General features: G+C 48.3%; 1 long non-coding RNA gene and 5 other non-coding genes across 6 annotated transcripts; all 6 read right to left on the bottom strand.

The window, feature by feature from the left end:
• Positions 1-13,335: 13,335 nt before the first annotated feature.
• Positions 13,336-25,243, bottom strand: LOC144753338 (uncharacterized). The gene is made up of 8 exons (XR_013594305.1): positions 25,134-25,243; positions 22,588-22,645; positions 21,133-21,170; positions 20,893-20,938; positions 19,583-19,606; positions 19,359-19,419; positions 19,124-19,192; positions 13,336-13,810 (listed from the first exon to the last, which is right to left on the bottom strand). It is a non-coding gene; the product is annotated as an uncharacterized LOC144753338 (long non-coding RNA).
• Positions 18,738-18,812, bottom strand: LOC144756988 (small nucleolar RNA SNORD99). The gene has a single exon (XR_013595457.1). It is a non-coding gene; the product is annotated as a small nucleolar RNA SNORD99 (small nucleolar RNA).
• Positions 19,681-19,752, bottom strand: LOC144756983 (small nucleolar RNA SNORD65). Its single transcript, XR_013595454.1, has one exon. It is a non-coding gene; the product is annotated as a small nucleolar RNA SNORD65 (small nucleolar RNA).
• On the bottom strand, positions 21,013-21,082 carry LOC144756980 (small nucleolar RNA SNORD65). The gene has a single exon (XR_013595451.1). It is a non-coding gene; the product is annotated as a small nucleolar RNA SNORD65 (small nucleolar RNA).
• Positions 22,671-22,786, bottom strand: LOC144756942 (small nucleolar RNA SNORA16B/SNORA16A family). The gene has a single exon (XR_013595419.1). It is a non-coding gene; the product is annotated as a small nucleolar RNA SNORA16B/SNORA16A family (small nucleolar RNA).
• LOC144756939 (small nucleolar RNA SNORA16B/SNORA16A family) lies at positions 23,767-23,909 on the bottom strand. Its single transcript, XR_013595416.1, has one exon. It is a non-coding gene; the product is annotated as a small nucleolar RNA SNORA16B/SNORA16A family (small nucleolar RNA).
• Positions 25,244-72,089: the final 46,846 nt, after the last annotated feature.

A 72,089-nucleotide genomic window follows, 5' to 3' on the forward strand; every position in this document is an offset into this window, starting at 1 on the left:
AATCATGCACTTTCGAATGCGGTGCCAGAGGATTTGTGACAAGTGCAGGGGGGGCTTGTGGTGATGTGGCGATGTGGCTGCAGAGCGTGGGCAGATTGTGGCCTTTTGTTTAAGTATTGCTGTTAATCAGAGCCCCTTCACGGGTTCTGATTAACATCAATACTTAAACAAAAGGCCACAATCTGCCCCGCGCTTTACTAACGAAAGCGTAGAGCCAGTTTCAAAACACAGCATGTGCTAAAGTACAAGCTGTTGCCTTTGTAGGTTGTATAAGTGAGGTAATAAGATGAAACCTCACTTTTATCTTAGTAGTTAGGACTTCAGGTGCCATTTCACCTATGGCTATTTCTGTACATAGGGGTCGATTAGGATGGCGGACGGATTGCCCCTGCCAGGCCGGTGGTAGCCAACGCCGGCCCGGCGGGGCAATCCGTCCGCCATCCTCACAGAAAAGACCCCGCCACATTAGGATGGCTGGGGGGTCCGCGGCAGACGGCAAGAAAAAGTACTTCCAAATGGTGGCGGGGTCTGCGAGACACTGCCAACCAGATTACGATGCCTGCGGTCCTATGCCTTTCACAGGCATACAGTCTTTGCTTTGGGGGCCCGTTGCGGGCCTCCAGGGTGAAGGGGGGGGGTGCACATGGGGGGGTACCTATGGTACCCCCCTGCGTTTCAAAGTACATCATGGCAGGCACCGCGCGGTGCCTGTCATGTTGTGCTTTGAAACGCACAACATGCATTTTTAGCATTGCAGTGGGAATGTTAAAAATGCGGGATGCACCCGCCACTGTGGCGGGCGCATCCTAATTCGACACACGGGACCTCCGCCCCTGTGGTGGATGGTCCATTCCTACAACAGGATGGCTGACGGACTTTGTCCGTCCGCCATCCTAATCGACCCCTAAATTTGGAGAGATATCCAGATCAAAAGTCTTTAGGGGGTTGCTATTTGTGATGTGTTTTACTAGTTGGGATTCTACAACTCTTTCAATTATCTTTCCTTGTAAAAAGTAGTTTAGAGACTTCTCTGAGATTATGAAGGTAGTTTGGGTTGAAGTTCTAATTTTTCTTGAAAGAGAAGAGTGATTTGGACAGGTGTTCGAGCTAAACAGAAAGTACTTTCTTCTAGAAGTGTGGTGAGAATTTTGAACAGAAGATTGAGATATGTTGCTCACATTTCTTTTGCAAGAAAGCAGGCCTTTGGCATAGAAGGAGGGATTTGTGAAAGAAATTATTTCTGACATGGATTGTGTGTTATGTTTCTCAAAAGGGGACCATTTGGGAGTGCATCTTTTTGGAATGTCATAACATAAAGCATTTTACCATTTTTCAGCGAGTGAATTACATGGGTTTTCTCTGCTGTTGTCGTCGGTTTGAGAGCTACAGATTTTTTGAGTTCTAGATAGGATTTTCACAGTGCTAAATGGTTTGAAGGAGAGCTCTAGGTCAGTTTATGGCTTCCATCATTTTATTTTTGAAGATGTCAGACTTAGAGACCACAACAAACGTTTTATTTCAGTCAGTGAGCACTTCCAGCTGCATCAGATTAAGTGCTCCCAGCCCCACGGAGCTCCAGCGCGCTTATCAGAGGGTTATGCTTATTTTTTGTGTATTTTCAAGCAGCTTGTCGTGATTCCTCCCCAGCCCTACAGGCCTGTATGCTGTCCTGGGCCATAATCCTGTGTTCGTGGTTGCAGGCCTGGGGGCATTGCAAGCAGGTAGGGTGGGCAACCAGGCTCTGGCGGTGTTACCTGCTCTTGATGCACATTTGATTTCATATTACTGGAGCTACGTGACCCCAAACTGTATTATCAAACCAAGTCAGATAAAATATTGATGTGGAATTGTTTTGGAGCACCTAAGACTACAATAGCTGCAAGTTGGAAGAAGAAAGAGCCTGCTCTAATGGCACATTTATTTTTGAGACTGTGGGGTATTCTGGCAATAGAGCACATTTCAAATGTGTTCACCAATATACAAAGAGTGTGATTCCATCTGGGGTACCCTTTATTAATATTTGTTACAGAGATTAGCTATGACTGCATGTCCAGCCCAACTCAGTGCTCTGAACTTATTCCACGAGACAATTGAGCCATCACTGTATCCAGAAAAGTGCACAGTTCCCTCCCAGCAGTGTTGGTCTCATTAGTGGGCAAATGTAGCACAAGGTCAATCAAAGAGCTTGCTATAGCATCCCAGCCCTGCCATTCATATGAATTGGTTGTGAGCTCCCGGATGGGATACCAGAACCTAATCATGGTTGTATTTCTTAATGTTCTTCTTTTCTCTTTCCCGTTTTTTTTGTCTCTTTGTTAAAGTTAAGTTACAAGGGAAGGGCAAATATCATTACTTGTTGCTATGATGTAACATTGCTATTGCATAATCTTCAATGTCACCCTAAGTAGTACATTGGTATGTATCAAAGGACATAAGGGGGCAGGGTATGGACACACTGACTTACTAGCCATGTGGAGGAGTCCCAGAGGGACTCCCCTGATCCAAAAATATAGAAATAAATGTGGGGTTGCCCAGGGCTCTCTTCCCGGATGCATCCCAACCCATTGCTGTTTTTCACACCATGCAACCTCTGTTCGGACCCATCCACATGCAAATCATACTTTCTCTTGGCCAGAGAGCTCCTGACTGGGTCCGGTCCCCCCATGACAGGTTCCGGGTCCCCCCACACCACTGGTCCCCATCAGTAACTCTCTGGCCAGGGGCCCAGTAACCATGCACAGCACCGGAGGGCACCCCCTGGACACCACCTACTGTGGAGACTAATTTCACGCCACTGTTGTCACTCGATGATGGCTTCCATTTTCTGAATGGATACTACCCTCATCTGGGTGTCAGTTTCCCATCAATGGCATGGGACAACAGAAACAGTCCTTCTTGTATCTTGTAGGGGGGGCGGGGCTCCTCAAGTTTCATTACAGCGCAGAGTAAACAACTGAGGCTCTGTTCGGTCTCCTCCCAGTGAGAGCCGCTCTTCTTAGAGAAGTCCACCTCCCCATCTTTGCAGCATGGTACTGCAGCTTTGGCACTGCCCTCTTGTTCTAGACTTAGATATAGCATCAACGGATCAGCAAAGGAGTCCTGTCCCTCAAACGTTGCCTTCTCTCAAATGATGCTGAAAAGTTCCTTCTGAAAGTTCAAAATGTTTGGAAATCGAATGCTCCTGATCACCTGTGCTTATCTTAAACACCATGAGTACTGTAGTGATTGTGCAGATTAAGTATGTGCTTTGCGCAACTTTTATTTTACTACATGCATTTTAACACTTACGTTTCAATATATTTGTTTAAAACCGCAGAGGGTTCTAGTTGATGCATATCTTCATCAGTATGTTTCCCATGTTCATTAATGCCTTGTGTGGGTGTGACTATATAATGCAAAAGTGTAACAGTGCAAATACTGACTGAACCACGGAACAGATGCTGTAGAAATGTAGACTCCCCAAACTAACACTTCCAGAGCCTCCTGCTCTGTTCTGCTGCTTCACTATATTAACGTAAAGCTGTGATAAACCAGCATCATGGAATGCTTCTTGAGAAGTAGTTGTGAAAGACTGGCTGCTGAGAAGATCTGTCCAGTTTCCTTCTTGATTGCTCGAGGAAGGGACAGCAACTCCTAAAGCCATGGTGCCCCTTTGCACTTTAATTGTGCATTTTAAATTAAGCAAGGCACCAAACTTTCCCTGAGATCCAGAAAGGAAAAGAGGCATGCAGGGTCTTTCAGAAGAAAATCCAAAGGGAAATCAGACTGTACAGAGCAAAAATCTTTTTTTCTTTCTTTCTCTCTCTGAAAGATTCCAGACAAGCATGAATCCCTGGTTCCCTCAACCATGAGTAGTAATCAGTATCAAACTATTGTGTCAAAGTCCTTTTTCGTAACGTGACTGTAGGCCTCTCACTTTGAGGGTCGGTCTGTTTGTTGTATCGGTTCTAAACCTTTAGAACTACACTATACGTTTTATGGAGGGAGTGCACATAGCAACGTTTTGGAAACATTGGCACATGATGTAGCATCCAGACCCTCAGCTGACTCATTATTCTCCTGACACCCCAGACCATCTATCATTGGTTGTCAACACAAATGTCACAGAACTTCTAATTTCACAAGCATGCGTCTCAGGCTGGACCAAGATTTCAGATTGCTTATGTGACATTTTCATAATTTCAATGTACTTATGATAACTAGCATTCTATGGCTAAGGGTGACATTTTCTTGTGAACAAAATCAAAGCAATAAAGATGTGGGAAATATGTAAAAATCTCTGCAAATAAAACAAGATTGAAGGTTATTCCTCTTGATGCAGATTTTTAAATGTACTGTTCAAAAACACCCTTAAGTTATTACAATCAAAAGCTGTTACTCTTCCGCTCAGTTGTCTGTCGCAGGTTTTCTGCCATTGCAATGAATGGAAATGCAGCTGTTAGGTAGTTATTAGCTCACTGTTCTATATTAGAATTTAAATTTATAAACTGCAAGTAACAAAATGAGCTTTCTGACAGAAGCAGTAATGCACTGACCTATTTACATTGCATGTAATTTGTGATCTGCATGGTTCACCAGCTTTTCATCAGGCATTTTAACCTCCTCAGCTACTTAATGAGGAGCCAACTTCCAGCAGACAAAACTTAGATCTCTCTGCAGCAGGTCCATCATTCTTCAGTTATCTTGACATATTTATGGTTGCCTGAAAATTGCTTGAACGTAGTTATCGTATTGTTTGCACACCACTGCATCATCTTCAGGTGGGATCTTTTGATGGGTTGTTTGCTGCTCAGTCTTCCTGTGGATTACCTTGTTCACCCACCTCAACCATTTGCACAGTTTGTGTTACACCTTCTTTGATGCAGCTTTTCCCTAGGATTCAGATTTATAGACCAGTTTAAGATAATGGATGCTAGTAATGGAACACATGGGCACCCCCCCGTTTGTCCCAGACTGGAATCCAAGGTAATTATTTGATAATTTTTCCTATTGGGGCCTCTAGACCTGTCCCATTCATAGTTTGTAATTCTCCGAGCGTTTGCGGACTAACTGGTCTTCAATTGCAGGTTTCTAGTCTGTAAGGTATTTGGATTTGAGTGGTCAGGTGCGAGTACCCACAAAGACAAGGTAATTCTGTTTACATTCCTCCTTGGGTTGGGGGTTGCTGGGTAAATAGATACACAATCTGCATCCCTTTTCTTTTGCAGGTTCGTGAGACCGTACTACGAATACAATTGCACAGGCAGAACAAACAGGTAATTGTTTGGTAGAGTTAAACTAGTGCATCTTCTGTTGCAGGTTTCACAGACAGTACCCCACACATTTAAGCAGGCCTACGTGAGTACACACAGAAGAGGTAATTGTTTGGTTGAGTTAAACTGTGGTGCATCTTGAATATTGTTGTATAATATACGTAACCATGTTTTCTTCGGTTGTAGGTTTCACACCAAGAACCCCATACATTTCAGCAGGCGTACATGAGTTCAAGCAGAAGACGTAATTGTTTGGTTGAGTTAAACTGTGGTGCATCTGGTACATTGTAGTATAACAGATTGCATTCATGAGCTAGGCGTCAACTTAAGCCATGTTCCTTTATTTTCCAGGTTTTGCAGCACAGCAAGTTCAAACCAGCGGGCACGGAAATGTTCAAGCGCAAAGCTGTAACTTTGGGAGAGTGCAGTGCTTCACCACAAAAGGAAGAAATGTTGCCTAGTATTCAAGGAAGAGTGGATGAAGGAAATTGTGGCGGCTGAGACACAGAAGTCATGAAGCAAGGTTCGCATGCAACTCGGGGTACTATTTCACTACAGTCCAGACATGGGCTTGATTTGCAAAGCATGTGCCAAACCAAGGTTGTTGGGGACTTTTCCACAGGGAAGAAATGGAGTGATGGCTGGAAACTGGACTACATGAAACCATCTACTTAGAAAAGTACACAAGTCTGCCACGGCGATATTGAGAAACGGAAGTGCTGCTGCCAGGTTTGGTTATGGAGTGCAGGCAATGCTGACAAACTGCCACTAACAAAGCAAATGGAAGTAGTTAAACGCCATAGATCTATGCCTGAGGAGATAAAGATTCCCATCAACAACAAGTTGCTGGCAGTCAAGATGAATACTTCAATGTTATATGTACAAGACATCCATGACTACCTAGCTTTGTATGTGAAGATAGACAGCTGGAGGAGCAAGAACTATGCCTTTGAGTTCCTTGAGGCCATCAATAGCGTGATACACTGTGAAGCTATGGCAGAACTTCGGCAAGCTTTGTATCACACCTTAATAATTGACGAGAACAAAGACATTTGTTACAAAAATGCTCATCCTTTACTTCAAATTCCGACCTGTAACATCAACAGAGCATAAAACACAGTTCGGGGCATAGAGAAGCTGACTAGTTGTAATGCTGAGGCTATCACTACTGCCCTGAAAGAATTCTACACTGCCAATGAACTGGACCTCATGAAAACAGTCATGTTCACATCCTATGGTGCATCTGTGATGCTGGGTAAGAATAATGGTCTTGCTACTCGACTTAAACAATCCATTTCTCATCTAGTTGAGCAGCATTGTGTTGCCCATCGAGAAGATTTGGTAGTTGATGATACCTGGAAGACGGTTCAAATGATTAAAGAGATGGAGACAATATTGAGGACTGTCTACACTGTTCTCCAGATCTCCAGCAAGGAAGTCCAAGCTGGATGAAATTGCACCAGTCACTGAATGTGAAGTCCAGTGGCTTTCAGGGCATGTTGCTGTTGGTGCACTAATTCGAAATTACAAGACTGTTCTTAAGTACATAGGGGCAGATTTATGAAGGCCTTGCGCCGCCGGTGCGTCACTTTTTCCCATGTTAAAAATGACGCACTGGCGGCGCAAGGCCTTCATAAATCTGCCCCTTTGAGCATGAGAAAGTTGAGGAGAATGATCCAATTGCTAAATATCATTATAAAAAGCTATCAGACTCCACTACCATATTTCCCTTGCAGTACTTAATGAGATGCTGGGTGAATTTGCATCTTTGTGCAAACAATTCCAAAAATTTTATTGGACTACTGTTGAAGCTGTACAGTATGCAAGAGCAAATATTGGCCAAATTAAGCAACCGTATTTGGGGGGACAATGTCTTTTGGAGCAGCAATGTAAGAGACCTGATGGTGTTGTACAAGGAAAGGCAAGGGTTTGACAGTGGGCCTATTTTGTCTTTTGTTTCCCTTCTTTGTGAGCACATGCAAAAAAGATTCCCTGAAGATGAGCTGAAAGAATGGGCAAGTTTTGAAATCCAGGCAATAGCAACTCAATCACATTTTGATTTTGGGACTGAGAATATACAAAGACTTGTTGAAAAGTATAAAAATGTCTTGGTCCTGGGTGATTGTGAAACACCAGTAGATGTTGTTCAACAATACAGAGACTTTAAATATGTGGTGGCAGAACGTGTAGAGGGTGGATTATTTACCACCTTTCAAGACATGGTGAATTTCACTGCACGCAATGCTGCTCTGTATAGTGTGGTGTCTCAGCTTGTTGATGTCTGCGCAACATTAAGCATCTAGTGCAGATTGTGAACGAGGATTCAGCCTCATGAATACTATCCAGCGTAAATTGAGGAATAGACTAGAGCAGAAGCATTTGGATATGCTGATTAGGACAAAGGCCTACCTCCTGAATGGGAAAGTTGACCTAGACAGAGTTTATCAGCACTGGAAAATGGCAAGGTGAGAAGCAACCCTGTCACCCATCTAGTGATGCCACTTGACGTGTCTGAACAGCCCTCTCCCTTATTGTGTATATGTGTTATTGTATATGCTCTCAACATTTCCCCACCCAATGAACTGTGCTCCAGTTAAGAATATTTATTAAAATCTTATGATGGTACCACCATTGAAGTCTTGTGCTTTTCCAAACTTGAAGTGTACTTGCCAGTGTAAACAATTCATGTCATGGCGTTCTTATCCAATTTGCAAACTGCCCTTAAGACCCTTATTGTGGCGCTGTATGTGTGAAAATGTACCATCTTCTCACTTTTTAAAGTAAACATTTTGAGTGACATTTGGCGTCGCACACACTCGCGGTTTGTTCCTGGCGCACATAGCCATGGTTGCAGCGCACAGAGACCCTCCACTGGCACACAGGAAAAAAATTAGAGGAAACATTGATTCCATGCATCTTGCCTGCCACCCCCACACCGGATAAGCGGTAGGGTGGGAGACGGCATGTCCGGCGCAACAGAGGATGTAAAGATGGCAGGGGAAGACCTTTATACCTTCCCCAATCCTCGGTGCGCCGGAAGTGATGCACCTAGTGCACCACAGGCAAGAAGGAGACTCCTCCCCGAGTCCCCGCATCAGAGAGGGGTTGGGTTGGTGCCCAAATGGCACTAGTTGGGCCACCCATTTGATAAAACCGTTCAGGATTCTGTCCCTGTGACTCATGGAGAAGTTGGAGATGTTTTCTTACAAAAGGAATAAGTTGACCATTACACAATAAAGTGTCCTACATAGCACTCCAAAATTTGCGATGCTGCCTGAGCACAGAGTCTGGCAGGTGCTACTAACGGTGTGTGTTCACCGTCATTACTAAGCAGGGGGATGGTAGCCAATCAAGGGAGCTAGGTGGCGACAATCTCAGGCATTACTGGGAGGTTCATTATACTCTCAGGGCAATACATTAAAAATAGCTAAGGAGGACACATGCCCAGTGCGATCCTAGTCGGACCAGGGAAATACCAAGCAATAACCATAGCAGGTATACTGAGATGGTACCTTCCTAAGTAATCAGACTGGATGTATTTGCATGCTGATGAGGCTCAGGTACACCGTGCCAGGTCTTCGACCGCCCCATGAAAAAATGACCTGCTAACAGAACGAAGAATCTGCTTTATTCGGCGTTCCCACAAGTAAAAAACACACTACAAAGGGTAAACACTAAGGGGGTTTTCCAGGCACGTTATTTCTCCATCACTGAAACTTCCAGTAAACAAAGACCAAAAGACATGTCACTAATGACTAGAATACACCTAAATGCGTACCACGTGCAAATCGGTTGCCAATGTTTTGCTGCATGTACTTCTGCCAAGTTTTACCGGTGACCTTGTTAAATGCAGCGCCACACTGTCCACACTCGCGCTACCTCGCCTTTGCAGCAAACAAGTACCGTGTTTCACCTAACATCGGCACGCGAGAACCCCATCGTCCACTGCAGCCCATAATCTAACTCTGCTTAATTTGCGGTTGGCCAGTGATACAAGCTTAACATGTATTCCGTAACATTGCGCGTACAGCGCTACCCTTACAGCGCTACCCTGTACATGCACAACACAAGTACCCAGTACAAATAATCGACAGGGGGGGAAACACTTATGATCATTTCATACCCAACACACAATAGGACTCCTTTAACCAGCAGCTGGCAAGTGAGCACGCATTCAATCTTTTGAGCTCACGATGCATCCAACTCACCACACAGTACCCAATCGCTGCGGACAACCTTGCGAAACGCTGCCAATGCCGACTGTAGCACAAGAACCGTCATACACATTTATCCAATTGGCAACACAAATAAAATGTGCGAAGGGATGCCGCAGCAGGCCTTCACGCTTTGCAACAGAGTGAAATCGCGACCGTTGCTACTGCCGGCATCAGCATCCTCAGTGGTACCTTTACCCAGACGCTACAGCTAGCCATCGGGACACCACAAGGGTCTGCGGCTCTGTACCAACCAAACACTCGCCGTGCCTCAATTGTGCGGCATGCAACAGAAACTACAATCCATCAACAATAGCCACTGATCACAGCTTGACCCTGAGCAAACCACGTGTTGATTCGCCCGCACTTCAGCCACACGTAAAGGCTAGCCCATAGCTATTTTGTGTTATAATGTTATAAGCTGTTTTGTAACACGCTCAATTACTACCGGAGTATCCTGGCGCGCTATACCGCTGGGGAACCCGTCCTGGCTTTCCCTGTGGGATGGTCCCTACTGGAAGTCCCCAAGGTGAAGCCAGGCATCCCCGGCGTTGATGGGGCCGTTGTGGAGATTAGGCAAGCTAATGCCCAGAGTTGCCGAGTGGGACCCCTGGTTAGTGTAGGCACCGAGGCGAGAATTATCGAGTCCGCTGACCCTGCCGCGTCGGGAATTGAACCCTGGTCCCAGGCCGACTCCTGCTTCCGGGTCTGCCGCCTCTAACCAGTGAGCCACACCACTCCACTTAATGTTGGGACAGGAAGGAAGCCGGGTCCGCTAAGTCCCATTAGCAGTACTGCCACAATCATAGTAATGCAGGGCGCGCAACCTTCGCCCAGCGACCTCCCCATTGACTAATTACAGTCCAGATCCACTGGCCATTAACGTCTGGTACCGCATTGACCCACTTGTAGCTGCTGTTTTTGGTCCCATGTGCGGTTTGAACCAGTTGAGGGGCAGGGGAGGGGTACCGAGATAGGCTCACCGCAAATCCTAAGGATAGACCCTGATGCTTCTCCACTCCCACTGCTGTGATCACATGCTGACACCAGACGTAGAGCAGCGAGTGCACAACACCTCGGGGGATACCAATGCCCCTCGGCTGCTCCAAAAGAATCAAACAAGCCATGACTGCACAGGCTGACACATTCCTCACTGCGCCACCGACGGGACTCTGAACTGGGGCCGCAGCCCTACCACAGTGGCAATCAGAAACAAATTACTGCTCACAAGTGCATGTACCTTACATTATATGTGCAGATAGACAACACCACCTCTGTTGCCAAACCACTGCTACCTTACAATGTATGAAGGCACTGCCAGATTGTCGCTCTTCCACCGGGGAAGCGAAGGAACCCCTAACCCCCAGGCCATAGCGAGAACAAGTGCCCTGAAGCACCGCCCCCCCTCCACCCCCCCAAAAAAACCCACTTGCGGTGTCACGCTGGGACCCAGAAAAACCGCAGCCAGGTGTGCTCACCGACAGAGCAACCACTCAAAAAAACCCTGCACGAGGAGTGACCAAACGACCCAGACAATGGAGGTCAGTAAGGCTTACTTACCCAGACTGCCACAAACGTAGCAACCGTGGGATTCTACCCCTCCCCTTTTGGCAGACCACCCCCTTGGCCCCAGGCCAGCACAGCATCTGCCTAGATAACACCGTCTCCTCATTTCGGCACAGCAGGAAAGCCTGAGCCCCTCCCCCACTGGACAACAAGGGCTGTGCCAAACAGAACAGGTACACAACGCTCGGAAGTCCGCAGTAGGCAACGTGACCAGCCCTTGCATCCCCTGTCCACGACCACAGCTGGTGATCCTTAACCCCTCTCCACCAGTGTATAACCTACAGGGCCATTGCTTTAAAACACCGGGAGCAATCAAGTAACAACTAAGCGGTCGGAACCACCGAACAGGGTGAAAGACTTTGGGTGCGAGGGCGATTAATTCCCATGCACTCGTCCCGAGACACCGTGCAGCCCACTCATGGCCACGTGCTCACATGTAAGCTCCCAATTCTGCCAGCCCCCCGTGCGGTTGTCCCCTATCCCATGCATTACTATTGCCCGCAAACCAAGGAGGTTGGAGACACCGCGTCCCAAAAGGGGAGAATAGGAGGGGGGGGGGGGGGTGCAGTTTAGCACTGGCAATGGCCCTTCCGGGCCCGCACTCACCACAAACCAAAGTGAGTTGAACCTGGTGATGCCGATAATGGCGGGACTGGACAGGGTGTCCAGAGGGGCACATTGACAGCGTGCTCAAAGACGGCGTGACTGGCGCAACAGAGAACACCAAGATGGTGGGGAAGCCCTATATAGCTTCCCCCAATCCACGTGCGCTGGACGTGACGCACCTAGGGCACCACAGGCAAGGAGGTGGGACTCCTCCCAGAGTCCACGTATCAGAGAGGTGGTGGGTTGGTGCCCAAATGCCACTAGAGGGCCTCCCATTTGATCATCCCCCTGAGGGGGCCATGGGCAGCCGCATTTCATTTTGAGTATGAGCAGCTGCTGCCTAAGGTTCAGTTTTAGTGGTTTTGTGTAGATCCGCCTGTTCCATAAACTACAGGTCAATATGACAGCAAAGGAAATCCAAGGGTTGCGAGAAACAGGGGGGCTTGATCGATTGATTCATGTGTAAACATTATCTTTGTTCGTTTTTATTGATGGAAGGAGACAAGAAATCACAGCAAGCCTTTTTTCTTATACTGTGCATCCTTGTGCTACTTGCTATCATGAAGCGCTGATCATTGAATTAAGTTTTTTAAACACAGCATCACTTGCTGTGTTAAATGTATTGCTTTCAGATACGAGGCACTAACTAATCCTGCACGGGAGCATATTAAATAATTTGGCCCTCAGTTTGACCCTATGGGAGTGATTCTCAAGAACGTTCAATAATCATAATCAAATTTTCATATCACCGTCTATCGTGGGAAAATAACTTAATATCGTATTCACAAGACGGCGGTAACATGCGATAGTTCCCCAATAACGTGTCAAAAATCCACGATAAAATCACCGAGACGGCAATAAAAATCTAAACCCGAACGTGAAAAAAGTTACGATGGGCCCCAACTGCAATTAAAAAAAAATCAGCGATAAGCAGCGCCATGCCTGCAAGTCCCACAAGTCAGGCAGGAAAGATCACTATGAAAGCGGCAGCAAAACACACAAACAAAACACATACAACTGCTAAGCCCCACGGAGGTAGCCGGAGCAAGTACAGAAGACTACCAGAACCCCACAAGCCCCACGGAGGACCAGCCTAGGACCATTATTTGTGAGAAGGTGGCAGGAGTTGGGCGACCAGACACTGCACAATAGGACCTGAGCCAACAGCAACAGGTTGAACAGCAACCAGGGGCTGGGGGGACGGGGGGAGATGGGCACAATGGGACACATGCACAATTAAGTATAGCACATCTGCGGACAAACAATGCCCAAGAGTCACAACTCTGATAAATAGCCCAATTTACCCAAGTCCGCAACATCTCAGCACTGTATAAGCACAGAAGTGAAAGGCACACCGCCTGAAAGGGATAAGGGCCCACAAAATCAGAGCTGAAAGGGCAACTCACCCACAATGCAGCACGCACACACACACACAAGAATCCCAGCACCTCAACATTAACAATGACAACAATGTGGTACAAACTGCAACACTTCCACAACAGAACATAGGACACAACTGCTGCCACTTGTGTGCAGAAAAGGACCATTTGCATTTGGCATAGCAGGAAACCATCGCTAAGGAAGAATATCTACCATCTATTTGATTTCAATATGCGCAATGCATCATATGTTCGAAGTGTGACACTGACAGGACCAATAGCAAGAAACAATTAAAATATCACAAAAATTACCAGCATTTTGATTAATTTTATTGTTAGTGTATTCATTTTTTAGACAAACACAAAAAGTTTCTTTAGAAAGTTATGCTACCAGTGTATGAAAAAGCAGTACATTAAAAATGGCAAACATTAGTTACAAAAATAATCTTAATCTACCCAAATCGATCCCATTACATAAACCAACATACTCAGCACTCACTCAGTTACAGACCACATTGCAAACACAAACCATACAGCACCACAAATACGCACGTCACATTTATACCAAACAAGAAGTTGATTATGCATTAGGGCCTCACACTACATCTGATCGCCGTCTAATAGATCAGTATATTCCACAATTAATACACAGTAATGGTATTCATATAATACAGAAAATGTGAGGGGCCTCATTCAGAGCGCCGACACACGTTCGGTGACCATCCCCTCATTGAGGTCCCACCTTCTTCAGGGCGCAAGTAGAGGTTCACAAGAACCAATGGTGTAACGGGACCTGTCAGAAATAAAAACAGGACATGTATTGATAGTTTTTATAGAACTAGCTGTATACATTACATCATAGGCTTTAAGTCTATATTCAAAAATAAATAACAAGGTCAACAGTACAGAGTGTTTCAAGGTTATAAATCAGTGTTTAAATGGCACTAGAAACAAGTTACAGAACAAGCATTGGCATAGCCAATTGGTCTCGCCTTTGGGACCATATAAGTGGTTAGCCATGCAGCACGGTGGAAGGCACGGTGCAAAGGTTGACTGGTCCCATTCTGTGTTAAATACCAATGATATAAACTTTGTCCACAGTTACGGAGTTAAAATGACAAAATGAAGGTGCAACACTTATCACAGGAGGAGTTATTCCTCATAATTTGACTTCTCTCTGCATAATTTAGTCAGCGTTACCACATAATTTGGTACGCCCCTGCCACAATTAAAGTAGCCCTGTCTTTAACTTGCTAGCTAAATAATTGCATGAAGTGCTGCCGCAAAATACACCATTTTATAATCATGTCAATGATCACTTTGTGAGGGGTGAACATCCAAAATCCCTGCTTTAGGCTTTATGTGCGCTGTAGTGTATAAAAGTATTACATCTTTAATGAGTATCCTTCAGAACCCTTGAAAAACAGTGATCTTGCAAAACCTATTTCGATGCAACAAAGTATCCTTGGTTCTATAAAATATACTAAAAGTAATAATTTTACATACCATTGGTTTCAGATTTAGTCACAAAGTGTGTGAAATCATTTTATTGCCTGTGTGTACAACCAACGCGTAACACTGCCCTCTGATAAGCCTAGCTGCTCGGCAACACTACACAAACATTAGTGTGATCTACTTTAGCCTTTGGGGATCCAGTGGACTCCGTATATACCATACAAAAGTATGGTATCTTGTGCACAGAACCAGCTTCCTACAGCTGTGTCCTGTTGTGGGTTATAATAGCTCCCCACCACCCATAAATGCATTTTCAAACTTACCGGATTCATGGCAAGGCCGGCAGTTATTCCAATGTCTTCTACAATTACAGGCACGCTAGGCAAATTCAGGTTCTGGTTTCAAACCTGCTCTATGGCTCCTACAACTACACACCTGCTTTAATTGAACATGGCAATTAAGTTTCCAGGTGACACAACTTGTTACAGCTTCAAGGAAGAGGTTGCTTCAACTTTAAATTCCTCTATTGGATGCTCACTTGAAGTCTAGAAAGTGAGAAAGAATCAAGCCATTCAGACATTAAATGGAACTTTTCTTTGTGCCAACGGACTTTACTGCTTTGCTTTACTTATGGCTAGTTTTGCAGTTGCTTGTCCTTTCATCGTTATAAAAATGCTTATATGCTTCGAGATATCTTGCATTTAATACGGACACTTATTTTGGTAAAATGTATACCTGCATTCCACCTCACGGTTGAAAGAAAACTAGGGTCCCTGCCTTACAAATGTACATTTCCCATACAAATTTTCCATTCAGACCTTGAGAGACTTGCTGAGAAAAAGTAAGCAGATATCATGATATATTTGTAAATATCAGAATTGTAATCCATGTGCCAATGCCCTAATCATTAATACAAGTGTTCACTACTTACCGCCTCCAGTCTAGTTTATAATTTGTATTACACCATTGTGTGACTTGTTGGATCCCACCTCAATAGTTTAGAACTTGGTGGCAGTGGTGGGGGCTTGTGGGAGATTATAAGCAGTATTAAAAATAATTGGTCAGTGGAGTGTATACAGACAGCCAGCTGCCTACCCATTTAGCGAGTGAAAACTCCACACTAAGTATGAAATTAGTATTCTACACTTCAAAATAACTAAGAATCCAATTAAAGCATCTCAAATTAGGATTGTACAATCCAAGAGACCTTGCGCCTTCAGTAGGCTCTTTACAGTTATGATGGAGAAAGGACTGTAACCCACATCATAGATTGGGAACATACTCTGCTTCTGGTCAGCAGGAAACCATGCTTTAAGTTATTTTAAATGCATCATCAAGTGTTGACAAACATGTCTGCACTTGAGCAGGCAGACACCGGATCTTGATCGGCACAGTGCTGATCAGCTACTCGCAAAACTGAGTTAAAGTTCCATAAAGCTGAACTTAGTAGGGGAGTGATCGAGTACAGGCGTAAAGTGGAGGACTACTGTTATCAGAAAGCTATCCTCAGTGGTGGCACATTTGTAAATCACTCGCCTTCCCGCATACCGTGCAACAAGGTATAAATAAGCATGTATGCCCACAGATGCCACTAGAGAAGTTGGTGATTTGTCAATCAGTGCATTTTATTTAGTGTAGACAAGTGTGGTACATAAATGATGAAGTCCAAGTAAAGCGCATATCAATGTACAACACATTTTAAACTTACAAAACGACAAGATGAAGGGCTGACCAATACAAATTAGATCGGCCCCCATTCCTGTGTCATAGCTATAAAAGTCTGCTTTATTCTTTCCCTCCCAGAAAACCAGGCACAGCCGCACAGGACCACACCAGGGAGCGAGATTACAAATTAGCATTCAGCATTAGCAATCCGAAACAAGCTGCAGTATTGCCACGTCCAGTAGACCTGAAAGGGAGGAAAAACACAGTACATCACCTTCAGCCACGCCACCGGACTCCACTGGACCGACCACAGCTGCGTCCACTTCAGCTTCAAAAGATCCACGACCCACCACCACCCGCAACAGGTACCTCACAGGAATTGGAGCAAGACCAGCTCACCACCTCCCTCAGCCAGAGCCCACCCGCCAACACAACGGACCCCAACGAAGCAGCCCGCAACTTCACACAGTGGCTGACCGCCTGCACCGACGACCTCGCGCCACTAAAGAACCCTCCCAGCAGACCCAGAAGCAAGAAGGCCTCCTGGTTCACAGACGACCTCAAGGACTCCAAGAAGACCTGCCGCACCCTCGAGAAAGCCTGGCTCCTCGACCGGACCACCGACAACATGACCGCCCTCAAACACGCTACCCGCAAGCACCACCAGCTCATCCGCACCACCAAGAAGAAATCCCTGAAGGAACGACTGAACAACAACGCCCACGACAGCAAAGAGCTCTTCACTATCGTCAAGGAGTTCTCCAACCCCAGCACCGGCACCAACGACATCACTCCGTCACAAGACCTATGCGACTCCCTCGCCTCGTTCTTCCACCGCAAGATCGCTGACATCCACAACAGCTTCGGCGCCCCACCCACGCACCTAACCGTCGAACCAACGCCCCCCACCGCCACCCTTCGCACCTGGACCACGGTGACCACCGAAGACACGGCCCGCACGATGAACACCATCCACTCCGGATCACCGACCGACCCCTGCCCACACCACGTCTTCAACAAGGCCGACTCCACCATCGCACCCCAACTCCGGAACATCATCAACGCCTCCTTCAACACCGCCACCTTCCCGGAGAGCTGGAAGCACGCCAAGATCAGCGCCCTCCTGAAGAAACCTACAGCGGACCCCACCGATCTCAAAAACTTCTGCCCCATCTCGCTCCTCCCTTTTCCTGCTAAAGTCATCGAGAAGATCGTCAACAGACAGCTGACCGCCTTCCTCGAGACAAACGGATCCCTCGACCCCTCGCAGTCCGGCTTCAGAGCCAACCACAGCACCGAGACCGCCCTCATCGCAGCCACCGACGACATCCGGACCCTGCTCGACAAGGGGGAAACAGTGGCCCTCACCCTCCTGGACCTCTCCGCTGCGTTCGACACGGTCTGCCAACGCACCCTAGTCCAGCGCCTCAGCAACATCAGTATCCAAGAGAAGGCACTGGAGTGGATCATCTCGTTACTCGCCGGAAGAACACAAAGAGTCCGCCTCCCCCCGTTTCGCTCCGAGACCACCGAAGTCATCTGCGGCGTCCCGCAAGGATCTTCACTCAGCCCCACCCTCTTCAACATCTACATGAAACCTCTCGCAGCCATCGCACGCCAGCACAACCTCAACATCATCTCTTACGCCGACGACACCCAGCTGATCCTCTCCCCCACCAGAGACCCCGACACCGCCAGAACCTGCCTACACGAAGGGATGAAAGACGTCGCCGAGTGGATGAAGGACAGCCCCCTGAAACTGAACTCGGACAAGACGAAAGTCCTCATCCTGGGATCTTCGCCCTCCGCCTGGGATGACTCCTGGTGGCCCCCAGCCCTGGGCACCGCACCCAAGCCAACCGACCACGCACGCAACCTGGGCTTCATCCTGGACCCCTCCCTCTCGAGGACCAGACAAGTCAACGCCGTCTCCTCATCGTGCTTCAACACCCTGCATATGCTTCGCAAGATCTTCCGCTGGATCCCGACCGAGACCAGGAAGACTGTCACCCAGGCACTCGTCACCAGCTGACTGGACTACGGAAACGCCCTCTACGCCGGAACCACAGCCAAGCTACAGAAAAGACTCCAGCGCATCCAGAACGCCTCCGCCCGACTCATCCTGGATGTCCCCCGACGCAGCCACATCTCCAGCCACCTGAGGAACCTGCACTGGCTCCCCGTCGACAAGATGATCACGTTCCGGCTCCTCACCCACGCACACAAGTCTCTCCACGACCTGGGCCCCAAGTACCTCAACAACCGCCTGACCTTCTACACGCCCACCCGCCAGCTACGGTCCACCAGCCTCGCCCTCGCAGCCGTACCACGCATCCGAAGAGCCACCGCCGGAAGATCCTTCTCTTACCTGGCTGCCAAGACTTGGAACTCCCTCCCCATCCACCTTCGGCTGACCCAGGACCATCTCGCCTTCAGGAAACAACTCAAGACCTGGCTGTTCGAGCAGTAGCATACCCCTCCCCCCCCCCCCCCCCCCAAGCGCCTTGAGACCCTCCCGGGTGAGTAGTGCGCTATACAAATGGCATGATTGATTGATTGATAGGTGGAATAACATGACGAGCACAAAGTCATATCAAACAGGCTGGTCTCAGTCCCATATCCGCAAGCCTCATCCAGTGAGTCAGCAAATTGAAATGGTATCATCACAGACCAGACTCGCATTGCATAACCCCACCACCTCAAATTAAGATTAAAAGTGTGAGCTCCACCTTAACAGGCCTCTGGGACAGGATTTGCGCCACTGTTTCCTAAAACGCAAGGTCACTAATATTATGAGATGAAGATCTGGCACAACTTTACAAAATGCTGCTCCCTGAAACTACCTAATAGAACCTAAAAAGGCACAATGTCAGCATATAATGCTCCCCACGAATTTAGTTTCAGAACTAAAAACATAATCCTAGGGGCGAGCAGTTTCCTACTTAAAGGGCATCTGCATCAATAACTTGACATTGCTGCTACTTACATGGAGTGCTGTAGTCTGGCAGGCATGTTACACTGTTTGCAGATTTAGGCTTCACCACCAATAATGGTCCTAAAACAGCAAACAAAACTTGAAGAAACCAAAAAAGCCACAAATTATAACTAGCCCAATAACAGCATCAGTTATCGCATCTGTCGGATTTTCCTATAACCTTAGGATTCATCATGTTGACGCATGAGTAAAGACAGTAAGCCATGTAAGCAGTGGGTCTCCTTACCATTGCAAGCGAAGCTAGTGTGACCCAGGGATGGCATGTTAATCATCCACGGTACTCCTTGCTGTAGAAAGCAGGGAAAGGGAATTAGATTCTGGCCGAACAGAAGCAGGCTATGGTAGCCATGAAGTCAGAAACAGAAAACTCAGTTGTTGCATCGGACGGCTTTACCAAGTCATTCTGCACAGTACAAATGGAGACCAGATAATTGAGAAATGCCAACTCACCCAAATATCCAAAATTCTTGAGCCCTGTAAATGCAAAACTAGGGTTAGCAAGTAACATTTTGTACCTACACAAGTTATGATTCATAGATTTACGATGGACTCAGAAAAACCTTCTAATCACTGGCAATCAGCAGGTAATTCCAGCTATTTCAGTTTGGTTTTCATCATGGAAACATCTCAAAAAGCCAGTAAGGTTAAAGGTGAAGTAAAAGCCTGGTTTAGTTTAGTAGTAAAATTAGAATTCAAATGTAACCCATGAACAAAAAAGTAAAACATTAACATTTAGTGACCACATGACCAATGACTCCAGTAGGAACTATGGCTTCAAAGGATGCCAGGGGCAACTGTACTTGTAGACCTGGTAAATCCATCTAAAGATAAGTTTAGACATGCATTTCATTGCACAGAAAATTAGGTTTCAGAAAAGCTCGTTTTATACCAAGGAAATTGCACGTTTTAGATGTCCTGTAACTGGCCTTTTAGTTGAAGTGAGATAGGACAGAAGTGGGCCAGTCACTGCGTGCTAATCAGTTACTCGTTGCACATGCTTAAAAAGTGGTAGTATAATTTCAATAAAAATCTACTGAAATAAAAAAAAAAGTGGTAGTCCGGTCGGACAGACTCCCTTCATTAGGTGTTATTTTCAAGGCAGTTTTTTGTGTCAAGATTACCCGCGACCAATGCAGGCATTTAGTCAGATAACGCAATACTGGGACGGGACTGGGGTGCACGAATAGATTGTCGGCAGATCTGATATAGTCAAAGTGATCTTTGGCTATTGACAGTTGGTGCAGACTGTACAGCGTGTCCATGCTAGTGCAGCACACCGCTGGAAGGTGAGATCTTAACCCGTCTAAGATTTGAACCTCAAAATATATAATAAGGAACAGTCTTCATTTAATGCAAGCACAGCTCCATGGCTTCATATACTTTAAACATTCAATGTTCTACATAAGAGGGTCTTAACCGATGGTCCGCAAAGCTTACTCAGGGAGGTCCGCAACTTCATAATCGTGTCTAGAATGCAGCAACATGAAAATTCAAAGACGTCCTGAAATACTGCAGGGATTTCAAATCTGAGGCTAAAAATTGAGATTGTAACTTCAGATTGGTTTGTGGAAGCATGGAAAGTGCATCAAAATAGAATAGATAACTGCATTTAAAAAGCTACATTTCAATTAATTTGTTTTATTGGATTTGTTCAAGTAATGATTAAATGGGGTCCGCAGAAGTTGATCACCGCTTAACGGTGTCATGGTTAAAAATCACTGGCCTACAATAATATTATCCAGCCGCACATTAACACTTACCAGTTGATGCAACGCCGTCTTCAGAATCGCTGCGTCGCCAGTGGGGCTGCAAACAACAAAGTACTTTCAGTATGTGCAGATAATCTGTACATAACGCCACCATTTAACGTGATCGACAGTGTTCAGAAAAACAGTCTCACCACAAACAATCTGCCGGTAATTCCAGCTGTGTTAAGTTGTATCATCATTAACACCATTATCTTAGAAGTAAATTGTAGTAATCTAAGCAGCATGCCTTACCTGGACTAGCAGGTCCCAGCACAGACTACATTGTTCACCTGGAAAATAAAAATCGAATCAGAATCTTTGAAACCTGGGGCACATTGACGAAGTCACAGTCCGCTTATGGTCCCCAGTGCTCAATTAACCCATTACAGGTCACTAGCAGCATAAAGCAAGACAATGGCTAGATACAATTTACTCCCTAAACGATTAATGGAAGTGCTGTGTCTTCAGAGTTTCATAATCAACAGAACATTCTGTGTGTGCATGAACTCATCATCATAAGACACCAAACCCCATGACAGGATATAACGCAGTATACAGCCTTAAACAGGGTCAAGCTAGGAACCTCGCTGTAGAACCACATAGAGAATGTAAAGTACTCTGGCTTTTTACGCGCCGAGGACATTGTTAACAAATGCGTCACCTTAATTTATCAGCCACGAGGCATTGCGGGGTATGCTTCACCATGTGGTGTCCAATACCTATGAGAGAACAGTGGTTAACGTAATTTATAATCAATCTACGCACGCCATATGCAATCAACTATCCAAACATTTGACTATAGGAGGTTAACAGTATGGTGTGTAGCGGTAGAACTGTCCCAGACAAGGTAAACAGTAGGAGGCAATAGGAAGCTTTATGCATTGACTCGATATAAAGCCTAGAGGTAGTAATTGTGCCTGTATAATACGCAGTTAGAATTCACTGCAGTTGTAGGAGAGTAGAGTGACTGCTTCAAATACAGACACCACCTCCCAAAGACCATCCACCTTACTCTTGCATGATGTTGGGAGGTCCTTCAGCTACCACAGAGCTAAATTCCTCGGTTATCATCAGGGCACGAGTCGTTAGAAAAAAGAAAAAGTGGGGGGCGCTGTCACAGAAGTGCCGTCATGACAGGAAGAGCCGCCACGACAGGAGCCGCACTCCTCGTCCCAGAGAGGCCAAAGAGTGAAGCCCAGCTATTTGGCAGGGGGGACAGCGTCCCCGCAGTAAAATAAGTGCGGGGACGCCGTCCACCCGCGTGGTACCCCGACTCGAGCTCTGGTTATCATGCAGATCAGTACAAACCTACCTACTTCGCTTTACTAGAGTTGGGGCAAGATACCATTTAAAGCTAGATGCATTGCCAGTGGAATTGACAGGGGAGACAAATTATGCGGCACGGTTGAGAAAATTATGCGACAAGAAAAGGCAAGGTATAGGGCAACTTTTAACACCTCGGTTCCCGTTTAACACCCAAAAGTAGCGATAAGCAACAAAGGCAGTTTACAAATGGCCTTCCACTGCTTGCCACCACATGGCACTTAATTTCTGCAGATCTATATGGCAAATAAGGAAATCTAGAATTATATTAAAAACGCTGGCGCAGCATGGAGCCAGGGTCCACGGCAATAGGTCCGCACTCAATGTGAAAAAGTTAATCAGAACATGATAAACTTTCTATGCAATACTCAACTCTATCCTTACCCAAAGTATCTGAATAAAAGGCCTCCAGCTCCTTTTGGTATTGCCTTCAGGCATCTTCCTACAAAAAAATGGTACACCACAAGTTATGTACTTTCCTGAAATGTTGCTGCTCAGTAACAGTCAAGTAAAGGCGGTTCTCTAGGCTAAATTATATCCACATAAACCACAGCAAGTCTACATGACTTGGATGAAAGCCAAAAAGTTAACACAACGCAGCTTATTGGTGCATTATTCAATAAGATTTGATGGCCCAGGGGCAGTAAGCAGGCATAGTGCATATCAGGTCATAGTACATAAAGGATGGAATGCATTGTTACACTCTGCACCTGGGTGAGTCAGGAACTGAATGGCCAGTGCTCCATGAAGTACAAGAGCTATTCGGAGTATAGGCACCAATCTAATAGTGCATTAGGGACTGGTGGGTCAATTTGAAGCAGCCAGTCGGAGTTTCAAATGCACTTGGAGAACAGGCCTCGGTTTAAAGGGGCAGAGGAGTTAGCTGCATCTTTAAGTAATGCTTTAGGGATACACTGATACCTAGTGTACATCGGAGGTCTCCTAACATTCCCTATCACACCCACATCAAATAGTATTTGGGAGGAGCAGCTTACGGCTCTCATTTAGACTAGTTTGTTTAATCCGTTAATTGAATTGCCATATATGTAAAATATGTTAGACACTCAATATTTTGTAGAACCAGTTGGCTCCAACAAGATTTTAAGTGTAAGTGGTATTGTAACGGTGTTTATGGCTCTCATTTAGATTTAACCATTCCACAATACATTGCGTTTACACGTTCCATAATAAAGTTGGATCTACACACAGGTGACCCTAATACCAATGTAATCCCTTACCAAGCCTGGGGCACCATTCAAAGCCTGAATATCCTACAAAGCCGCCCTGGCTAAGGACTTACCTATTACTTTGGGTCCATTTCATCTCCAGGCCACGATGCATATATGCCTCTCTCAAAATGCAAGCCTAAGTGAAGTTAACAGTACTGTCAATTAAGCAGCTGGTGCACACATTCATATAAATACCTTACCTGAGTTAATAAGCAAACCGATTGGGCAGAGGCCAGTGCTAGAACACGTATACTTGAATGCAACATACTGGTCATATGCACAACCCTGGTGGGTCACTGTTGCAACCTCAGTTTACATACACAGTTATTAGTAAGTTTGTGTTTCCCTGCAATGTTGCCAGTCCACTACACAGCAAATGGAAGCTAGCGACCGTCAAAAGAAACATTTGCTTTTGGCACCTGTTTGACCACACCAGCCACACAATTTCATGCTAGCATGGCTTCGATCAGGGCCTTGATTAAAACCACAGGTTAACGTGACAACTTGTATAACATTATTTATAACCAGGACATTTAAAATGTTATTGAGTTAATCAGGCCATGGTCTGGCTTGCAACGCCCTATTCGGACCAGCAAATACGGTCTACTTCTTCGTATGTAGATTTAAAGCAAACGCGTGACTAAACAGTCGCGTGGAATCAGACTACCACAAACCAAATTTAGCTTACGAACACTTAACATTTGCTAAAGAGTAAATTACCCTGCAACTTCTAGTTAAGTCAGAAACACAGTACTTAATCAAAAAAAGAGGAAGCAGCTAGTTTTCGGATAAAGGACAGAAGAAAATAATTGTGAAAAATGATGTTTAATAATAATTACTTTGCCCACTAGAAATGGGTAGCTGGGTAAACGCCAGACTGGTTAGTAAATCGCGGCCCTTCAAAGACATACGTATTTAGCACAACTTTGAATCAAATCCGCCCAGGAAAAGGAAGACTTAGTACGAAGTCCGACCTCAGGCGAAATCATAAAAGGCGAGTTAAGACCAATGCATTCCACAAGACGCTATTGTCGCAGAGCCACGTGGGCTCGGACCAAAACGGAAGGCACTCCTCCAGCAAGCACAATCCCAAATTTAACTCGAAAATATATTTACAAATTAAGTCAATATGAGAACAGACTAAAATGGTGAATATATATTTCGAAATTTACCATACTAATTGGAAAAACTGCAGCGCCTTCCCAGTGAGGGTAGCGATAATTTCAATACATGTTCCGTACTAAAGTTAAGTTTTTCTAATTACATAACAAGTCGCCAAGAATTTGTGCTGGATTTCCTTTCGGGAGCCTGCGACCATATGGCGCGCGCGCTCCCGAAAGGAAATCACCAAGATGTGCACGCATTGCAAGCAATGCAATGCATGCACGTTTTTGCCCCCAAAGCTGTGCAGATGGCTATAGGTCTCTTCTATGCAGCACATGAGCTCTGCGTAGGTGAGACCTAAAAAGAAATAAGTATTGCACCAATAGCTGCTGAACCCGAATACGAAGAAAATAAAATGGGAGAAACCGCAAAGGCAGCTTTATGTTAAAGCGGTGTACTGAGAAAACAAAGCAGTTTTTGCTCAAAACGTGTGAATTTATTTGACTATAGCATGCCCGGAAAATAGGCAAAGCATGTCAAGTACTTTGAGTGACTACAGATCAATAATATGAAAGACGAGATATTTACAGAGCTTACCTGTCCTAGGAAGAAACCAGTATTTCGTAGAAAAATATTGCTCGCCAAAGATAATAGCAGAAGCAAATGTAGACGTGGTTATTCTCAGTCTAGGCACCGGTAGCCAACACTAAATAAATGAGAAGGCAATAAATAACACATGAAACATTACATGAAGGCTGTATTGTTAACTTCAATATAAACTAATGAACGGCACAACCAGGAAAAAAAATAAACAAAAGATAAACATCTAATCTAATGCGCCGAGGGCGTAAGAAATTCGAAAGGGTAGGGGAGGTTAGGTCAACCCCATTGGTTTATCAAGCAAGAAAAACAATACCACTTGAGGCGGTTCTGGGATAGAGAAATAAAGTCAGCAAATTACAAATTGTCCAAGAAGTAATGTTCCGAGACCACGTGACTCAGGGAACAACATAGTGATCAAACATGGACAAAGAGCACTCACCTGGTAATGGTAATGAAAAAGAAACGTGCAGAGACTGATGGGCACTACTGGAAACACTGCAGTGTAACTGGAAACTGTTAATTAACGGGACACGGCAATAAAATTAAAAGAAGACCAGGAAACGCGTATAAGTTTCAAAGCTTTCCCCAATAGTATCGTAGCTAGAAGGAATTTACAAAGTCCGAGGGTAAATACCTAGTAAGGAAGGGCAGTCTCTTAGATCATCGCGCAATAACAGACCACGCAGTATGTAGGCGTAAAAGGCCATTTTATTAGACCAGGCTGCGTAATCTGTACATAACAATAAACATCAACAAGTAAATAACATCAACCCCCACTCACACTCCCCCCTCATTCGTTTCACCCATTCCACCTCATCAAAAACCCTACAAGCTCCATACCATACCTTATTCCTGTCCATCAATCACCTGTCATCCAGCCCGCTCCTTGCGTCCTTCCAGTCATGCCTCTATCCGCCCTTCGAACTCCCCCCTCAAGGGATGGGTGTGCCCGCTCTTGACCCCCTGTCCCTTCAAAGTACCGCCAACCAGGGAACCCCCTGTAGGGCGGTTCCCTGCCCCACCCCCCGACCTAGGTCAGTCCGCCCGCACCAGCACACCCGCAATCACTCCCTGACACACCAGATATTTTCCTGCCACAACATCACACATCTCCATCATGTACCAAGCATTGCCCAGCTGCGACAAGTGTACCCCGTCGTCCCTAAAAGCTAAAGGTTCCTCCAGACGAATCCCTCCGTGTGCAATCACTTTAATGTCCTTGTCACCACAGTAGAGTCTCATCGCCCTGTTGAGCTTCCGTCGTGCCTTTTCGATCGCCCCATGCTTCATAGCCCCTCTCCACACTTTCCTGGGGACCAACTCCGTCCAGGCAATGCAGGTCCCTGCAAGCCTAGACTTCAACACCTCCAGGTCCCTCTGCATAAGCTGTAAAAGCGCCAAACCCGACAGCTGCACCAAGTCATTTTCTCCCAGATGTATTATCAACAAATCAGGGCATCCCCTCTGTGGGACCATCGTCGCGAGCCAGGGCAGTAGTGACCCCCATCACATGCCACCTTTGCCCCACCATTGTACCTCGTGCAAGTGTCCTTTCAGTCCCAGGTTACGGCCGTAAACCTGTTGCTCCGCATATTTGGACGCCCAATGCACGAAGGAGTGCCCAACAATCCATGTCACCGTCTTACTCCCCGGTCCACCCACGCAACCTAAAAAGAAAAAGATGTTAGAACAGAACAGCAAAACATGAACAACCAACCGCCTACCTGGGACCATCTCACTTCCTCACATACTTCTCACAACAGCGTGACTTCCACCTCCCAATTCACCTAATCCTATCCCAGGACCACGCCAACCTGGCCGCAGCTGTCGCAGCCCCAATCCTGAAGGAGTGAGTCCCGTAACCAGACGCATCCAGCCCCAACTGCCGCAAAGCCTTGCGCAACACTGCCAGCAATTGGCCCGCCGTCATTCTCGCGCCAGACGCATGACAAAAAATGTCCCCACGTGCCACACTCACCGTCCCCAGGAAAGCCCTCCATTCAACCACCGGGCAAACCGCCCCACCTTCCGCCTCATTCAGCCACACCCACTTACCCCTGCCCAACTGATCAGTCTTCGAGCACCGCAACCAGATACCCAAACGACCTCCGTCCACGCGAACCTCCTCGAACAGCCTGCCAGCCAGTCGTCTAGTACCCAGCAATTCAAACACCCTGAACGCCCCGAAAAACATCCACACCATACACAGACGGAAAAGGCCAACCTCAATCAGGTCGTAACAACAGACCGGCACACCCCAACCAGCCGGACCAACAACTCAAAAGTAACCGCCTCCCGAAGCCTACCCCCCCACTCCTGCATTCCCTGCCCCAACCCCGCAACATCCTGCTCACGATCACATCTTTGGTCGGATCAAACCCCAGAAACAAGGCACAGTAAAAGGAGATCCCTGCCAATTTACCAGAAATCGTAGCCACAGTCAAACCCCTGTCCATACAGTCCAGCACAAAACGTCTCAGCCCTTGTTCCACTTCAGACTCAACACTCATGGCCCCCTCCATATTCCAGCCCATGAAAGCACTAAATTCAGACCATGCCAAACGATACGTCTTCCTTGTGGTCTCCGCAACTGAACCCTCCACCAGGCCAATCATCCTCACTCCCCCAAGGCCCAGATGCCGGCCGGCAGCCCGGTCTTGCATGTATCCGCTCCCGGTACCAGGTGCCGGAACCGCTGCCACTGCGAACGAGACAAAGCATCCGCAATGTCATTATTCGCTCCAGGGACATGCTTCACCCGAAACACCACATTCAACCGCAGACAAGCCAACATGAACCTCCGCAACAGCCGTAGCACTCTCAGGTCCCTCGCCCTCTGACGATTCACCAGCTCTACAACCGTCATGTTGTCCACATGAAAGAGCACCGACCTGTTCCGAAATTCCTCCCCCCACACTTCCAGTGCCACCAGCAAAGGGAAGAATTCCAAGAAAGCAATGCTCCTTCCCTGTGTGAGCCAGGAGGCCGGCCAGCTCTCCGCACACCACCTGCCGTCCCAGAAGACGCCAAACCCCGCTGACCCAGCCGCGTCAGAGTAAATTTGGCAGTGCCAGACCGCCCTCTCTTCATCGAAGTCCAAGGACACACCGTTAAAATCTTGCAAGAATGTCGCCCATGTCCTCAAATCAGCCCTCACACCCATGGAAATCCTGACTCTGTGATGCGGAAGCACCGCCCCCGACATGGCCATGCCGAGCCGCCTACAGAACGTCCGCCTTGCACGCACCACCCGACACGCAAAGTTAAGGAAACCCAGAAGCTTCTGAACCGCGCGCAAAGGAATCCGCTTCTCCCCCACCGCCCAGTCCAGACATGCCAGTATCTCTGCCACCTTGGCAGCAGGTAGGCGCGCCAGCCACTGCACCGAGTCCAGTTCGATCCCCAGTAACGTGAGGCAACAGCTGGGACCAGCCGTCTTCTCCGGCGCCAGAGGCACACCAAACTGAAGGGCCATCTCCTGGAATCGCGACAGGGCCCTGCCGCAATCCCCGGATCCCGCCCTCCCCAGGAAGAGGAAATCATCCAAGTAATGAGTGACCTCACGGCACCCACTGACTCGTACCAAGACCCACTGAAGGAAAGTGCTGAAGAGCTCGAAAAGAGCCCAGGAGATGGCACATCCCATGGGCAAAACTTTGTCCACGTAGATGGCCCCCCCAAACTGCATTCCTAAGAGCGAAAAATCCGCCGGATGAATAGGCAGTAAACGGAAGGCTGACTTGATGCCGCATTTCGCCAATTCAGCCCCCACCCCACACACCCTCACCAGACGGATCGCATGATCCACCGACGCATATAGCACTCTAGAATCCTCCTCTGCAATAAAGTCATTTACAGACTGGCCCTCCGGCCATGACCGGTGGTGTATCATCCTGAACTCACCCACCTCTTTCTTCGGCACCACCCCCAACGGAGAGACGATCAGGTCCGCCAAAGGCCAGTCAGTAAACGGGCCAGCTACCCTTCCTTCCTCAACCTCCTTCTTCAATTTCGCAGCCACCACACTAGGTAATTCCTTGGCAGATCTCAAGTGGTCAGCCCACCGGCACTCCCTAGGACCTTGGTAGCCCACTCTAAAGCACTCCGTGAAGCCCCAGAACAGCCGTGCCAGCGCCTCCTGATCCGGGTAGCACGAGAGCCAGGGGGCCGTCGCCTCCACCCTAACCGGTGTAGGCGCCCTTCTGTCCAGGGTGGCCCCGACCTCTGGCCTTCCTCCACTGTTCGGAGGGCGTAGCGAGGGTGAGGCACTGAGTAAGGGCATGTTTCCCGCCGCATTTCGAGCACTCATGCTTGAACATACAGGGGTACCTGGAACAATACCCCTTATTGTAGCTCCAACAGGCCCCTGTGGAATACCCCCCTGGCTTGGGCTGTTGTCCCGAGACGATGTTGCTGGGCACCGTTCCACTCCCCGCCCCGCTTTGGGCGGGACGCGGCGGAAAGGACCGATAAACAACCGGCAAGCCGCTGGCCGTGTGCGTGGACGCAGTGGAGTGCGTGGACGCCATCCACTGCACCCAGAGTTCCTGATCAACCTCCCCCCAACTCTTCTCGGGATTCGCACTAACCCTGGCTCTAAACGCCTCATCATAACTCAGCCAGGCAAAACCCCCGAACTGCATCTGTGCCTTGCGAATGATGTCCATGTATTTGAAAAGCGCAATCGCCCTGTCCAAATACCTTTCACAGTAAATACTGGCATAAATCAAAAACGCCGATGTCCAGTTCTCCATTGTCACTGGCACCCTGGGGCGCCTCGTCAGCTCCCACTCCTCCTCCTTCAAACCCTCCTTAGCCTGCACCTCCCTATGCAGCAACGTAAAGACATCCACGAATTCATGCCTCCAAATCCTAGCCCTGAGTTGCTCAGAGAGATGCCCAACGGCATCGCCAAACCCATATACGGCAGTTTCTTCGGGATCTTCACCCCCTTCTCCTCTTTACCATCCCCTTTGTCCGTCTGCACCCCCGTAGTCACCGACTTACCGTCCACTTTCTTACCATCCTCAAGTGGACCGCCCGAAGGCTTCTCCGGCTCCCGGACTGACTCGTCCCCCACTCCCACCGACCTGCAGGTCCTCTTACGCCCCTCCCCCCCCCGTGGACCGTCCTCCCAGGCTGCCCACCAGGAACCCTCACCTGCGAGTGCCTCGGGCCGTTCCCTGGGCCGTCCTCTGGGCGCCGCCACCTGGACCGCCGCCGTCCCAGCCTTGGTCCTCGTCACCGCCGGGGCCTGCAAAACACCAATGTCGTCGTTGTCCACAGCGCCCCCAAAGCCGTCTGCGTCATCCCACACCTCCCCGTCTTCCAGCTCGTCACTCTCGTCACCATAGTCCAGCTCAAGCACTGGTTCCAGATTCAGACGCTCACTCTCCACCTCTTTCACCGCTCTCTTCACACCTTTCTGCACGCCCCCCCGGCCACGCTTTCCAGACACCACCCGCGCCGCCAGAGCCTGAGCCCTCGGTGGAGGGACAGCCACCGCAGACTGCCCTGCTGCTTCAGTCCTGCGTTTCGGAGCCGTCTTGGGACCCCCGGGCTCTGCCGACAGCCGCCGGCTTGGATCCGCACCCGCCCCTCAGGTCGCTCCAACCTGAGCGGGCCCCAGCACCATCGGGCCTCAGAGCCGTCCTGGCCGTCCCTACACCTGCCATCACTCTCAAGGGGGTGGAAGGGTCCTCCACTGCCTTCTTGGCCCTGACTCTCCTAAGCTCCTCTTCCCGTTCCGCCTCCCGTTCCTCCTCAGAGGTCGGGGTGGGGGGCCCTCAACTTCATGACCCCACACTGCACCCACTCTGGCCCTGGCCTGTTCAGCCCACCTAACCTCCTGGATCTGGTCCAGGATCCTCTCCCCTCTAGCCCTGTCCTCCCAGGAAGCAGCGCCCCAGATCTGGGGGGGGGGGGGCGGAACGGGCAGTAGCCGTAAAAATCAGCCCCCGGATAAAAGTAACCCCCCTGTGGCATTCCAGGCACCCAACCAGGACCCCCTCCCATGGAAACCACGGCGGACGGCCCACCCCGGTCCCCCGGGGCCCCCATCGCCGCCTGCCTCGCCGGGGCAGGGCTGCCCGCCCTGGAGCTAGTGGACAGGTCGATGGGGGCCTCCTCCCCCTGCTCACCATCCTCCATCCCAGTGTCCACAGTCAAGTCAATCCCCAGGGTAGGTGGTGCAGGCTGCCCATCTAACTCCGGGCCCATGTGCCCTCCTGAAACTCCATCTGCTGTGAAAGCGGGCAGAGCAAGGCTGCCCCCCTGCCCCTCCCCCTCCACTGCACCGGCCGGCGCGTGAGCAGGCCCCAGAAGCTGAGGCACAGGGGCCGCGGCCGTCACAACAGCTCCCGTGGCCCCAGGCAGAAACTCGATCGGGGGAAGGCCCGCGGGGGCAGGCTCTTGCTTTTCCTGCCCCTCGCCGGGACCCTGGGCGCTCCGCCCCCCCTCCGATCGCTCCCCTGCCCACGAGCGTCTGGCTCGTCCTCCTGACAGGCCACGACTGCAGCCTTAACCCCGGCTGAGGCAGCGCGCGTGCCCCTGGTGGCCCCCACCCACGCCTGTCCCAACACACCTGGTTGCAGGAGATCTTCGCGCCCAGCCCGCGCGAGCAGCAAGGCCGCCCGGACCTCCTCGGACGTAACGCTCGACATCGTGCCGAATATCACGCGTCAGGCGTATGAAAGGAAACGGCTGCCGTGCAAACAGCCCCTGACACTGGATGAAACTCCACAGACTACTTATTACGCTAACTTAATGAAACACTGCTCTACACTCCTTTCTTTCTCCCTCCCGATGGTGCCAGGCGCAGGAAGAGGAAGTTCCCTTCCTCCCCTGCACCTAAATACCCACCCCCTAACTCCTCCCCTTCCCCTGCCTGCCCTATCCTGCGCGAAAGATCCCGGGGGAAGACTAGTCTGCGACTTTGCTTCCCCTGGGGCCCGGCAATGACGCAGAACTGCTAGCGATATTTAGCAGGCAAAGGCATGGTCCAATAATGTGGCGGATAAAAACATGATCCGGTGATAATAGCAAGGCAGGAAGTGAGTAAAAAGAAGAAGGGAAACATATATAAATAGTTGCACTCGGGCACGACCGGCAAATACACACAGGCAGAAGTCAGACGGTGGAATAACAGAAGCAGAGGCTGAGAGGTCAGAGAGAAATATCTTAACGATAAAGCGGCTGTTCGTGAGTGGCACCCAACGGCTTCCCTCTGGTAAAGTGGCCGGGAAAAGTCCAAGGGCAGGAGCCAATGAGCGAGGGCCGTTTAAATAGCCCATGAAGGAATACGTAGCCAGTGGGGGTGTGTCAGTCAGACACAGCCCTTGGATAATTAATAATAAAGGGATAGCCTCTGGTCAGTACTGATGGGCCGGACTTGAAAGGTAACAAGCATTGGCATAGCCAAATAGGTCCCAAAGGCGAGACCTATTGGCTATGCCAATGCTTGTTATTATACAGGCTATGGAAGAAAATAACCCTGACATTTTTCAGTGACCGAGAATCCTCAAAAATGTCAAACAGAGGGAAGACTTTTACACACCTGAGACCTGCTGCATATATTGGGAATCGTGCTGCCAAGAAGCAGGTAAGGCCCGACAATCCCGTTTGAGGATGGCCTGCAATAACCTAATGTCGGTTTCCTTGGGAGGAGGGGTCACTCAATGACACGCAGCAGGGTGGGTGGGGTTAGGCCAATCTGTCCCTCCTAGATGAGTAGCACGCCGGCCGCCATGATGTCTACATGAAAGATGTTGAACTAATAGGGCCACGCATGTGCCGTTCACAGCAAGCCGAGTTTGTATAAATGCACCGGGCCGCAGAGTAATCTGCACAGCGCTGCGAAGGTTTGAAGATTCCCCTTGGCACCGCAGTGGCAGAGGTCGAGCCTCGGGTGCCATATGATTCCCCATACAGTTTAACACTGCAGCCTCTGTGCTTTGTGCACCCCCTGCAGTCGGAGACTGCAACCACATCGTGCACTCCCTTACAGTCGGAGGCTGCGGCCTCTGTGCAGAGTTCACCGCCTACAGTCAGAGACTGCAACCACAGTGTCCACTTCCTTAACCCTTCACAGGCCTGGTACCATAGTGCCCATATCGGCCCACACACCAGCCCCCCAGCAGTAACATAACCTGAATTAAATAGACCAAACAAATTGTAGATGGGAAAAACGTTCTGCAGGTTTATTAGCATAAACAATGCCAACAAGGTGGGTTATCTTACAGATGATCCACAGGCAAGCTGCCCCTCGCAGCTTAGCACCTGATGGGCCTTGAAGCATCGCTGCCTTGGCCAGATGATGCTTCGCGGTTGTGGTGAGAGGACTAGCCCCTCCCAATTCCGGTGAACTCTTTGTCCACGATCTTGCTCACACCCCCCGGGGCGGAGCGTTCAAGCGACCCCCGGTTTTCCAGGTTTCCAACTGCCCGTAGGATAACGGGGCACCGTCGCACCCCAAGGTCCACCGCACAGATCTCCCGGGGATATTAGGCCTCAGCACCCTTTGTGCTCCCGAATAGGGTACTCCTACGTCCCTTTCACCTCTGGATCATCCTGTAACTCCGCCACAGCCCTGGGTGAGGCGACCGCCACAACCAGGGCCCCCCACCTGTGCTCATCTAGCTACTTGCAACCTGCTATTCCAAGAGCTTCCTCTAGATCTAACAGGAACAGGTCCATCCCCACCTGGGAAAGGTGAACCTCATCGTTGTCAAAGCAGCCTGTAGATTTAGCATGTAATTCCCCAAGTCTTATGAAAGCCAAAACCCTGTTGGTCGGTGAATTTGCGCATTGCACAGTTAACCCTCCTGCGCGCAACCTCCAATGCTAGCCCTGATCGCGCCCGTGCCACACTTGGCGTGGCGTGATTTCTGACCAAAACAGTTCACAAGAACCCAACAAGTTGCTCAAGTTGCACATGCAATCCTTCATGTCCCTCAGCAATATTCTTTTGCCTAACGCCGGTAAGTAGTTCCCTCCAAGGTGAATTACTAGCACGTCTGGAGGAGAAGGGGTCCTATCCAATTCCTGCTGCAGGGTGCCCAATAACCCATTCCAACGCATGCCTGGGACTCCCAACCAATGGATCTCGGTGTTGCAAAACCCATGTTTCCATTTCCTGTTTTCGGCCCATTGTGCTACTCTTGCGACATCCGAGTGGCCCATCACCCAAACTTTTTTTCCTGGTAATAAAAGAGATGTGTTTGAATCAAACTAGTTTATTAAATCAACAACACACAACACTGCAATTCACTTAAAACAACACTGCAAATTAAAAGGGGTACATGTCATCAATGAATTCTTGCGTTAACACCCTGTGACCCTTCACTCCTGCGTGATTGGCAGAGCTGCCTGCCACTCCCTGTTTCATGGTCTAATGTATCTTCTGAAACAGTTGGATTGCCACCTCCCAACTTGCTTGATGCCTTCATCCGGCAAACCTTCAGCAAAAGCAGTGGTGGCTGCGCCTATGCGGAATGAATGTGTACAAAATCTTTTACCGGGAGCATTACCACCTGACAGCGCCAGACATGCATGCATGACATGTTCCACCTGGTATTTCGTGAGGGGGGTGTTGTCTGCATGATCAGTCTTAGATTTTCGCATGGTAATCTTCAGTGTATTTCCGATAAGAGGTATATCCTGCAACTTAAGTGCCATCCCTGAAGTATCATTCTTTGATCTAGCCACCAGCTCACAGATTCGAAACGCTCCGAAAAAGGCCATGCTAAACGTGACTGCGAACAGTGCTGCCTCAAACTCTGAGCTGGCAGCCTGTGGCAGCCAGTTGATCATCCCTTGTAAAGTTATGAAATCTATGGGAGATCTGCTATCAGGAGTCTTGGGTTCGCTCCTGGCCCAACCTTTCAAAGCTGCCCTGATCACAAAAGCCTTAGTAGGATCGGCTTGCCCCCTAATCTTGGCGTGGTGGCTGATGGCCGCTAGGTGGCTAGCAACCCAGGAGTGGCTCTTCTTGTTGTCCTTTGCCCACAGTATAAAAGACTGCACTCTCCCTTGCAGCGTAGCTACACAGTCCACCCAGGTTCCCATTAAAGCACAAAACTTTACAATGCATGTCCTGCATCTACTGGCGGTCTTGGGTGCTAAAGACCGTTCTCCTGAATGGGAATGGATTGCTTGCACCACCGCCAAGTTATCTGACCATAGCAGGACCCTCTTGGCCGCCAGTATTGCTGGCCATAAGTGAAAAGCAACAACAATGGGAAAAAGTTCCAGGACTGTAATCTTTGTAGTAGCCTTTTTCTTGTGCCAGGAGTTGGGCCATTTCTCTGCACACCAGTCCCAGTCCAAGATGGCGCCAAATCCCTGTCTGCCTGAAGCATCCGTGAAGAGAGCTAGATCCTGGCTGCTGGCCCAGGGAGCCCTCCAGGTCACCACCCCATTGAACTTAGCCAAAAACTCAGCCCACATGACCAGATTATGCTGCATTCCTCTACTAAATTTCACCATTTGGTGTTTCTTGGTGACATTGGTGGTGGCCCTAGTGTGTCTTCTGGCAAACACCCTCCCAGCTGGGATGATTCTAGCTGCAAATTTTAGTTTCCCCAGTATCCCCTGGATGCATTCCAGAGGTGCCCTGTCCAAGCCTGCCAGGTAGCTAATCAGATTCTGTGCTGCTGGACACAGGATGTAAGAACATAAAAGATCAAGCCCGCCTTCGCCCACTCTTATGGTCACGCATTTGGAGGGGCGAAGAGTTAAAATCGTATGCTGAAGGGTTGGCTGAGATAATGAGCTTGGGCAAAAATTAAGTGGCTGAGAGACACCAAAAAACTTTTGGAGGAACTGGGACTGGGGAATTGTTGGTTATCTAGATCGGCTCCACCAAAAGAGGTCCTGAAAAGATTATATTGGAATTGGGTTAAGGACCAGCTAGTTACATACTCTGGACATTGTAAATCCACAGTTGCCTTTTTAACAGTAAAAGATGCAGTGGTTTACGAGCCCTATCTGGACCTAATTACCCTTCCCTTTGATCGAGCATTGTATTTTAAATTTAGGGTGGGCTCCCTCCCAGTCGGTGCACTGGTGTCTAAGTGGAAATCAGGTGATCATTTGTCTCCGTTTTGTGCATGTTGTCCCACCAGAATAGAATCCATTTCGCATATCCTGTTTGAGTGTCCCGACTATGCTAAATCCAGGAGTTTTTGGCTTAAACCCCTTTGCCGCAATATGGGCACGAGTAGTTATCTAGTAGCCCTGCGCATCCTAATGACGGACACCTCCCCCCCCATTGTTTGTGGTGTAGCCACATTTTTAAAGCAGTCTTGGCTGATCCGATGCAAGAGATTATCAATTGTGGTTTAATACATTTTTAGCTAATTTATCTTGACATCACATGTCTTTTTATCCTTTTAAAGGTACATTGAAATACTGTTTTTTAAAAAAATATGTCTTTTCTAGTTTTGTATCTACTGTATTTTGTGTACGCTTATAAGATATCTTGCATATCGAATAAAAGCTTCTTGACTGACTGGCTAATCAGATTCCCCAGATCTCTCACTTTGTCGTCCGGAAGCCTGGACTCACCCGCAATGGTGTCAATTTCAATGCCCAGAAAGGTTAACACTTGTGCTGGTCCCACAGTCTTGCCTGGGGCGAGGGGAACCCCCAGGTGTCTGACAAGTTTTTCGAAGTCCGCCAGAGTTTGTGAACATTGCGGTGTCCCGTCTTTCCCGATGAACAGGAAATCGTCTAAGTAATGAGTAACCCCTTCCACTCCAAAAGTGTCTGTGAGGGCCCATTGTAAGAAACAGAATGCCTCGAAGTAAGCACAGGACATAGCGCAGCCCATGGGCATGCAGTTTGTCATAATAATACAGTCCGTCTAGCTTGAAACCTAGTAGGTGTAAGCTGCTCGGGTGAACTGGCAGTAGGCAGAAGGCTGCTTCAATGTCAGCCTTCGCCAGCCAGGCCCCTTTGCCCGCCCGCCTGGCTAGGTCCAAGGCAACGTCCAGCATGCAATATGACACAGAGCATGAACCCTCCTCCAAACTGTGATTGACAGAAGCTCCCTCTGGGTATGACAGGTGGTGAATTAATCTGAAAGCCCCCGGTTCCTTCTTGGGGACCACTCCTAGAGGCAAAACAATGAAGTTATCCGATGGGGCGAGCGTGAAAGGACCACCAACCCGCCCTAATGATCTCTCTTTCTCTACCTTTGCACAAACTACCTCCGGCTGATCTCTGGCAGATGTCAAATTATCCGCCTCCCTGCTCCCACATGGACCAACATATGGTATCCTAAAACCCTGATGGAAACCAAACAGCAGCAGGCGACCATCATTCCCCAGTGGGTAGCGTCTGAGTAAAGGGGTGATGTTGTCCAGTATTATAGGAGAACAGCCTAAGGCCTCGTGGCTCGTTGCCGGAGTAGATGGAGCGGGAGGCAAGTAATCCCGACAGGGAGAGAAAGCCCCCCCCTCCCAAAGGTAAAACTTGCTCAGAGAGACATAGAAATGGGGGGGGACAAGGTCCAGACGCGAGGAGGAGGAGTTAACCACTCTGCCCCCCTCTGCCAGTTGTACTAGCGATCTGTTTGGGTTTGCAGGAAACTGCAGGGTGGGGACTCCCGCAGGTGTTACATGTATGTTAGAATTTGCAAGTCTTCCCCCAGGAGCAGGACCCGTTGTTAAACAAGCGGCAAGTACCTGGGGGGGGGGGGATCTCTTTGAGCCCCCTCCGTGTCCACCCCCTCTGCGTTCCCCTCGAAAGCTGTGTTTGCCCTTGTTCCCTGCCTGAAAGGACGATCCCTGAGCTTGCTGCCCTGCATGTGAAGTGACCGGTGCACCGCTAGACATGGGTGCCCTGCACCCCATGTGTTCTATCCAGAGCTGCACTTCTTTTTGATCCCATCTCATATCAGGGCACTGTGACAATTCCTCCTGAATTCCCTGTCATAGTTGATCCAACCATTACCTCCCCATTTCATGGCCTTGATATGAATGATTCTGGAATAATGCACCAGCTCTGGGCCCTGCTCTGGGAATTTTTCCATGGTAACTGAAGCTAAGATGGAAAATGCTTCAAGCCAGTTTTCAATATTCTTTTCTGGCCAAGGTTGATGCTTCACCTTCTTCTCTTCCACCTTGGCGCCAAACTTCCTGGCGTCCATGCCCTCCTGTCCTAGCATGAGCAAAGTGAAGATATCCAGGAAGTCCCTCCTCCAGATGCCTTCTTTAGCAGCTTGCGGGACTTGCCAGGACAGGGAGCAGCGGCCCGAGAGGAGCGGGGCAGTGGTGAAAGTTAGCACTGCTGTGCTGGGAGGGCTGGGCGCCAGACTACTTGCAAGCGAGACCCCTGTGTTACTGTTTACAACGGGCGAACCTGAGGCGGGGGCCAGGGGAGGGATGACGGGCAGCACTACTGAGCTTGGAGGGATGGGCGCCAGACTAACTGCAAGGGGTACCCGTGTGTTACTGGGTGCAACGGGCAGGCCGGGGGCCAAGTGAGTGGTGACCGGCGCCAGTGCTGCACTTGGTCCCCCCAAGCTGCTGGAAGCCCGACTGCTAGCTGCTGAGATTACCCCACTCAAACTGTCCTGCTGACCTGTGAACCAAACAGTCAACGCCACTGGTACAGAGTTAGGATTGACAGCAACAACAAGCACCACTGACGGGGTATAAGAAATTGCTCCTCCTTGAAAGCGTCCCATAAAAGAGTTCAATGAGTCCAACATTTTTGCAAAATCGTCCCTAGTGACGTAATTACCTTGTCCGTCAAGGCTATCCGACGTGGAAGGCAGAAGGGGAGCAGCCATCGCGGCCCCCTGCTCACGTGGTATCGGCGCGGATCTGCTGCTGGGCGGTGGGATAGGCTCTGGGGGGAAATCCCTAATCGTGGACTTGCAGATGCGCTTAGGTCTGGATGGGACCACATCAGCACTGGGCAGGCTTTCCGCCGGGGGTGAGTCACCCACAACTCCTGAATCTTCCGTATCGGGGGCCTGCATGACGCTGTATGCCCATGCTAAGCCTTTAAGCTTAGCCCTCTCAAAAAAGTCTGCCCATTGGGAATCATGGGAGGTACCCGACAGCGAGTCCTCCACTTGTGAAGGATCCGGAAAAAGAGGAGGGGAGCCCTGGCTGTCCATGTAGGTTCCTGCTGTCACACTGCATGGCAATCTGGGGATTAAAAAATGGGTCAGCCAAGGAAGCACATAAAATTACGTTGGGCCAGCCGTCCCCCCGCTCCCACGATGCTGCTTTCCCCCACTCCCCTCCATACTTACATAAGAAAGCTTGTATTTTCCTAGCGGGAGAAATGCGCAACGATGCGGGTGAACCTCAGCGTGCGAGGATGAGAGTGTGGTGGGGGAAAAATTGACACTATTAATGGGCGCTTGATACTTCTTTTGTGGCGTGACTCCGTCATTACAGGTGACCCAATCTGGCCTGATCCCCCACCTTGGTCCACCCGTGCCCAAACCCTGCCTTATACCTCTTCAACTCAGTCTGATGACAATGTTGTACGTCCTTTCACTTTAACGTTGGTTGCTGTGTCTTACACCTGTGAAGTGAATGAAATTAATTAGACCCTTACTTCTCTTGTGCTGTGTATTTATAAACTTTTTTGTTGTTGTTTTGTTTTGTTCTGAGGGAGGGAGCCCCTTGTCCGCCTGTGCCTTGGCCCGTCTTCCCTGGCTGGGAGGGACACCTCCGGAAAGGACACATATGTTAGCACAAGATATACTGACATAAAACATAGCACTTCCTTATTTTTGGCTGAGCTGTCGCCCATGACACATGTTGCTGAGCTAATACATAAATTATGTTTGCAGCTAGTTCATTACACAAGATGTAGCCCAATGCCCGCCTGAGCAGTGCGAGAAAAAACTACCGCATATTGGCTCAGAAAGCCCTGTGCGCAAACCACCAAACAAAGATACCTATTGTATCCATATTCTGTTGAACATACGCTCAAGTGGATGTTACCCCTCCGGCCCGCCTGGGCTCCCCCAAGAGGCGGCCTCCGGGCCGACAAGAAAAGAAAGCAACAAATACCACAGCATGGGATCCGCCGTACCACTCCCGAATAAAGCGGCTTTAAGTTCCACATTCTGAAATGAAAGCTAACCGCAGCACCCCGGAGCCCTGGTATGCGGTCCGGCATGCTCGTAATTGATCAAAAGGCCAACCGCTTCAGCGCGTGGCATAGAAGATCGCGTGCTACACTAACACCGAGCCACGAAAAATGAAGCATAATGTGAGGGCACAAAGCATGTAAACAGTCACACGAACAAGGTGAAGGGGCTACATTGGGAGGCCGATTGCAAGATGGCCACTGCCAAGCAATCGTGGATGCCACGGCCCGAGGGACACAAGATGGTCTATTGCCCCCCCCATAAGCGCGCCAAAATGGCCGGAGGACACTGGGGCCGCGCAGAGTAAAAAGCGCATGAAATACCAGCACCTTGACGACACTATAACAAAGAATACCTCGATAAGTGCAGGTTAATTTCCCAACCCGTCTGAAATGTTGTTATCCTCACTACGCACATGTGTTATAGCCTACGTTAAATGCTTAGTGGGGCGCGACGCCGTTGCCATACACCCACTGCAGGCCCCCCCACTAGTGTAACTCGATGATCCGGCAAGAAGGGGAGTGGGGCCGAGATTGTGGATGGCGACCTGCGGGTATATATAATATGGAATGCGAGGGATGGGCCGCCATCGGAGGTGACAGGGACCCGAGCCTAGACAATAGCTCAGATTCCCATTCACAGCCGCCTTCCCCCCCGGGTACCAAGGACGTGCACGGATCCGCACAACATCCCGGGAGCCCCGGGCCACTTCTAACTTGCGGGAGAGCAAACCGGGGGACCGACGACCCTCCCCCCACCTAACAGAAGGCTCCCGCCACGAGACACCTGGCCCCGCTGCAGTACCAAGAAGGGCGCGAGCGGGCACTATGCTTCCCCCCCGGGAGACAGCAAATGTACAAACGCCTAAAGCAATGCCCCACAATACGAAGACCTCCCTCAGCAGCCCGCAACTAAGTGAGCCACCCGACCCTCCTGCAACCCCCCCTAGAGGAGGGAGCGGGCACGAGGTGGCGGCAAATGTTCGTACGCCAAATAGCTTAAGAGCTTGTCCCCCGCCTCAGCGGCCCGCGCTAAGCAGGCCACCAGACCCGGCTGCAACCAGCATGGGGGGAGTGGGCACGAGGCGGGGGAGGCGCACGAAACTCACCGTGGAAAGTCGACGCGCGGAAAGCTCTCGGGCACAACAAACATCTGTGGGGGAAGCGGCCAAAGAGACCGCAACATGGGGGGAGGAAGCATATATACTGGAGCCCTCCCCCTTTCCTGGCCGGAAGTGACGTGCCCCCCGGAAGGGGCGACCCTGGGCTGATTCGAGTGCCATCTTGGGGCACTAAGGGGCCGCCCTCTTATGGAGGGTCCCCTGCGGGGACTAGTCGGTCGGCCATCAGAGCCTGCACACATATGTAAAGCATGCATTATGCAATCTGGGCCTGCAGCCTCTTGCACCCAGTGGCACCTGGCAGAGCGGCGGCCTTCCAATGCAGTGTGAGCCAAGACTGAAGTAATTCTGGAGCTCCCCGAGCAGTTCATAACCCCTGTGCAAGTGTACTCCTCCACAGAGGACTGTATGCACTCTTACGCCTGTGATAGACAGCATTTGTGATGTGTGCCATTCTGCAGTGTCGGAGCCTTCAGCAATTGTGTGATATGCATTACAGCAGTGTTCGTGTCTGCAGACCCCTGTGCAGTGTGAACGCCTGTTGCATTATGCACCTCTGCTGCCAGCGCCTGTAGCCACCCGCTATAAATGCAGTGCAGAGCAGTCCGTGCTGCAGCTGAGTTGTGCAGCTGCGGCGGGGGGTCCCTTTATTTATTTATTTATTTATATGCTTATAAAGCGCCTGGTTCAATTCCCGAAGGGATATCTCTGCGCTTTTGCTTACACTGGACAGTTTACTATTAGATTGCAGCTGTGAGATGAGAAGGTTAACTAAATTTATGGCAGCGTAAAGAGGTATGTTTTGAGTTTTTTTCTGAAAGATTCAAGATTGATGATCTGTTTCAGAGCAGTGGATAGGGAATTCCAAAGGATGGGTCCTTTGTATGACAGGGCTCGACCGCCTTGTCTGGCTCTTCTGATCTTTGGGACCCGTAACAGCGGATGGTTGCTTGAGCGCAGAGTGAGTCAGGGGGTATATGGAACAAATTTTTCCTTTAAGTATTTGGGGCTCGTTCCAAACAGGCATCTGTGTATCATACTGCAGATTTTAAATTTGATACGCTGCTTTACCAGCAACCAGTGAAGTTGGCGAAGTAGAGGACGGGAGGGTGTTCTGGGAGGAGCGTTAGGAGCCAGTCTTGCTGCCGTGTTTTGGACAACCTGTAGTTTATCCTGTTGTTCCTCATTTGCCGATATGTATAATCCATTACAGTAATCCATTCTGCTTATTATTAGGGTCTGTATGAGTGTTTTTCTGTGATTGTCTGGCAGAAATGGGAAGACGCGTCGAAGCAGCCCCACCACGTGGAGGCAGGCACCTACCACTTGGGTGGTGTGCTCCTTGAGTAAGAGCGCCTGGTCTAGTTTGATGCCGAGGTTTTTTACTATTGGTTTTGGGTTAGGGACAGGGCCTAACTCCAGGGGCCACCATTCTGGGGACCATAAAAGAGTCGCCCCTCCGAATAGCATGACCTCGGTTTTAGACACGTTACATTGGAGGAAATTCTGAGCCATCCAGTGCGCTACTGCTCTCATCCCATCTGCAAAAGTTGACTGAATTGCAGGTGTGAGAGTTTGGAAAAAAAACAAGAGCTGGGGGTCATCAGCGTATGACACCGGGGTGAATCCATAAGATCTTATCAGGTTTGCTAAGGGGGCCACATATATGTTAAAAAGCGTAGGGCTTAGGCATGAGCCCTGTGGCACTCCCTTAGTTAGCTCCCTTGAGGGTGAAGAATGGGAGCCCAATCTAACACCTTGTGTACGGCCCGAGAGAAAGCTTTGCAGCCATGATGAAGCCGCTCCTTCTACCCCCACATCACTCAGTCTTTCAAGAAGAAGTTCATGTGACACCGTGTCGAAGGCAGCGGACAGATCTAACATCACCAGAATCACTGAGCCCCCCCTGTCCAGTGACATCCTGATGTTGTCGGTCACGGAGAGGAGGGCGGATTCAGTGCTGTGATTGGGCCTGAAACCAGATTGAGATGGGTCCAGGCCCTCCGCTGCCTCGATGTATTTCGACAGGTGAGTATTCACATGCTTCTCGGTGAGTTTACGGAGATAGGGTAGAAGGGAGATGGGTCTGAGTTTGGAAAGGTCCGACCAAGGGAGTGTAGTATTTTTTCGAATGGGATTGACCACTGCTTGTTTCCATTCTGATGGTACATGTCCTTCTCTGAGAGAGTGGTTTATAATTGTTTGGATGTATGGACCTAAGAAGGAGTTTAAAGGGGCCATCATTTTGGCTGGTATGAGATCATTAGGGGTGCCTGATTTTATGTGGCTAATTAAGAGGGGAAGATCTGTGTTAGAGACTGGTGGAAAAGAAAGTAAGGATGCTTTCTTTTGTTTGGGTGTAGTGGGGTCGGAATTACCACAGTTGGAACTAGTGGCTTTCAGGATTTTCTCATATATTGTATTAATTTTGCTCTCGAAAAACAGGGATATCTCGTTGCATAAATACTTTGCGGCCCGCACCTCCGGACGGACTCTTCTAGTTCAAGTAGGTATTTATAAAACTACTACATGAATGAGTCATCTGAAAAAGAAATCAATTTCACACAATGGAATCTCATCTGCAGGGCTGCTCACTCTCATCCTCCTTCCCAGTGAGCCTCCTGGTTTAAATCTGCAGTCAATCTGATCATTGTGATTATTACAGTAAATGCAGGTGGGGCCGCGGGGCTTCTCTGTCGAGTCTCAGATCTGATCATAGGGGCACCAGTACGTTTATAATCTCACGGGTCACAGTGCGTGACAGTTACCGCCAGGCAGTGTTTATAATACTACTACATGATATGGGCTCATGGGGCACCGGTAATGCGCGCAGGGTTTTATCATTCAAACAACCCTATCCCCCTGTCCAAAATCCGTATTTGGAACAATGTTTGATTGATAAAGATGACAGCAGGCTTGAGCACCGACGTTTTGACATGCCCTTCAATGTGTCTGCCTCATTTCAATGGCACCTGATAGTTTGCTTGCCTCCAGCATGTTTCAAGCACCAATAAAATTGTCAAGAAAACTCTGGTGACTAATGGACCCGCTGGGGATCGATCAAGGTTTGTTTAGTGGAAATTTTACACAGAACCCCTATGGTTTCTTCCCCTCAGGGCAGAGCTCAGAGCCCTCCGACCGAATCTAAGCATGCCATGCCTCTCTGAGTGACCCTCTCGCCTGCATCTCATCAGCCGCAGCCTCAGTTCCTGATGAATGCAATCGCCAATATCACGTGAACCTTCTGCAACTTACTTTTATCACGTCTGCCATCATCAGAACCCGTGAAAGGCAGACTGCTGTCAAGCTGGGGCAGAGGTGCGATACACCTGTGTGGAAAGTCGTTGGCCTAGTGACAACCGACTTCATTTTTGTGATGAGAGGTTCTGGGAGGTAGGGAAGAAGAGGGTCAAAGAGTTGGAGTGTTTCCGTTTAGACTGTTTTGTACAAGTAATTACTTCACCTTGAACACAACTAATATGCATTTCTTACAGAAAACAAGCACGTTCCTCGGGCTAAAAGGAGGCAGCAGGGGGAGGGGCGAGAGCAGGGGGCGAGTGAAAGCGTTTCACTTGCAAGAGCAATCAGCACCAGGAGCGATAATTGCTCCCGCAAGTCAATCGCCACACGTGCACGCTTTGCCATTGAAGGCAATGGAACACATGCACGTTTTTGGCTGAAAAGCCAAAGCGATCGCAAAAGGTCTTTTTGCCTTTGCAGCGCATGCGTTCTGCGTAGGTGAGATATAAAAAGGAATGATAAAAAAAACTTGTCCCGTAGGGGGGTATATATATGGTGAAATACGATAAACTGTACACGTCATAAAAGCTTGATAGTTAAATCATAGTAACAAGAATTCTGCATCAGCAGAAAAAAGAAGGTCCTTTACAATCAAGGCGTCAGAGGAGACTAGAAAATAACTAAAGAGAGAAAAACCAAAGGCGACGTATTCCAGAATAGGCAGACTTATCTACAGAAAAGCAGCTCAGAATAGACAATGAGATGCAAAAAGGAGTTTATAATCAGGACTAGGCATGCGGACAAGGTCGAGATAATTAAAGAATAGCATTTTCCCAAGGAAGGGATTCGTTCGGTCCTTTGTCTTTGGAATTAAGTACAAATATCCAAAAAACTTTCCGCCTTTTGCGTACGTTGTTACTGTCCAGTCCCTTTTGGGGGTGGATTTTCTCAAGAATTATCCAACGGAGATCTTCCTCTGAGCTTTTGCTCTCCATCAAATGGCTTACAAGCGGTGCTGTATCCTTTGAACGTCTGATATTGGACTTGAGTTCCCCAATTCTTACCCGCACCTCTCTGGCAGTTTCACCTACATAGGTGAGAGGGCAGGGACATTGTATGGCATAAATGCAATTGGACGTTCTGCAATTTGTCATCTTTCAATTGTACATGATAGCCATTAATGCAGATTTGATTGCTGACAATGGCATTGGCACATGCATGGCATGTTCCACATTTATGGTTGCCACTGATGGGACTGACTCCTATGATGAACCTTTGAGTCCATCCTCTTTGCTCTGGATATTTATGTTTCCCATATTCATTAATGCCTTGTGTGGGTGTGACTATATAATGCAAAAGTGTAACAGTGCAAATACGGACTGAACCATGTAACAGATGCCGTAGAAATGAAAACTCCCCAAACTAACACTTCCAGAGCCACCTGCTCTGTTCGGCTGCTTCACCATATTAACGTACAGCTGTGATAAACCAGCATCATGGAAGGCTTCTTGAGAAGTAGTTGTGAAAGACTGGCTGCTGAGAAGATCTGTCCAGTTTCCTTCTTGATTGCTCGAGGAAGGGACAGCAACTTTTAAAGCCACGGTGGACCTGTGCACTTTAATTGTGCATTTTAAATTTGTCAAGTGTCTTCTTAAGTGAGTTTGAGGTAAGAGCTCTAAAATTGTTAAGGAGGGTTTTTTATGCCCTCTGTGACTTTCCTCCGGATTGAAGATGAACATTTTGTAGAAGTAGTTAGGCAAGGCACCAAACTTTCCCTGAGATCCAGAAAGGAAAAGAGGCATGCAGGGTCTTTCAGAAGAAAATCCAAAGGGAAATGAGACTGTACAGAGTAAAAATCTTTCTTTCTCTCTCGCTCTCTAAAAGATTCCAGACAAGCATGAATCCCTGGTTCCCTACCATTGAGTAGTAAGACAGTATCAAACTATTGTGTCAAAGTCCTTTTTCGTAATGTGACTGTAGGCCTCTCACTTTGAGGGTCGGTCTGTTTGTTGTACCGGTTCTAACCCTCTAGAACTACACTATAAGTTTTATGGAGGGAGTGTAAATAGCAAAGTTTTGGAAACATTGGCACATGATGCAGCATCCAGTATCCATCAGACTCATTATTCTCCTGACACCCCAGACCATCTATCATTGGTTGTCAACACAAATGTCACAGAACTTCTAATTGCACAAGCATGCACCTCAGGCTGGACCAAGGTTTCAGATTGCTTATGTGACCTTTTCATAATTTCAATGCACTTATGATGACTAGCATTCGATGGCTAAGGGTGACATTTTCTTGTGAACAAACTCAAAGCAATGAAGATGTGGGAAATATGTAAAAATCTCTGCAAGTAAAACAAGATTGAAGGTTATTCCTCTTGATGCAGATTTTTAAATTTACTGTTCGAAAACACTCTTAAATTATTACAATCAAAAGCTGTTACTCTTCCACTCGGTTGTGTGTCACAGATTTTCTGCCTTTGCAATGAATGGAAATGCATAGCTCACTGTTCTATATTAGGATTTAAACTTATAAACTGCAAGTAACAAAATGAGCTTTCTGACAGAAGCAGTAATGCACTGACCTATTTACATTGCATGTAATTTGTGATCTGCATGGTTCACCAGCTTTTCATCAGGCATTTTAACCTCCTTGGCTACTTAATGAGGAGTCAACTTCCAGCAGACAAAACTTAAATCTCTCTGCAGCAGTTCATCATTCTTCAGTTATCTCGACATATTTATGGTTGCCTGAAAATTGCTTGAACGTAGTTATCGTATTTGTTGCACACCACTGCATCATCTTCAGGTGGGATCTTTTGATGGATTGTGTGCTGCTCAGTCTTCCTGTGGATTACCTTGTTCCCCCACCTCAACCATTTGCACTTTATGTATTTTGTATGACACCTTCTGTGATGCAGCTTTTCCCTGGGATTCAGATTTATAGACCAGTTTAAGATAATGGATGCTAGTAATGGAACACATGGGCACCCCCCGGTTTGTCCTAGACTGGAATCCCAGGTAATTATTTGGTCATTTTTCCTTTTGGGGCCTCTAGACCTGCCCCATTTATAGTTTGTAATTCTCTGAGCGTTTGGAAACCTGCAATTGAAGACCAGTTAGCAGTCTGTAAGGTATTTGGATTTTATTGGTCAGGTGCGACTATCCGCAGACAAGGTAATTCTGTTTACGTTCCTCGTTGGGTTGCTGGGTAAATAGATTCACAATCTGCACCCCTTTTTCTTTTGCAGGTTCATGAGATTGTACTACAAATACAATTGCACAGGGAGACGGGAGTACAGGTAGAACAGGTAATTGTTTGGTAGAGTTAAACTAGTGCATCTTCTGTTGCAGGTTTTGCAGACAGTACCCCACACATTTAATCAGGCGTACGTGAGTACATGCAGAAGAGGTAATTGTTTGGTTGAGTTAAACTGTGGTGCATCTTGAACATTGTAGTATAATAAACTTACCCATGTGTTCTTCTGTTGCAGGTTTCGCAGCCAGAACCCCACACATTTAAGCAGGCGTACGTGAGTTCAAGCAGAAGAGGTAATTGTTTGGTTGAGTTAAACTGTGGTGCATCTTGTACATTGTAGTATAACAGATTGCATTCATGAGCTAGGCGTCAACTTAAGCCATGTTGCCTTATTTAGCAGGCTTTGTGGCACAGCAGGTTCAAACCAGCGGGCACGGAAATGTTCAAGCGCAAAGCTGTAACTTTGGGAGAGTGCAGAGCTTCACCACAAAGGAAGAAATGTTGCCTTGTAATCAAGGAAGAGTGGATGAAGAAAATTGTGGCGGCTGAGACACAGAAGTCATGAAGTAAGGTTCGAATGCAACTCGGGGAACTATTTCACTACAGTCCAGACGTGGGCTTGATTTGCAAAGCATGTGCCGAAGCCAAGATTGTTGGGGACTTTTCCACAGGCAAGAAATGGAGTGATGGCTGGAAACTGGACTACATGAAACCTCATCTACTTAGCAAAGTACACGAGTGTGCCATGGTGATATTGAGAAACAGAAGTGCTGCTACCAGGTTTGGTTATGGAGTGCGGGGAATGCGGACAGAAACTGCCACTAGCAAAGCGAATGGAAGTAGTTAATCGCCGAAGATCTATGCCTGAGGAGATAAAGATTCTCATCAACAACGTGTTGTTGGCACTCAAGATGAATACTTCATTGTTATATGTACAAGTCATCCATGACCACCTAGCTTTGTATGTGAAGATATCAGACATCTGGAGGAGCAAGAACTATGCCTTGGAGTTCCTTGAGGCCATCAATAGCATGATACTCTGTGAAGCTATGGCAGAACTACAGCAAGCTTTGTATCACACCTTGATAATTGATGAGAGCAAAGACATGTGTTACAAAAATGCTCATCCTTTACTTCAAATTCTGACCTGTAACGTCAACAGAGCACAAAACGCAGTTTTGGGTCATAGTGACGCTGACTAGTTGTAATGCGGAGGCCATCACTACTGCGGTGAAAGAATTCTACACTGCCAATGAACTGGACCTCATGAAAATGGTCATGTTCACATCCGATGATGCGTCTGTGATGCTGGGTAAGAATAATGGTTTTGCTACTCGCCTTAAACAATCCATTCCTCATAGTTGAGCAGCATTGTGTCGCCCATCGAGAAGATTTGGGAGTTGATGATTAAAGAGATGGAGACATTATTGAGAAGTCTACACTGTGGTCTCCAGATCTCCTGCAAAGAAGTCCAAGCTGGATGAAATTGCATTGGTCACTGAATGTGAAGAAGTTGTCTCTTTTTGAGCACTGAATGAAGTCCGGTGGCTTTCAAGGCATTTTGCTGTTGGTGCACTAATTCGTAATTAGGAGACTGGTCTTAGGTACTTTGAGCATGAGAAAGTTGAGGAGAGTGATCCAATTGCTAAATATTGTTATAAAAAATGATATCGGACTCCAACTGCCATATTTGCCTTGCAGAACTTAATGACATTCTGGGTGAATTTGCATGTTTGTGCATACTATTCCAAAAAAGTTCTTTGACTATTGTTAAAGCTGTACAGTATGCAAGAGCAAAGATTGGCCAAATTAAGCAACAGTATTTTGGGGGGGGACACTCTTTTGGAGCAGCAATGTAAGAGATCTGATGGTGTTGTACAAGGAAAGGCAAGAGTTTGACAGTGGGCCTATTTTGTCTTTTGTTTCCCTTCTTTGTGAGCACATGCAAAAAAGGTTCCCTTGAGATGAGCTGAAAGAATGGGCAACTTTTGAAACCCAGGTAATAGCAACACAATCACATTTTGATTTTGAGACTGAGAATATACAAAGACTTGTTGAAAAGTATAAAAATGTCTTGGCCCTGGGTGATTGTGAAACACCAGAAGATGTTGTTCGACAATACAGAGACTATAAATATGTGGTGGCAGATTATGTAATGGGTGGGTTGCTTAACACCTTTCAAGACATGGTGAATTTCACTGTACGCAATGCTGCTCAGTATAGTGTGGTGTCTCAGCTTGTTGATGTCTGCGCAACGTTTCATGCATCTAGTGCAGATTGTGAACGAGGATTCAGCCTCATGAATACTATCAAGAGTAAATTGAGGAATAGACTAGAGCAGAAGTATTTGGATATGCTGAGGAGGCCAAAGGCCTACCTCCTGAATGGGAAAGTTGACCTAGACCTAGTTTATCAGCACTGGAAAAATAGCAAGGATCGCCATGAGAAGTAACCCTGTCACCTATCTAGTGATGCCACTTGACATGTCTGAACAGCCCTCTCCCTTATTGTGTATATGTGATATTGTATAGGCTCAACATTTCCCCACCCTGCTCCAGTTAAGAATATTTATTAAAATCTTATAATGGTACCATCATTGAAGTATTTTGCTTTTCTAAACTTGAAGTGTACTTGCCAGTGTAACCAATTCATGTCATGGCGTGCTTATCCAATTTGCAAACTGCCCTTAAGACCCTTATCGTGGCGCTGTATGTGTGAAAATGCACCATCTTTTCACTTTTTAAAATAAACGTTTTGAGTGACATTTGGCACCACACACGCATGCCATTTGGTTCCTGGCACACATATCTATGGTTGCAGAGCACAGAGACCCTCCACTCCCGCACACAAAGGAAAAAAATAGAGGGAACATTGATTCTATGTATCTTGCCTGCCACCCACACAGCAGGTAAGCGGCAGGGTGGGAGACTGCATGCCTGGCACAACAGAGGACTCAAGATGGCAGGGGAAGACCTTTATGCCTTACCCCAATCCTCGGTGCACGGAAGTGACACACCTAGTGCGCCACAGGCAAGGAGGAGGGGGACTCCTCCCTGAGACCCCACATCAGAGAGGGCTTGGGGCCTAAATGGCACTAGTTGGGCCACCCATTTGATCAGCCCCCTGCGGGGGCCGTGGGCAGCCGCATAGTGCCACTATTGGCTACACACCCCTACACACATAGCATGTATGCTAAATAAACACACAACACAACATTTGTTTGGTAAAATATTGCTGCAAGTGTATTCCATACAAAAATATGCAATATGGTGGGTTATGTTACGGGCGATCCAAGGACAGGCAGCTTTAACCAAGCTATGCTCTCCTGCCCGCCGGATGAGCCAAGCAGCACTGTGGAGAACCTAATCAGTGCTGCACCTTATGGGGTGATCCTCTTTCCAGTTCACGTGACACATTAATCCCTTATTACTCACTCCCCTTTCAAGGTGGAGCAAAGCAAGCCCCCGGTTGTTCAGGCCCACAACCGCCCGAATGCCTAACGGGACACCAAGTGGTCTTTCAGGAACTTCCATGAGGCTCCTGGGATTTGGCTCTGGCAGCCCTACTGTGCCCTGCAGAGGTACCCTTCTGTACCCATTTGCTTCCAGGTGGCCCTGTAACTTCACCACAGCTCTAGGTGGCCTCCATTGCCACCAGAACCCCCCACCAAAACAGCTATACTCTCCACCGCAAACTCATCTCTAGAGCCTCCTGCAAATCTCATCTCCAGAGCCTCCTGCAAATCTAGAAGGAAGAGAACCAACCCTATTGGTGATAAATGAACCCCCTCTTTATCAAAGTACCCTTTCACATTAGCTTGAATCATCTCATGTCTGATGAAACCCAGACCCCTCTGATCTGTGAGCGTACTCCTTGAACTATTAACTCCCTTCCGGGAATGTTCAACGGCCACCTCTGACTTAGCCCCAAACCACACTTTGCTGGGAATATTCTCAGACCACCAGAGCTCACATTGACCCATGTTTTTACTGATCACCCTTAAGTCAGCTTTCACGGCTTGTAAGAGTCAATTCAATTCAATTCAAAGAATCTTTATTCGGTGATTAAAAAACACCATAAAAGCACATTCATATTTACACAATAAAAAAGCATTAAACATTTCAGAATTCTTTGTACAATAAATTTACAGACATAGTTGCAGTAGTATGCCCATATTTAACATTTAAAAAAACAGAATAAAAGGTTTCAATCTACACCTCTAGTGAGCCTTAGTCTTAGGGCAACTTTAATGAAATTCAAAATGCTACACAGTGTCAAAGGGTCCTCGGCTTTCTGTAAGAAAACTAATGCCTCCCTAGCGTGGACCAAATTAGCATTTTTCAAGATGTTTACAAGATATTTACGCCGGGGCATAGAGTAGAGGACAAAGTAAGACCAGATGAAGGGAATCCTGCGGAGACCTATTGTCGCAGCCGCAGGGCCCCTTCTGGTCTATTGTTGTAACAAACCCAGCTGGTGATGCCAACATGAATGGGAGTAAGTTAAGTCTAAATCGGCACATCAGGAACCTATCCTGGGCATTATGCATGAGAAACAAGTACGGCTCCATGCCTTGAACACTTTTTACTTGGCAATGGGCCCTCACAGTTTTTTTACAGCCTTCAGCCACCTCTCTGCACATGGTTTTCTGTTCCAGGAATATTCTCCCCACATGCTGTTTGTCCTGGGCTACAATCAATGTAGGGTGAAGGAAGAGGTTCCCCAGGCCTAGCTCCTCTAAGTTATTCTTTACATAAAGGAGCCAAGGAATACGCATACATTTATCCCTCTTTAGACAATCTGATAAAATTTCTCTACTTAGTGACGCCTCCGGGTTCAACCAAATTTTTAGCCAGGCTATAATTGGCCTCAACTTTATCAGATCTTCTATGTGTGGTCTCCCTAACTCACTGTGGGCAATCGAACCAGCGGTACATTGTGGGGCCCTCAGAACTGATTTCAGGTATTTGTTTTCTTCTCTCTGTATGCTAGTGGTGTTAACAAAGCCCCATACCTCTGCCCCATAAATTACCTTGGAGCATGATACAGAGCTATACAGGTTTAACACCTGTTCCGGGGACCATCTCCCTAGCCTCCTGCCATAACTAGCAATTGCCCCGTTCGATGATATCATTTTACCGCAGCGTTCCTCCACCAAGGTATCAAACCGCAAGGCACCATCAAATGTAACACCAAGGTATGGAAATGTTTTGACCTCCTCCAATGTGTGGCTCCCTATTTTGTAGGTAAATTTAGAGGCATTTTTTTTCCCTGCCAGGAGCACATAACATTTACTGAGATTTGCAGAAAGATCCAGGGCGCCCATAAAGCTAACAAATCCGTCAATCAGGGTTTGAAGGCTCCTCGGTGTGCGTGCGATCAAAACCGCGTCATCTGCATAAAGCAGAACGGGGATATGCCGCGACCCCACCCTTGGGCAATCTGCCTTCAATCCTAGCAGAAACTGCTCTAAGTTGTTGACATAAAGGGAAAACAAAAAGGGAGCAAGAATGCAGCCTTGACGAACTCCACTCTTGCAAGGAAAGGAACTAGTCAGCCCCCCCTCCCTATTAAAGCGGACCTTGGCAGTAGTATCACTATGCAGTTCTTTCAAGATCTTAATTAAGCCGCTCTCTATCCCCAAGCTGAGCATCATGCCCCACAGTTTTTCCCTGTTCACGTGGTCAAATGCTGCTGCCAAGTCCATAAAACCCATGTAAATGGGTTCATCACTAGCTATGGTATACTTGGCAGTCAACATATATAGATTCAAACACTGATCGCTAGTGGACCTCCCTGCCCTAAAGCCGTATTGGGTGTCCGAGAAGATGTTCCTTTCCTCGGTCCACTCGGACAATCTATTAAGGATTGCCCTCCCCAAAAGCTTTGCTGACACATCAATCAGGGAGATCGGGCGGTAGCACTTTGGGTCATCCCTATTGCCCTTTTTGAAAATTGGCACAATTACTGCCGTGGACCAGGATCGGGGCAGGCCATAAATGATAGCGGTGTTTATTACCCTTGTCATGAGGGGGGCCCACAGTTCGATGTTACTCAGAAAAAGGTCAGGTGGGATTCCGTCAGGCCCCGGTGCTTTGTTTTTGGTCAAGCCCTCAATCCCTGCAATTATTTCCTTGATGGAAAATTCCACCGGTGTAGCCTCAATAGAACTGACCGGGGAGTCTGCAATGGAACCTGGCTCATGATTATAGAGGCCCCTAAAGTGGTTAATCCACTGCTCAGGGAGAATATTAGCCCCTACATCCGGGGAGTCTTTTTCCTGGAAAGTTGGGTTGTTAATTATTTTCCAGAAACCCACTAGGTCCTTTTTTTCCCCCGCTTCTCGTAGATCTGCCCATGCTTCCGCCTGCAAGGCAAACTTCCTCCTCTTGATTTCTCTTTTGTAGACGTCTCTACACTCTTTAACTTTATGGGGGATCCTTGGTTTGGCTTTAAGGCTACTTTTCAGCTCCCTCAGGGCTTTAGAGCAGGCTTTATCAAACCAACGTGGATTCCCGTCAGTCTTGAGAGGCACACTGGTTTTTAATAAACCGTCGACCAGCTTGGCAATCTGGTCGAAGGCTGCCATTACCCTCGGTCCATGGACTTCGGTGTCCAGGCAGTCATTAATAGCTAGTCTCCCTGCATCCACCAAGCCCTTATAAAACTTATCCCCATCAATTTTAGCCCATTTTAATCTCCTGCCCTGGTCTGTTGCCCTCTCAGTGATAGTGGGGTGGGCTCTAGTTCTTGGGCCTGCCAAATACAACAGTTCCAGGGTAAGAGGGTTGTGGTCGCTAAAACCACTCCACTCAATCTCAGCACTGATTGTCTTATTCATTAGAGCCCTCGAAACCAAGATATAATCTATAAAGGAGGAGCATCCTCTACCCTTAAATGTGGGGGGGAGTGTGCCACCCTCCTGCATCTCTACCTTATTAATGGTATGTCCCAGATCATATTTAAGCCGTAACATCCTCAGGGCAAGGCCCAACGGCGTATGTGAGAAATGCGGTCCATTCTCCAATGGACATCGGGACCAATCTATATTTGTTTGGACCAGTGCAGGGCACAAATGGCAGTTAAAATCTCCCATAACCACTAGCCCATAAGAGAGCCTGTTTTTTTGACCTGTAAGTACCTGACTCAACTTGTTATCCAGTTCGGGGGTAAGAGGAGAGTTAGATCCCGCGATCTCATTGTTATATAGATTTACAGCGACGAATCTAAGTCCTTTCCCCGTGAACCTAACAGCCTGAATTCTGTGAGAGTTGCACTCAAGGCTAGCATATTTTCCCGGTAGGCTCAGGTCAGTATAAATAGCCAAACCTCCCATGGCTCTCCCTGATCTTGATTTTTGCGCAGGTACAACAAAGGACTTATACCCTTCTAGGTGAAAATTATTCTCCAAGGCCCAGGTCTCCTGCAGGCATATTATGTGGAATTTCCTGATATAATCAAGCCACTCCTTGTTGTTGGCTTTCCCAGCCAAACCGGCTATATTCCATGAAATAATTTTTAGTGCATCCCCCACCTGGTCCCCATTTCGTTGCATCCCATCTAGAGGTTCTCGCCCTACCTCCCCCGAGACTGGTCCTTGCGTATCCCCCATGTGAGCATTTTCTACGACCCTCGGTTCATCCAACACCTGACTCCGGGCACTACCTGTTGCTAGGAGGCTGGGAATCTCCTGTTCTAAGTTTTGGGCACCTCTGCCCCCGCTATCCCCCCTACAGTGATCTGTTTGTCAGTCCACCCCCTCGAGTCCCTCCAAGCAATGGAACCGATTAAAAGTTTGGAAAGGTGGTAGTGGCCTGTTAAATGATGGCCTTGGGTTGAACTCATGATGCTGGGCGCCCCTTCGACCCACCCTTTCCCAGTTGTCATCAGAACGGGTCCCATGTGTGCGAACCGGGGCGGGAGGAAAGAAAAAGGACACCTGAAGTGTTTGGATTGTTGTCACTAGTGATCTATTCCTTCCCTGGCATATGTGAGCAACTGTTCCAGTATCCCTACAGCTCACCAATATGCAGTCCCCTGTGATGGATTTTCGAGTTCTCCCTATCCAGGGTACCCTTCTTACCATTATTATCTCGTTATTTAGGTGTACAGGTAAGGGTCTATTCTGATTTAGCCACTTAATCACCCTAGTTTTTAAAGTGCAGAAATCCTCAGCTTCACCCTCCTTTAATGGTGGGACGCCCGCCATAACTACTGTGAAGTCATTCGCCTCTGGTGGTAAGTTGGGTCTGCGTGGCCTAGGGGGGGGCTTCATTAATGGGTTTGGGGCAACACTTTCTTTCCGCTGTACTATAGGAACACTGTTTACCTTTACAGGGGTGCTAGATCCTGTACTATGAGATGGTTTATTTAAGGCGGGAATGTTCCTCTGAGTTTGTGGTGGGATGGTCGTAATGGGCGCCTGTGGGGGAACCAGTTGTAGTACGCTGTTCGAGGCTTTTGGGCTAACAGTAGATTTAAGGGCCTTTTCGTGGGATTTGGGCGGGTTTTTAATGCAACTTAGTGTGGCCTCAAGGATTGTTAATCTTATTTCCACTTGTTTAATACTTTCACTAATAGGTAGCAAAAGTGACCTAAGCAGGAATTCCAGATTGCCCAGCGGGGCAACAGAGAGAGGGACATTGGTGGTGTTACTAGCCATCTCGTTAGGCACAATGGGGGCAACAGAGAGAGGGGCATTGGTGGTGTTACTAGCCATCTCGTTAGGCACAATGGGGACCCCACCCTCCTGCGCCGTGGGTACAGGGTGTGAACCACCCGCCACAGTCACAGTTGGTGTGGTATGTTTAGGTGGCTTCCCAAATTCGGAGTGAGAGATCTTGGGTTTATTTTTAGCCTGGGCCCCCTTCGACTTCCTCCTACGTTTATTTGGAGGGGGTCCAAATACACCCTGCGCAGCAATTTGTTTGGATTTAGCATTTCTAGGCTTGGTTTGTGGGAGGGGTTGGGAGATTAGATCTATCGTCTCCCTGGTTGGGCTTTCGCTCCTCACTGGGGTTGAGGACCTAGGTATTTCTGGGGGCGTTTTTGTGACGTCCCTGAGCAGGAAAGGGACGTCTTCCAATAGTGTTAAATCTGTGGTGGGTGTAGGGGGATGGTCTCCTAGGGGTCGGCCTTTCAAATTGTCAATAGAGCGTCTCCGCTCAGCCCTGAGACGACTTAGCGTATTTTCCTTGTCCCCTTCTACCCCCGCCCGCGGGAAATAATTTTCTAAGGTCATGTTTCTTGTTCCTGCCTGTCTTGAGGGGGTACATTCCTTTGCCGGGGACGGCATAGTCTTTTGGGATGTAGTCCAAGCTGGGAGATTGTTGATCGACTTCTATACCTGGGGGTGGGCGGCGGGGCACAGAGAATGGGCCCAGCCCGGCCTCCTGCGGCCCCGGACGGCCACAGACGGTCCCGCCCTTGTCCCGGGCTTCTCCCGGCGCGCTCCCGCTCGCTCCCGCTGGGCGGTACCAGTAAGCTGCCTTATACCCCGATACTACTAGGGATTGGCTGGAGAACAGGGGGGTGTGGCCAGCGGGGAGAGCAGCCCAGGTGTGACTGTTTGGGCGCGCAGGGACTCCTGGACGCTGGAGTCCCTGCCTCAAAGCTCGCAGCCCCGCTAGCTCGCTCACCTGCCCCGCGTTCCTCTCGTCTCCCTCAGGCAGCTCCCAAAGTCAGTAGGCAAGCGCTGCGGGACCCGCGGAGCGGGTCCGGCGAGGCGCTACAACAGGCTCAAAGTGCAAAGTGCAGGGGTACACGGTCCTTTCCCAAGGCTTCCGGATCCACAGATGGACGTCTGCAACTCCGTCAAGGGTCCCTTCCTCCCCCTGGCAATGAGGTCATTGCCCCCAGGTATATCACTAAGAAATGTGGGGGGGTCCCACCTTGGGCCAATCTCTGAGTTACTGTCTTTTCCTGCACTTGCCATGCATCCATATGGGAATTTCGCCTGCTCAGCTCCCTCGGTTGTGAAACCCCCTAGGCATACCAGCTTAGTTAACCTGTCTGCAATATGGTGCGTAACATTCAGGATTGACTAAGTCCTACCTTCCCACCCATTGTAGATTATTCCCAGGTGGGGGGGAGGTCACACTGCCCACCCTGTGCAGCACCAGCAGTGGAAACATTTCCTGCCCCATCAAATTTTATTTTTTGTTGAAGACATAGTAGCCTTATGTGCTTGACACCATGTTTTCCCATTTATTGGGACAGTAGCACATTATATTGGCTAACCGCTTCCCCACCCAGCGTCGCTAATGTAGCTAAACGTGCAGGGCATTTGAGCTTAACTGCAGAAACATGTCACCTACCCTTGGTTCTGGGGTGCACTTACTTGGCCCCATTGACCAGACAATTTAACAGACCCCTTTGATTGCTAAACCCTGGTGAACACCTTATTGGTGTCAAATCTGGTTTGAAACAATATATGTATTGTGCACACTATTGGCAACACCTCACCCTTTCATGTAGTGACAACTGACGCAGCGCACCCAGCTTGCTGAACTGCCGTTGGATAACAGATGCCAGTACCTGCTAACCATCTCGGACCCTGAATGCTTAAACCCTCAAAAGTGTCTGAACCCCAGATTCCCAGTTTCATGTTAGCTGCAGTACACCGTCAGTGGATCCGCTGGGAGATACCACAAACCACATTGGTCATGAGAACCTTAAGAAGCACCCAATTTTCACCTGGGCGTACCTCTAAATGGGACTGTCCCCACACAGGTGTAAGGCCAGAGATGCACATTAAACCTATTTACTGTTGTTGGCCACTTGGCACCCTTCTGGTTGAAGCTCTGTTTTTGTGAAGTGCGTGCCCCCGGGGCATGTGGTCACTGAATAACCGGTGTATGTTACCCACTCGCTGATACAATGCATCACTAACTGTCCTACTTGGATAGATGGAATGCTGAACGCTTCCCAAGGACTGTAACTTACTGCTTCAATCCAGTTTGACCCCAAAACTTTGGGACAACCTAAGTAGTAACTATGCCCTTCATGGTACATCTACCCCAGCGTTGACTATCAACGTACTTGGACACAGAAGATACCCCTTCCAGTCTCTGGTTCTAGCCCATAGAAGGATAACCTAGGGGGCAGACAAGCCTGTGGGAACCGGAGGGGAACAATATGTCCAAGTACCTGCCCTTGTCTGAATATTGGGAATGTCAAATGGTCTTATAATACCTTGTCATTTGTGCTCTAACGCCATGTTTACCAAACTTTTTTGCACCGCAGTCCACTTGTTAGATGACAACTACCACAACCCGCCTGCGCCCTGGCTAAAGCGTGGGTGAATATGTCTTAACTGAGGCAACCTGTAACCTAACCTAGTTTGCAGAGGGCACATTTTAGCTTCATCGACCAGACATAGCAAGACGAGACAAGATTGCGATCCCCACTCCCACACAACTAAAATTAAACATAGTCCATCAGGGACAAAGGCCTTGCCTTTGCCCTCTGTGGTGTGACCTGGACTGCTAAGACAGGGCGTCACGAGGTCACAAATTCACGTATAACTTTTCCTCTTGTTCTACACCCGCTGGGGGATTGGTATGTTCCACGCCTACTTGCTCAGACTTAGTGATTTTTCCCTCAAGGGGTGAAAGGTCAAGGCCTTATCCCTGAAGCTTGTCCATCCAGAATTCTACAGGAAATCTACAACATTCCTTTGTAAAGCTGTTCCTGGTTCCACTCTAATTATGGTTGATATGCTCTACCAGGTTTGAACAAAGCTCTTAGCTAATTGTATGCCTGCCTAATTCACAGGCAGGACTGGTTTAATGATTTACAAATGAAATTGCCCAACCAAATGTGGCCCTGCACTGAAACTCTACTGGTTTGTCTACTTTCTTTCAAAGTTAGAAATGCACACCAAGTGTACATGGTACCGGTTTCTATATGGTGCCAGCAGATGTTCCTCATAAAGGTCATATTCACTGTGTTAGCTTCCCAGTACCCATTTATTTGCTGATACAATACATTTTCTAAGCAATCTGGCAGTCTAGCCTTGCTATCACAGTCACCCATCCTCTGCCTATTGTGATCACCCTCCATCCTTCTGTACAGTGGTCCTTTGACTAAAAGCCATGGGAACCCTTAACTGCTCTTTAATCCACATCTCCACATCACTAAGGGTAAGCACCACTTCCCAGAGAGGAACTTACTGGATGGGTATCTAACGACATATGGATGACCTGTAGGCTATTATAGACTTCCTACAGTTATTTAGAGTACCGTAAAACCTTCGAGGATGCGGTCCCTGTGACTCATGGAGAAGTTGGACGAGATAATTTCGTACAAAAGGAATAAGTGGACCATTCCACAATAAAGTGTCCTACCTAGCACTCCAGAATTTGCGATGCTGCATGAGCACAGAGTCTGGCAGGTGCTACTAGCTGTGTGTTAACTGTCATTACCCAGCAGGGGGATGGTAGCCAATCAGGGGAGCTAGGTGGTGCCAATCAGGGGAGCTAGGTGGTGCCAATCAGGGGAGCTAGGTGGTGCCAATCAGGGGAGCTAGGTGGTGCCAATCAGGGGAGCTAGGTGGTGCCAATCAGGGGAGCTAGGTGGTGCCAATCAGGGGAGCTAGGTGGTGCCAATCAGGGGAGCTAGGTGGTGCCAATCAGGGGAGCTAGGTGGTGCCAATCAGGGGAGCTAGGTGGTGCCAATCAGGGGAGCTAGGTGGTGCCAATCTCCGGCATTACTGGGAGGTTCATTTTACTCTCAGGGAAATACATTAAAAATAGCTAAGGAGGACGAATGCCCAGTGCGATCCCAGTCGGACCAGGGAAATACCAAGCAATAACCATAGCAAGTATACTGAGAGGGTACCTTGATGAGTAATTAGACTGGATGTGAACACATGCTGATGAGGCTCAGGTACACCGTGCCAGGCCTTCGACCGCCCCATGAAACTATGGCCTGCTACCGTAACGAAGAATCTTCTTTATTTGGCGTTCCCACAAATAAAAACCCACTCCAAATTGTAAACACTAAGCGGGTTCTCCAGGCACGTTATTTCTCAATCACTGAAACTTCCATACACAAAGACCAAAAGACATGTCACTAATGACTAGAATACACCAAAATGCGTACCACGTGCGAATAGGTTGCCAATGTTTTGCTGCATGTACATGTCAAGTTTTACCTGTGACCTGGTTATATGCAGCGCCACACTGTCCTCACTCGCGCTACCACACCCTTGCAGCAAACAAGTACTGTGTTTCACCTAACATTGGCATGCGAGAACCCCATCATCCACAATCTAACTCTGCTTAATTTGCGGTTGGCCAGTGAAACAAGTTTAACATGTATTCCCTAATGCTGCACGTACAGCGCTACCTGAACATGCACAACACAAGTACCCAGTATAAATCATCATCAACAGTGGGGGAAACACATATGATCATTGCATACTTAACACACAATAGGACTCCTTTAATCAGCAGTTGGAGAGTGAGCATGCGTTCATCAATCTTTTGTGCTCCCGATGCATCCAACTCATCACAAAGTACCCAGTCGCTGCAGACAACCTTGCGAAACGCTGCCAACACTCCCTGTAGCACAAGAAGAACCGCATTCATCCAATTGCCAACACAAATAAAATGTGCGCAGGGATGCCGCAGCAGGCCTTCACACTTTGCAACAGAGTGAAATCGCGACTATTGCTACTGCCAGCAGCAGCATGCTCAGTGGTACCTTTACCCAGACGCTACTGCTAGCCATCGAGACACCACAAGGGTCTGCTGCTCTGTACATACCAACCACTCGCCGTGCCTCAACTGTGCGGCATGCAAAATAAACTACAATCCATCAATAATAGCCACTGATAACTGCATGACCCTGAGCAAACCGTGTGGTGCTTCGCCCGCACTTCAGCGATACGTAAAGAACAGCCCATAGCGGACCCGGCTTTCTTCTTGTCCCAACATTAAGTCCCATTGGCAGTACTGCCACAATCATAGTAATGCAGGACCCACAACCTTCGCCCAGCGACCTTCCCATTGACTATTCGCAGTCCAGATCCACTGGCCATGAACGTCTGGTACCACGTTGACCCGGTTGTATCCGCTGTTTTTGGTCCCAGGCGCGGTTTGAACGAGTTGAGGGGCAGGGGAGGGGTACCCAGCTAGGCTCACTGCAAATCCTAAGGATAGACCCTGACGCTCCTTCACTCCCTCTGCTGTGATCACATGCTCACACCAGACGTAGAGCAGCGAATGCACAACACCTCGGCGGATACAGATGCCCCTCGGCTGCCCCAAAAGAATCAATAAACAAGCCATGACTGCACAGGCTGACACATTCCTCTCACTGCGCCACCGGCGGGACTCTGAACTGGGCCCGCAGCCCTACCACTGTGGCAAGCACAAACAAATTATTGCTCACAGGTGCATGTACCTTACATTATATGTGCAGATAGACAACGCCACCTCTGTTGCCAAACCACTGCTACCTTACAATGTACAAAGACACTGCCAGATCGTCATTCTTCCACTGGGAAAGGGACTGAACCCCTAGCCCCCAGGCCATAGCGAGAACAAGTGCCCTGAAGCACCCCTCACCTTAAGAAAACACCTGCGGTATCACGCCAGGACCCAGAGCAACCGCGGCCGGTCGTGCTCTCCGACAGAGCACCCACTAAAAAAAAACCTGCATGAAGAGTGACCAAACGACCCAGACAATGGATGTCAGTAAGGCTTACTTACCCAGACGGCCACAAACTTAGCAACTGTGAGATTCTACCCCTCCACTTTTGGCCGAGCCACCCCCCCCATGGCCCCAGACCAGCGCAGCATCTGCTTAGGTAAAGCTATCTCCTCATTGCAGGACAGCCTGAGCCCCTCCTCCAGGCAGTGAGAACAAAGTGAAATCCCTCCCCCACTGGACAACAAGGGCCGTGCCAAACAGAACAGGGGCACAACACCCGGAAGACAGCAGTAGGGAACATGACCAGCCCTTGCATCCCGTCCACCCCCACAGCTGGTGATCCTTAACCCCCCTGCACCTGTGTATAACCTTCAGGGCCCATGCTTTAAAACACCGGGAGCAACCAAGTAACAACTAAGCGGTCGGAACCACTGAACAGGGTGAAAGACTTTGGGTGCAGGGGGCGATTAATTCCTATGCACTCGTCCCGAGCCACCATGAGGCCCACTCGTGGGCCATGTGCTCACATGTAAGCTCCCAATTCTGCCAGCCCCCGGGCGGTTGTCCCCTATCCCGTGCATTGCTATTGCCCGCAAACCAAGGAGGTTGGGGACACCGCGTCCCAAAAGGGGAAAATAGGGAAGGGGGGGGGGGTTAGTTTAGCACCGGCAATGACCCTTCCGGGCCCGCACTCACTGCAAACCAAAGTGAGTTGAACTTCGCGATGCAGATAATGGCGGGACTGGACAGGGTGTCTAGAGGAGCACATAGACGGTGTGTCTGGTGCAACAGAGGACACCAATATGGTGGGGGAAGACCTATATAGCTTCCCCCAATCATCAGTGCACAGTAAGTGACGCACCTAGGGCACCACAGGCAAGGAGGCGGGACTCCTCCCTGAGTCCCCGTATCAGTGAGGGGGTGGGTTGCCTCCCAAATGGCACTAGAGGGCCACCAGTTTGATCGGCCCCCTGTGGTGGCCACGGTGTCAGGAATGATACTTTCAAACACACAGGAGCAGACTGACGGCTTGTCTCAACTCCCCACTCAAGATTCAACTGCAAGGAATTTGATTCTCTGTTGCAGGTAAGTACCAAGGGGGGGGGGGGGGGGGGAAGGGGAATGGGATAAAAGAAGAGACTGCCCTGTAGTCTTCTTGGTTCACTGCCTCTATCTCGTCTTTATCTTCTTTGTAAGAGCTGCAATAAATGTACATCGGTTACCTTATACTTTTCGTCTTATAGCACTATACCTTTTCACTTAACTATACAGACCCCCCCAGGATATAGCGGCATGGATTGGCAAATTTAGCGGCACAAAAATTAAAATTTAGCGTCTTTTTTTTTTTTACAACAAACACAGATATCTTATTGTTGGAGTTATTTTAGAACATGGAGCTATGTAAATTTTGTTTATTTACAATTCAGCCCATTTGTTTTGGATGTTAATCTTGACCACGTACCTTCAGTTCTTCCGGGCACTCCAAATCTAGACCAGTATTGTGCTGCTGGTTATAATGTAAAAACAATAATGCCCAGATCGATTGCTCTGAAAGGGACCGTCGTCTGGATGAGAGTATAATTTTGTAGATGCTGTTGCTCCTTTCAGCATCTGCAGAACTGGTCACACTGTCCTTTTATACAGCTGCAAGTTGGGAAAGAGCTGGAATGCGGTCAGCCAGCCCACGCCAAAAGAGGTCAGTGTCAATCACTCCAGAAACAGATGCCTGCACTGCTTCTGGGCCTACATTTTCAAAGTAGAGGCGAAGCTCCTGATCGGGAACTTCGCTCAAACCAGGGATGGCTGAATAGGCACTCTTCTCATTAGGCAGGATGCAGAGTCGCGCAGGATTAAAAATGCGCACTTGTTTCAAGAATTGTATGCCTGGCTGGGCCTCCATGTATTTGGCCACCTTTTCTAGTGAATGTTCAAAGGCGTCATTAAGCTGGGCGGTTATCCTTTTTTTCTGTGCCATACTTAATTTTGCCCCTGCAGTGGTCTGTAGAAATGGCTGTAGTGACTCCACAGTGAGGACTGAATTGTTGGTTAGGTTCATGTGGAGGTCCTCCAAATAATCATATACCTTCCTGGTCACTGGTGTCTGACTCTGGAATAACTCCATCAGGTTTAAAATGGTTTGGCATTTTTCTGCCACAATATCCAATTGGACTTTGATGCACTCCCTTTGGTCGCTGTGAAAAATCTTCTGTAGATTTTCAAGGGAATCTGGGGGCGACTTGCTGAGTTGCATCTCAGACCCCACAAACCCAGCATAGGCCTCAAAGTGCTTGCAGTGGTACTGGACAGCTGCAAACCAAGAATTCCAGCGGGTACTGCAAGGGTCAGGTGCCACCCATGCCTTCATCCCATGGTCCTCCGCAAGATGGTGCAGGTACCTTCTCTTTCTGCTACCGGCCATGTAAAAAATGCGGGAGAAGTACAGAAGGAAAGTATTTAGCTCCACAAAAGGCTTCCTAAATGCCTCTCCAACAAGATTCATGATGTGTGCCAAGCAGGTGATGTGTATGGAGTTTGTATACAGATTCCTCAACACCGTGTTGTAGGCCTTGAGCATGTATGCCGCGTTGTCAGTGTTAAAGGAAATAACGTTCTGGAAGTCTATGCTGTACTCTGTGAGCACCTTTACAACAGCTTGCGCTACAGTCCCATGGTTGCACTGTGATAGGAAGACTGTGTCCACCAGGTGGGTATGGATCTGACAGGCACCCTGCGGAGAGACTACTGCAACTAGCACATTCAAAACACACCGCCCTTCGACATCTGGTGTTTCATCAAAGATGACACTGATCTTCTGATCTTTCAATAGCTCTTCCAGCTCGTTCTTGGCACATATATCTCTCAGGGAGATAACGTTCTTGCAGCTGATGACTCCCAGTTTCGCTCCACCATTCCGTACTCGCTCGTGTAGGAACTTGCGCAACACAGGGTGGTCGGTTTTGCTCAGCGGAATGTTCAAAGCGGTGCAGACGTTAACCCACTCACTTATCATTTCATGGTTTGCGGTACCGGCAGCAGTACTCTTTGTGAATAGTGAGTTCACAGTCATCTGGCGTGCACGTTTTGGCAAGGATTGAAGGTCAGGATCATCTGAACAGCGCTTCAAGTGTTTTTGGGACCGCACATGCATATCCACAGTGTGTTTCCGGATGTGGTCCACCACCACATAGCACACACTGCAAAACAGCACCCCACCGTCAGCGTGCATCACGGTGCTGTAGTCTCTGGCCCTATCTGCTGCTGTTATCTGGGTGGGCAGATGTGATCTGTGCTTCACACCCTTTGCAGTCTGCAGAAACTTCTCCATTCTGCTTTTCTTCTTGTGGCGCAGTCAGTTAACTCACCTACAAAGATAGTTGGTATTACTAATGCATCTCAAAGGGGGGAAAAGGCAATTGTTGAATGGGAAGTTCAGAAAGCGCCGGTGCTCAATGATAAGAAATGCATGCAACCACGAAGCACAAGTAAAGTGACAAACTTGTTGGGCCATAACTGCAATGGTAAATGCCAGTCCCCGAACGGCGTTGAGCAAACAGACAGACAAATTGGACCAAAACGTGCCCGGTCAGCCACGTCCAAAGAAAGTGAAGGAATTGCCCAAAACCAAAACAATTATGAAATTCCCCACAGGTGCCCACAACCCCAAACTTACCAGTGCGCTGCGGCAGCTGGCCCATTTGGCTCTTGCAACAGCAGATTCCTCCCTGTGATGCTCTGCAAAAGAACCAAAATAAAGAGTTAGGAAACTCACCAGAGGGGCTCAGAACCCCAAACTTACCAGTGCGCAGTGGCACCTGGCCCAATGGCAAGTAAAAATTCAGGCCAAAGGGTCAAGATTCAGGACAAAAATTTGAGCACAGCTTGCCCATCAGTTTACAATACAATTTCTTATGCAGGACCTAGAATATCAAGTCACAGCTAATTTCGCCCGCCGCGTGCCCCTTGTGCGGCGGGCCTCCACAACAAAGGCAACTAACTAAAATGATGGCCCCCGGGGGCCCCCGTGTGCCCCTTGTGCGGCGGGCCCCCAAAACAAAGGCAACTAAAAGAATTATGGCCCCCGGAGGCCCGCCGCGTGCCCCCACAACAAAGGCAACTAAAAGTATTATGGCCCCCGCGGGCCCGCCACGTGCCCCTTGTGCGGAGGGCCCCCACAAAAGCAACTAACTAAAATTTTGCCCGCCCGGGGCCCGCCGCGTGCCCCATGTGCGGCGGGCCCCCACAACAAAGGCAACTAAGAGTATTATGGCCCCTAGGGGCCCACCGCGTGCCCCTTGTGCAGCAGGCCCCCACAACAAAGTTAAAAAAAAGAAATGTTGCCCGCCCGGGGCCTGCCACGTCCCCCGTGTGCGGCAGGCCCCCACAGCCGCAAAATAAAAAAATTGAATTTTGACCCCCGGAGCCCGACGCGTGCCCAGTCTGCTCTGCGGCGGGCCCCCACAACACAGTAACAGCCAGCGTGAAAATGAAGGTACCTGGCTCGGGTCGTTGGTTGCTCCCCCCTGCCTCCTTGCTGACCTGCTGATCGGGTTCGTCTCTTGGTCGTCTCGTCGTCGTCTGCTCTTGCTTGCTGCCTTGTGCCTGCTGTGCCTCTGTATCCCTCTCCTGTGGTCGGCGCCGTGAAATCCTGGAAGCTGGACGTCGGAAGGGAGGAGGGGTGGAGGAGGGCAGCAGGATGTCTAGGAGAGAGAAGAGAAGACGAGATTGGCTCCTGTGTCGTCCAATCGAAAACGGCGGATTTCTTGGCCGGTTTGCACAAAGATGCAAATTTCGCGATTTTTTTGCAAATCGCAAAATCACGATATCCTGGAGGGTCTGACTATATTATCTCTTACCAGGAACCTTCTTAGGGCTTGCCTCTCGTGTTTAAGTTGATGTTTTGTTTTTTTTCCTTTTATCATCTAGGTTCGCTAGGAATTCTTCTATTTTTCTTAAAGAGGAAAATGACTAGGTAAGTATCTTTAACAAGGTCTAGAATGTTCTTATGTTATAGTATATGTATTTCCCTTTTACTTTTTGAATTCTAGCTTCCTTTTATAAAATAAACTTCCTAGGAATCTTCAATGTAGTGTTGTCAAGACTGAATGTATTTCTTGGTAAAGAAAACTAAAACTAGAGACAACGATAGTTATGTCTGCAATCTAAAACTATTACTTAGTCTCTTCGAATGACCCATTAACTAGGAGGTAGGACAACTCAGCCACGTTAAGCTTGTCAATGCCAAAAAACTAAGTCACAAAATTCTATGTACTGGTTAAATTCTTTGGTCAACTGCAGGCAACGAAGACTCTCGCTCTCAGCAGTAGCTGTAATTTCTCACACAGAATCGTATCTCTCTCAATGATGCTAATCACAAATGCACATTTCAAAGCCAACGCCTGAGGTTAAACAAACTGCGCATACTCAAAACATTAGCGCTTTTTCCCTTTGGACCTGCGCACTAAATAACAGCTATGGTACTTGCGCCAAGGACAAACACTAACCTGTGGAACACTTCCCTAACCTGACCCGAAGAAGTAGTCACGACAACTTTGACAGGACCCTAGCTGACTAGACGCCCGACGCCTCGGAGGTAGGTCTTCTCCATGGAATCTTCTCGGTGAATTGCGCCGAGAAATGTTAATGCGTGCACTTAACCTGTGTTCAGGGAATGACGTTGAAAACTAGACCGCTAAACGGCGGGTGTGCTGGCGGCCATCTTAGATGCCCAATTCCGCCAGCACACTCGCCAACTCCAGGCACGATGGGCCCTGGGATTGTAAAACCGTGAAGCAGAGGTTGACAGCAAAGCCACAACAGGGCTGCAGGGAGAAAACCTCCCGTGAGCCCTGACACACAGGCAGCCGCATTTCATTTTGAATACAAGCAGCTGCAGCCTAAGGTTCAGTTCTAGTGGTTTTGTAGTAGATCCGCCTGTTCCATAAACTACAGGTCAATGTGACGGCAAAGGAAATCCAAGGGCTGTGAGAAACAGGGGGGGCTTGATGGATGGATTCCTGTGCACACATTTTGTTCCTTTTTATTGATTCAATGAGACATGAAGACACAGCAAGCCTCGCTATACTTTGCATCTTTGTGCGGATTACCATCATGAAGCGCCGATCATTGAATTAAATGTTATTTTTAACCACAGCATCACTTGCTGAGTTAAATAAATTGCTTTCAGATATGAGGCACTAACTAATCCTGCACGGGAGCATATGAAATAATTTGTCCCTCAGTTTAACCCTATGGGGGTTATTCTCAAGAACGTTAGATAATCATTGTCAAAGTAGGTCAACGCAAATGTTCATATCAATGTCTATCGTGGGAAAATAACTTAACATCGTATTCACAACACGGCGGTAACATGCAATAGTTTCCCAATAACGCGTCAAATATTCACGATGAAATCACCAGGACAGCAATCTAAATCTAAACCCCGAAAGTGAAAAAAGTTGTGATGACCCCAACTGCAATAAAAAAATTCAGCGATAAGCAGCGCCATGCCTGCAAGTCCCACTAGTCATGCGGGAAAAAAATCACTATGAAAGGAGCAAAAAAACAAACAAAACACATACAACTGCAAAGCCCCACGGAGGTAGCCGGAGCAAGTACAGAGGACTTCCAGAACCCCACAAGCCCCATGGAGGACCAGCCTGGGACCATCATTGGTGAGAAGGTGGCAGGAGTTGGCGGACCGGACACTGCACAACAGGACCCGAGCCAACAGCAACAGGGTGAGTAACGACCAGGGACTGGGGGGGGGACAGGGGAGATGGGCACAATGGGACACATGCACAATTTAGTATAGCACATCTGCGGACAAACCATGCCCAAGAGTCACAACTCAGACTAAGAGCCCAATTTACCAAAGTCTGCAACATCTCAGCACTGTATAAGCACAGAAGTGAAAGGCACACCGCCTGAAAGGGATAAGGGCCCACAAAATCAGCTGAAGGGACAACTCTCCCACAATGCAGCGCATACACATAAGAATCCCAGCACCTCAACATTGAGAACAATGACAACGTGGTACAAATTGCAACACTTTCACAACAGAACATGGCACACAACTGCTGCCACGTGTGCAGAAATGGACCATTCGCATTTGGCATAGCAGGAAACTATCGCTAAGGAAGAATATCTACCATCTATTGGATTTCAATATGTGCAATGCATCATATGTTTGAAGTGTGACACTGACTGGATCAATAGCAAGAAATTAAAATATCACGAAAATTACCATCATTTTGATTTTATTGTTAGTGTATTCAATTTTTAGACAAACACAAAAAGTGTCTTTAGAAAGTTATGCTACCGGTGTATCAAAAAGCAGTACATTAAAAATGGCTAAGATATGTCGGACCAATGGTACACACAGTGGCTATTTGGCACAAGGCTACTAAATGCTTGGGATGGGCGAACAGATACACTAGAGCAACACCCTTGTGGTCTGCGCAGGGCCTGGGCTCCCTCTGTTTCAGTCAGGGTTTCGATAGATGGGACATGCTCGGGATCTCGGAGCTTGGAGACCTTGTTCATCAGGGTAAATTGTTGACTTAATGACCTTCAGACTAAATATGCCCTATCGCCCACTGAATTGTTCCGATATCGGCAAATCAAACATGCTATTCTCGCGGCTGTCCCGGATCTTGCGAACCTCCCTATGACTTCTCCCCTTGAGGACAGACTACTATCGGAACCTCTCCCAGAGAAGGCCATTTCCCTCACTTACCGTAAGCTATGTAATAATCTCCCTGATCCCTTTCAATCTCTGCGTTCCAAATGGTAAGCAGACTTGGGCCCTTTAGACGAGGAAGATTGGCGCTCTGCCTTAATGTCCCCAAGAGAATCGGCTATCTGCCATAGATTTAGGCAGATCCAATTGAAGGTGTTACACAGAGCATATATGTCTGCCCTCACCTTTGCCAGAATTGGCCGACGCCCTGACACCCTGTGTTTGCGTGGATGTGGCCTCCCCAGTACCTTCTACCACGTGTTGTGGGATTGCCCGGTGGTGCAACAGTTTTGGAATGGAGCGATCCGAAAAACGAGTAGCTCCCTAGGGAAACCGCTCTTGCTGTCACCCAAGGAATGTGTCCTTAACATCTGGGGGGCCAATGACCCGACTGACCCTGAGCCGCAATGGGCGGCGTTAGGCTTCCTGTTGATCAAGCGCTCGATAGCGGTGAAATGGGGGTCGCCGGACAAAATATTGGTGGTGAGCTGGGTGGCTGAAATGGATCGCTGAAAAGTCAGTGTACAAGATTCGTGGATGCCCCAAACTGTGGGACAAAAAATGGGGGCACTGGAATGTTGGGGGAGCTATGTGATTCTCCTACAGTTGAACTGGCTATGTCCCGAGATGGCCATATGGGAGGACCTGTACTGTGAACATGTAATTATATTTGATCTGTGTGTGATCGCTGTGAGATGTAGTGCTTGCGACCGTTTCCTGACTCTGCTTTCCTTGTTTTAGTTTAAAAAACTAAAACCAGGTTATTGTATCCTTAATAGACTGATAGTTCTGCGCATTTCTTATTCTGCTACGCCACCGGACAACAGGGTTGTCGGCTGAAGGGCTGTGTTGCTTTGGCGTGGTTATGCTGACGTTTGCCAGCCCCTGAGTTGTAGGCATTGAAATTTGTTTTCCAGAGCTGAAAATAAAGGTTTTTCAAAAAAAAAAAAAAAAGCAAACAAATTACAAAAATAATCTTAATCCGCCCAAGGCGATCCCATTACATAAAGTAGCACTCAGTTACAGAGACCACATTGCAAACTGAAACCATACAGCAACACAAATATGCACGTCACATTCATACCAAACAAGAAGCTGATTATGCATTACGGCCCCACACTACATCAGATTTCTATCTAATAGATCAGTATATTCCACAATTTATACACAGTAATGGTATTCATACAATACAGAAAATTTGAGGGGCCTCATTTAGAGCACAGACACGTTTTGGTGACCATCCCCTCATTGAGGTACCACCTTCTTCAGGGAGCAAGTAGAGGTTCACGAGAACCAATGGTGTAACGGGACTTTTCAGAAATAAAAACAGGATATGTATTGATATCCGGTTATAGAACTAGCTGTATACATTACATCATAGGCTTTAAGTCTATAGTCAAAAACAAACAACAAGGTCAACAGTACAATGTCTCAAGGTTATAATTCGGTGTTTAAATGGCACTAGAAAAGTCACAGAACAAGCACTGGCATAGCCAATGGGTCTCGCCTTTGGGACCATATAAGTGGTTAGCCATGCAGCACATGATAGGCACGTTGCAAAGGTTGACCGGTCCCTTTTCTGTTGCTTATTGCTGTAGTTAGGTGCTAAATACTAATGAGATATAACCTTTGTCCACAGGATTAAACAGAGTTAAAATGACAAAAAGAAGGAGCAACACCACCACAGGATGAGCTATTCCTCATAATTTGCCTTTTCTCACTGCATAATTTAGTCAGCTTTACCACATAATTTGGTACTCCCCTGCCACAATTAAAGTAGCCCTGTCTTTAACTTGCTAGCTGAATAATTG

Source organism: Lissotriton helveticus, chromosome 5_1, assembly GCF_964261635.1.
Source record: "Lissotriton helveticus chromosome 5_1, aLisHel1.1, whole genome shotgun sequence".
NCBI classification, from domain to species: domain Eukaryota; kingdom Metazoa; phylum Chordata; class Amphibia; order Caudata; family Salamandridae; genus Lissotriton; species Lissotriton helveticus.